This window comes from Drosophila suzukii, chromosome 3 (assembly GCF_043229965.1).
Source record: "Drosophila suzukii chromosome 3, CBGP_Dsuzu_IsoJpt1.0, whole genome shotgun sequence".
NCBI classification, from domain to species: domain Eukaryota; kingdom Metazoa; phylum Arthropoda; class Insecta; order Diptera; family Drosophilidae; genus Drosophila; species Drosophila suzukii.
Window position 1 is genome coordinate 24,644,673 of NC_092082.1, and position 52,498 is coordinate 24,697,170.

The window sequence follows — 52,498 nt, forward strand, 5'->3', positions numbered from 1 at the left end:
TAAATATGAATTTCGATAATTCTCTTAAAAATACCTTAGGAGTATTTTTGCATCAATATCCACCCATTTCCAACTTGCATGGTACAAAGTCAAAAGGAATGGAGGGAATTTTCTCCGCCACCAGATTTTTGGGTGGATGAAGAAAACAGAAAACTTTTCCACGCATCCAACGCATTTTTCACTGGCTGCAATATCGGTAATCATCAGCAGCGAAGAAAAACGTGCCGCTGCCTTGGCTGTGCCTTGATCCCAGTACACATAGATCAATAAATGTAATTCCTAAATAAAGTAAAAATACTGAGGTTGATTACAAAAATTTTGTCTTTTATTATAATAACAGCTTTACATACTAAAGTGTAAGGAATTCTTCATAATTATATCTTTTTATCAACAATTTTGATGATCCAATCATACAATTCTAATAAATTAAAAAGTTTAGCCAAAGCACTAAAACTGAATACTTCAGTGGTGGTTTTGTTTCTTCAGTATTTTAAAATGGTAAACATTTCTAATATGGATTCAAAATTGCATTTACATTTTTGTATTATTTTGATAAATTAAGTTAATATGAGAACGTTAAAATTGTTTTCTGTGTACCCCGTCTTCGCTGGTCTTGGCCTGGCCAATTATGCACCGCGCGCCAAATGGTGAAATCGATGAAGATGCACAAAATGCAAAACGCACTCTCGGCCCGCCTAATGGTCAATATGGTGATGGCGGGCCAGCCGGCTATCCCATGTACGACGCGATATGCTGGTTCCCGACAATTATGGCCAAGCAGGCAGTGTGGAGGAGCTACAGGTGGGTTGTGGCTCAAATTCGGGTTTTTCGGTAATTTTATTTGTATTCGCATTCGGCTAACGAGCTGTGAACGTGATTATAACTGCCAGAGCGACATATGAAAATTATGTTCGAAATGCAGTTTGGCCAAAGAGCAGGCGAGTCGGCAGAGGCAACGGCAGAAACAATGGCCAAGACGACCAGGAGCTGTTGCTCTCGGATTAGGCAACCGCGGAGTGAAAATATTTGCTTTTCCATTGATCTTCTTGTTTGCCGTTGTTGCCGGGGCATTGTTTGTTAATGCTTTTGGCCCCGGCCTCGGTCCGCGGCAATAAAATATGAATTTGTCTGGCGATTTCTGTGCTTTAAGAAGTGAGGCGACTCCATTTGGCCCGTCCCATCTAACGGCAATTGATAAGGCCCCCGAGCAGGTGGGTTCACCTGGCGGGTCAACAGGAGTCCCTCTGTTATTGTTCCGTCGTGTTGCGGGCTGCTGTACTGTTATGACGGTTTTCGGGGGCTCGGATGATCGGGGCGGTCCAGGCCCCACATATAAGGCGAGGAATGAGTTAGATTCGGGAGGAATCCATAAGGAATCCGGCATGGAAATGCGACCTGAAGAGCAGCTGCTGATGGAATCTCGCAGTGTCGAACTAGGGGCCATTAGTTTGCATTGGAAAAATATTGATCAATGTTTTGAAGTCTATAAAATGTATGGTAATAATGTTTAATAATTATTTTTTATAATATTTGGGAAAAGGCCTACAAGACAGTGAAGCGGACGGTTGTGTTACACATTACTTTGTTTTCGTAAGAATATGATACCACAATAGAGTGGTAGCAAATTTTAGTAAATTTGTAATTGTAATGCTTAATTTCACAGATCAACAAAATTCGAAGTTGAAAGCATTGTAGCAATTTTGGAGTTTAAGGAACTTTTTACGGCTTAAAACCACATAAACCATTCGTAGTCCAGAACTAGAGTTTAGTTGCAATAGTACTTTGAACCTTTAACTTTAGCAACAAACAACCCCCGTTATGTGGGACCTCAACTTCTTAGTAAAAGGACATTTTACTAAGATCAGTTTTGCCACTGTTTTTCATTGCGGATTGAAGGTCTTTTTACATTATTAACTTACTAATACATCATGTTTAAAATAATTTTGAGATTGATATGATTTTTTTTCAAGTAAAAAGGTATTGGTCAGTAAAATCAATTTCAATTTACACTAAAACAAAATCCTAACAATTTGTTTGCTATAACTATTTTAAAAAATATAGCGCTCATACGGACAGGTAGACAGACAATCATGGTTAGTTCCACTCGGCTAGTGATCCTGATAAAGAATATATTCACTTTATAGGGTCTGCCTGTCACATACTTTTCAACGATACTACCATATTACTATTATTATTATTAAAAATTGTAATCTATCATTTACTAGGTTAATATGATGCTTAGCCCTCAATGCATGCCCATTAAAATCAATCCTCGGCAATTGTATCAAATGCAATCACGCTTTTTCTTTGCATAGACCCCACCATTTGTCAGCTAATTTACGCCAGACAGCGGGCCACCACCCCCCGCAGGTGCAACCACGACGGACACCCCCAGGGTTAACTTAACCGCAGTGTTGGCCAATATGTTAAATCTTCGCCGGATCACAATGCTCATGTGACTTGTCAACGCTTTTAGCCCGGGGCAGGCACGAATCTCCTTCACAGCTACCAGGCGAAAAAAGGGAAAGAGATCAAAGCGGGTGTGCCGCCAGTTGTGGGAATCTGTTGCAGAGGCAGGCGCTAAACGGCGGCTACCAAATGGCGGGAATTTCATTGCCCATACGCCCCGTTGTCTTGGCCGAGACTTCGGCTCCTTCTCCCATGCCCTGTTCATAATACACATGGAAATAAAAATGTATCTTCTACATCTTTAATATATTAATCGATGAACAGAGCTCTCTTGGATACCTTAGGATTTTAATATCCTTCACAACTATAGTATATTGAATTGGTTGTATTATTTCATAAAGGTGTTTCATAAATAAATAAATACTTAAGAGATACACGATAAGATAGATTCTACATGATATAAAATTGTTATAATTCGTTTAAATATACTAAAAAAAATCGAATTGTCGAAGTTAAAGTGCTATGATTAAATATATAGATTTCATTTGCTTTTAGTATATGAATAGATATATCTCTCTTTAACATGATACGGTTTTCTAAAAGCCTTATTGAAAAGATGTTTAGACATCCCGAATTATTGGGGTATTTTTCCGAGTGTACCTCCCTCCGCCCAACGCAGACGATCAATCTGTGGCCTGGTCGCCGGTCGGCTGCCTCACTTGTTAAGCGCCTCGGAGCGTTTTGTAAGAACATAAATCCTTCAGCTTCAGTTGCCGCCGCTCGTCGCCCGCTGCGGACGGCATTTGAATGCAGCCAGCTAGCTTTCCAGCCTTTCCAGGCTGGTTCGGGCCTTCAGCTCCGAGATGGGGCCGCGTTTCTTCCCCGTCCCGCTCCGTCTGCGTCGGTTTTTTATTGCCATAAGTGGCAGGTAATTATGTCGCTTGCCTGATAAATTACATTGTTGACAACGCCAGGCGAGATGAGATGGGCCGAGCTCCGATGAGTGGGGAGAGTTTGGCCCGGGGGAATCATTTTTGGCAAAGCGGCGGTGGAGCGGGAAATCGAATGAAAAGCTTTGGTGTCACTCCAATCCTACTTTGACGGGGTGAGTGTGCGACGATCGTTGGCAACGATGGGAAATTTCGGCTGACTTAATAGCTGGCTAAGCTATTTGCCGTTCTTTGATTGAAGAGAAAACTGCTTTTCTGGTTTTAGTCAATCCTTTTAAGGTCCGATTTAGGTTTTTGAAAAAAATATGGTTATTTATTGGGGTTAAAAGCTAAATATTTCAAAATTGTCAAACCTTAGAGTACAATACAATTGAGAAGATGGTTGGCCCCGTTAAGTTTTTAGACTGAAAACTGAAAACAGAACTTAGTTTTCAAAACGCTTGAGAAACCATCGTTTGTGGTCTACCAAATTTGTGGTTTTAAGTACTAAATGGGGACTTCTTAGGTGTAATATATCCTTCGTTTTAACCACAAGAGGTACAGAATAGCTTTCCACTCCAAGACGAACCAGTGAAATCGCAATCTTATCGAGAACACCTTAAGCGCTGCTCAGCTTAGGCAAATGAAGTTGCTCCCGATGTGCAATCTCCGGCTGACCCAACACCTTCCTGTGGTGCAAGGAAGCCAAAATGGGCAGGCTGTGGCGGGTGGCATGCCACACAAACCACAACGATTGCGTGCCGGCGATAAGGCGTGTGCCGCAGCCAGGGCATCGATGGATGCCGCCCCCAGCGGCCAGTTGAAAGATGCTGGATATGCTGGATCGCTCGGATGGGGATCCGTGGCCAGAAGCGCCTTATATCTTTGAACACGGTAGCTAACATGCTTGGGCTTAATTAATGATAAGAAATCTGTATCTAAAGCCATTGCCGCCAGCTCCTGCTCCTGGCCATAATGAGGCCGGCATTCAGGTGTGCAAACCGGCCGGTGGAGGCCTCTGGGGCTCATCTTCGGGCACCTTGTGGCATCTCAATATCATGTAGATTTTTGCTAATGTGCGGTTCGCACTGCTTTGCACCGCAGCAGACCACTCCGTGCTGCCTGTGGCTCAATCTCATGCTCTCATACTCGCCATTAATTAGCTGAATTTATTAGATGGCCATCTCGCGATGTGCGGCGGTGCAGCAGCAAACGCCTGGGAATTTTTCGAATCCCTTGCATTGCTCTTCGCACTATGGAGGGGCTATGCAAAGGAGCTGAGCTCCCAGCCCGACTCGATCCCCACTTTTTGTATTCTTTCCCGAGATTTTTTAGGAAAACGAAAGAGATGTCTGCGTGAGAGAATGGTATATGTTCTTACGCAGTTGGATTTCCTTAATATTTTTGACCGAACGATTTTCTTATGATAAGTAAAACTCTCATTGAATCGTTCTATCCAGAAAGCTTAAAGTAAGTATGTTTGTATAGTCCCTGGTCACCATCCCCTGGTTAGATCTATGATTTTCTGCTTGTTTCTATGCAACACATTATTATCCTTTATATCCCTTTTCAATATATTACAAGTTTTACAAAATCATGGATGAGAAGACTCTGTAGAACTTAACATGATTTTAGAGATACAACATACAAATTGTATTGTTTAAAAAAGTTGACAAGATTTTCAGAACCTTTCCCCGTCACGGTGTCACCTCTAATCCACGCACCCGTCGTGTGTAGTTGAGGATTGCGAAGTCAAGTCAGTTTACGATGTGGCTTTGTTCATGTCGACGGACATCGGCCAACGAATGGCACCAAATATTTTATCCGACCAATCGTCGTTTGTCCCTGGGAGAGATTGGGTGAGAAGTCAGGGGAAATCCGTCGGATTAGTTGGACTATTTGGAGTAATAAATGGTTGTATATTGTTCCATCTCCAGATCAGCGAACTTTATGTTCAATGTATTGACATTTGATTGCTTTACAGATTGGCTTATTAGCAAATAATCAGTCGATGGGGCAGTTGTGGGAAACTAAGTGGCCATTCACGAAATGGAAACAGATACTGTTACAGTGATACTAAATGGTATCCATATTTTTGGATAATATTTGAAGCCGTAAAGTATCCTTAGATGTTTAATCAGTGAATGGTAATCACATATATTAAAACAACAGTCCGATCTGGGTGGACCACTTTGGTTCTAGAGTATAGTATATTCAGTCAATCAATCAAAAATGTTTTAATTATTCCACAAAAATTCATAAAATTCTCTTTATAAATTCTCCCATGACTGTCATAGCAACATACACTACTGGGTATAAGTATTTTGACCAAACAAAAGAATTTTTCAAAAATCTCTTTGCTTATATTTTTAATAATTCTTTGAAAATGTTTAGATATTTGCACTTGAGCCATATTTTTCTGGTTTTCATGCTACATTTTTTCTGAGATGGTATCATTTAAAACATCATTAAAAATATAAGAAAAAGGATTTTTTCAAAATTTATTTATTTATTTATATTCTGGCTATGGGACAATTGCAAACTGCCACCAACCACTTTTTCTAGCTATAGCTTCTGGGCCTTAAGCTATTTTCAAAATTAGTTTTGCAGTTACAATTTGATTGAAAGTACACTTTCACAAAAATTTTGCAGTTTCAATAAGTTCTAACCCATTTAGTCTTGTATAATTTAAAAGGAATTTAAATGACCTTTTCATTGATGCCAACATACATACATAAAGTAAGTACAAATTATGAGTGGATTAAACTTTTGTTTTGTCAAAATACTTATGCCCACTAGTGTGTAATTGCTGGACTGTCTCATTGGATAATTCCGTTTTAATAAAACGAAAATATTTGTGGCTGTATTCTGCCATCCTCAGCGTTTTAATTCATTAAAATGTTTCTGCACATTTGTCTCGCTAGCAGTTCGCATCCCGATCGAATCCCCATTCCCATACCATACCAGCATAGTTCGACTGTCCAGAGGCCGAGCAATCTTTGCCGCCATTCAATGCGGAACTCTGGGCCACTAAACACGATTTTGTCAACCTCTAAAGCCGCCGACGCCGCCAAGGCCCATTGAGGTTCACTTCGCGGCTTTGTGATTTCAAATATTTGTGCCAAAAGTTGACTCACAGATTTACTCGGGGCGATCAGATGGTATCGGAGAGTACTATGAACATTGAAAAATTACATAGCTATATACTCTAGCACCTTAACAAGAGCAGCAAATTAAATTTAAAGATACCTGTCCGGTACCAGTTTCTATAATAACTTTCTGGAGCTAGTTCTTTTAAAACGAAATGCACACTATCCCAATATTTGGTTACCATAGATTCACAGATATGGAGTGGCAATCTCACGTACCAAGCTCTAATCTTTTTCCCATATCCATCAATGGCTCATTAACGATTTTAAATAAATCGAGTTAAGCTCCATCATAGTGCAGCCTCAGATGAAACGTTTGGCCATTACTTTGGGAGCCAAGCATAAATCATAGTTTGCTAATAAGCCAAGCTGACGACGTCGATGGATACTTGGATACGGATACTGCCATTTGGAGGGTTGGACGGCAAACCTGTTGCCAGACATTGGCATATGGAATCCGAGAAAATTTCAACTCCTCCTACCGGGTTCAGCCGCAGAAGCACCGGCAGCGGTTCACCTACAGAGCAGATATAGAGTTCCGTCAACAATGTATGCTAAAATGGCACTTCATCAGCTGGCCAACAGCGATGATTAGCAATTGGTGGGAGAGCCGAGCCGAGACGAGCCGAAATCCGTGGAAGTAAGAAGGCGAGGGAGCTGGATAGTTAGCTGAAGGAGGCAGGCAGAGCGAGCGGTAATGATTCCAAAGTGGTTTCACTTTTGGGTTCCAATACCCTGGAAATACCCTTTTGACACTGGTTGTGGGTAGGTTGGGCTGTATTTGAAAATCAGGGCTCTTAAGTACGTATTCTGAATGCCAGAACTTTAATACATTTTAAATATTTAATAATTAACCTTCAAATGAGGTTGTGGTTCTGTGATCGCATTATTTTAAAATATTTTTTAGGCTTGAAAATAAATACGATCAAAATGGATAAACTTAGATAATTCTATCAAATGTGGAAATGCTTATAAACTTCTTCCTTTAAGTTTAACATGCCGACGAGAAAATTGTCATTCGAATGACCCATCTTTAAAAGTTAATGTTTTAAAAATTTTAATAAACACTTATACACAATTAAAAAAATTATTCAAATAACTATAAAAAGCTTTAACTTTTGATTTTATTTTAATGATCTTCTTAATAATTTTTACTTCGTATATGTCTGTGCAGGTGTATATTGCAGTCGTTTTTGGCTCTCTGCAGCATTCCAATTAGGTTTTTGTATATGTCTACTCTTTTTGAAGTCGGCCCATCCTCTGCCGCCGCAGACTATTTAACAATTTTTACTACTACTAAAAATTCCGACAACAAATGTGACTGTCTCTGTCTGCGAGTCGGTCTCGCTCTGCTTGCATCTCTTTCCGCTGGTTAGTTGTAATGCGGGCGTTGCGAAAAGAATCGCAAGTTGTAAAATCTGGCTAATGGCAAGTTTGTTGCGAAAGCGTTAATTAAAAACCAACAGCCAGCCGACAAACCAACCGAACAAAGCAACAACACATTTGAAAAGTGCATTAACTTTGTTGCCGAGAGATCTCCGGGTCCGCTTCCACCGGCTTCCACTTTGACATTCAGCCAGGCTAATACCCGCACTGAACCCGATGTTACACTAATTTGGATCTCGGCTCCCTTCCACGGGCCATCCATCGATTGACAGTTTAGCCTATCGGCGGGCCGTAATCAGGGCCAATTGTCTGCCGCTTTTGGCCTCGGGAAAATGAATAATAATAATCCTTAATACGGAGCACAAATGCGACTGCTACAATTCTCATAAATGGGCTAGAATATTGACATTTAATGCCAGCCTTAAGGAAGAATAATACACTTATATGCAAGTGATCTTCCGCGGAACTGGTTATGATCTGCATAGTAAACTGTTATGACCAAATTAAAGTTTAATAGGCAGAGGCATTGGCAGAATGCCTCGCTTGGTCGGAGAAAATAAAGAAATAGAACATTAAAAAGGAAAAAGACTAGAAAACGACTAGATGTCTCCTACATAAAAATTATCTTGTTTGTATATGCAATTAATGACTACAAGTATGAGTCAGCAGTCAATGGTAAAGATCAGTCTTGTGTCCTTAAGCATAATCATTACTTTTTAAATACATTTGAAAATGTAATGCTTATTAATTAATTACTTTTGACAAAGTAATTCTAATGAAAAATACATTCACTGCTTTTTGAAAATCAGTTCATGACTTTGAAAAAAGTAATGCTAATGGAGTATCATTGCAATACTTTTTGAAAATATAATGCTAATAGCATAGCATTGCTTTCCTTTAGAAAAAAATTATGTCAATGGAAAAACAATGCATTACTTTCAGATTAACCTCCGCCTTTTAAGGATTCGCGGTTTTTCGTTATCCACCCCTAAAGTGCCCCATAAAACATTGGATCTTAAGAAATTGTAGTTTTTCTCTAATGCTTAAACTTTTGTAGTTCAAGTAGTATTACTCATAAGACACGATACTTATGGCCATCCTAAGAATTCGCGGTTTTTCGATATCCAGGTCTAAAATATCCCATTATGTGAATAACACAAATAACTTTTATCTATTATTTACTATATTATATTTTAAATTATATTTATTGCAATCATGTTTCGGCTGTGTGTCAAAGCTTCCTCAAAAAAGTAACTATTATTCAAAAAACTTATGTATTTAAACTTCGGCTTAAATTCGTTTTAATCTTCAAAATAATTATATAATATTCCTTAAGAACCTAATAAAGTTTTATATGCTTTTGCTTGGGATACTGGTTTTTTATTTTTGAAAATTAATTGTTACTAATGCAATTAGTAATTATTTCTTAAGCTATTTTTTATTAGCATTAGCACCTCGTATCGCTGAAATTACCCGCCTATTACAACTGTTTTCGGCTAATATCAAAAAAAGTGGCACTTGGTTATTGGCACTTACCGGATCCGAAGCATTTGGAGCAGAGATTTCGATGGCGACCGAAACGCGGGCTCCCACATGCCAATGCCAAATCCTACTGCACTCAGCTCCCGCGGGGCACCCCATGGAGTGTAAAATGTCTCACGTTCTGGTTTTTAATCTTGACCAGGCAATTGTTACCTTTCTAATGCGCGTTTTTATTGGCCGCCACGTTCGCATCGGAGCTGGCAGCCGGAGCTGGGGCCTCTGCTCTTGGCCCGGCTTTTGGTCTCCGTGGCGTGTCACTTCGAAGCCGGCATAATTTGCTTGCCACTGCACACGATGAGATGTGGGGATTCCCCACTCCAGCGCAGCTCCGTTCCTTCCTGCAGTTTTTTGTGTGCGCTAATTTCGTTTGTGCAACGTTTTGCCGACCCGCATTTAATTTGCGCTCATTTAAACGGCGGTTCGTCGATCGGGGGGGAAATGGGGTGCCGGGCTAGTTCACTGCCAAATGCAAAACCCATGTTTCGCATTGTGCAACTGCACGCACTTTAGCCTGCAACTCGGACAGAGGCATTAGCGGCTTGTTTACATCGGCCGCACCGGTAGCCGCGTAAATCAGCCTATCCACTCCGGTCCACAATCTTTACTCGGTTTGGGTGTAAGTAAACGCCTTTCCTATAGGGTATAACATGAGCTTACTAAGCTGAAACCTTAATAGAACTAAGACATGTTAATAGTTTTATCACCGCTTATAGCTAACAAAACTTTGTAAATCAGCTTTTGTAATCAGGTATATCATTCCTAAGTCGTAGAGCTTGCCAAGCACTCGAATACTATGCTCGATTTTAAAGACAACCATTTTATTTTAATATTTACCTATATTACAAAATATTTTAACTATCATATCAGTCTTTCCTATAAGAGACAAAATTTTTGGAAAGAGGAAATAAGAAAAAGTAGTAAGAAACTCCTAGTCGACTTTCTTGTTTTTCAGTATTTTATAAAAGCCAATATCATATTACAAACATTACAGTTTAAAGCAGAAGCACAAGGATTTCGTATTGGTGAAAGTATTTTCTAATATTGGTTGTCTATACTATTGTTTGTGTCTTCGACCCAAATCTTACCGAAATCTTGGTGTAGATTTGGGTCGGAGGGTTAAATACATACAAGTAAAATCCGTTGGACTCGAAATTTCAGAATTAACTTGGGCATTTTTAGATGGAATTGAAAAAATAGATATATACCGTGCGTTTTTATTTTAACCAAGCCCAATAGCTTATGAGTTTCGCCACAAGTGACTCCTAATAAGCAATCAGGGTGTACATTCCGCAATAACTTGATGTCCAACGGTATCTGAAGCTTTCTCACACATTATAACCCCAGAAGATACTCGTAATTTTATGGCACTGATTTCATTTCCCACCGAACCACGACCGGGAGACCCAACCCAATCCCAATCCCAAATAGAATCTTGTGAGCGATGCCGACGCAGAGAACTGGGGAATCAATAACAGAGCGAAGGAAGAGCGAATGAGCGGAGGACTTGGCTAAAAGGCAGCCACAATTGTCATTGAACGGCCATTCAAATGTCACAAATTGTTTGCCAAATCGCGCATTGGACATGAAATAGTTTCGACAGTTTAATTTGCCTCCCGAGCGGCGGCGACGCCAGCAGCAACTTGCAACTTGCGACTGGAAACCAGCAATGTGCAACTGCAACCAACGGCAATTGTTGGTCGGTGGCTTGGTTTGGTTTGGTTTGGCTTGGTTTGGGAATAGGTAGTCGGGTGACTGGTTGGCTAACCATGAAACACCTACCAAACGGCTGGCCATTGATCGTCAGCTCCGGCCATGCAAAAGGCCATCTCTGGTCGGCTGGGACAGGCGCTGCCTCCAGTGATGCCCCCCAATAGATATGAGCCCGGCGATAACGTTGACATTCCACCTAAATTTATAATTTTTCGCCGAGTTTTTCCCTTGTTCGCCTCGGAAAGGCTTTTAATTTTTGCCGCCATGTGTGAGGAATTGAACACTGCAAAAAAAAGTATCCATTCGTAAAGGATTATAATGATATACCAATCGAAATCTATCAATTATTGCTCAAAACAATCCAATTAACTTTCTAAAATATAACTACCATATATCGAACCTTACTAATATTCCTAAGCAAATAATCGATCGGTCGATACTTTAAAATATACATATTCATCTGATTCTAAGTGACATTTAAGTTGGCTCTTCATGGTGTTGCTGTTTTGAATATAATCTCAATTTAAGATCGATTGACCAAATTGTATCTAAATGTTGTCGGAGATTTATCAAGAGGACTGTATTACAAAACATTTTGCATTTATATTTGTTATGCCCAACACTTCCTTTTCTAATCTTGCAGTGTAAATGTTCCGCTTTCAGGAAGCCTTTAGCTTTTGAATTGGTTTCGTTTGGGATCGGTTGGATTTGGCTCCTTAGAGGATTTGTCATCCGATGTCGGCAATTCGGGCATATGACAAGTGGCCCCCGGCTTGTCCACGGCGATGAGAACGAACCTACCATAACTGATCTTGTTTTAGCCGTGGCCATGGCGCCTGCACTCCCCTTCTCACGCTCTTCCCAGCGCTTTGAAGCTTCTGTATTTTCGCTCAGTTTTTGTTTGCCAAATGATTTTCTGCGGTTCATTTAAGTCACGAACTGCCCCGAAATGCGCTTCCACCAGCGCAGCGGCTTTGACTCTCGGACTCGGGTCCGACTGGCATGTTCTTTTGTCCGTGATTTCATTTTGATTTGCACGACAAATCCAAAACGTAGGTGCTCTGCCGCGAACCTCTGCCCCATCCTGCACCCACCACCCCCAGCCCCATCCCCACCCACAGCCCCTTCCCACCCACTCCTCCTGCGGCCCCTGTCATTGAATTTTAATTTAATTCGATGCAAGCCAAATGCAAACAAAAAATTGCATCTGACTCTATTACAATGCAAAGACAAGATCGCCCGGCGATAATAAAAAGCTGGGAAAATTTTTTTATAGCCTGCCTCTGGTGCTCTGATTCCCATTATTGGTCATGCCGATGATCATGATGCCTGTCGATACTGTTCTTGTTTTGTTGTTTCACTGTGTTTGCATCGCTGCTGACCGAAAAATGTCTTCATTTATGCTACGTTTATGCTAATGGATCAGAGATGGGAATACCGAATGGGTAATGATCGGGGAGCCCGTTTCGAGATCTTCAGCGGCTACCGTCGGTCGGTTGAGGAGTGCCTTTATGGTGGGAGAATAGGGCAAAGACTATTGGGGGAGAACTGGATTAATATATGAAATTTAGTATTTGAGATCATGAGTTGAGTATTAATATCTGTCCGAAAAACCTATAGACCAGCTAAAGTGGTCGTAAAAGCAAATCGGTTTTCTCGGCGCCTTTAATTTATCTGAACGAGAAACAATTACAGAGTGTTGTTAATCACAAATTTAGGCTGTTAAGCGAAATCACACTGCTTGCTTTGATTATTGCATCAACTTTGTAGGTTTTGTCTATATTCCCGATTATATAATTTTATCTTAGTAGGCTTTGTGAAAATAGCTACCATTTTATCGAGTCGAGCAGACTTAACAGGAAGACTGAGTCCCTGTCAAAGTTAGCTCTCACATTGAGGCTCGAGAAATCCAAAATCGCTTAGCAGGGACTTTTTCTGTTCGAGAAATGTTAGCCGGCACTCGAGAAACCGGCCCTAATTGCTTACTTCTTTGTTTTAAGTAATGTTTTAAAGTAATGTTCTGTTATCGAAATGTTTCCGTTATTTCCATTTCCCATTTCGATTTAATTATCACTTTCAATTCGATTTTAGAAATACTAGTTAAACAGAATAGTGCAATTGAGACCCCTTACCTAGGAGAAATATATTTCCCACTTAGGCCCCACTTAAAAGCAAGTTTAGGAACCCCAAGCTCTAACCAAAGAAAGCCGCGCATGAAAAATTGGCTATTTTTAGCCTTTTAGCCACACGCAAGACTTTTTAATAATAAAAATTTAATTTGTGGCGAACAAATTAATTTCTGAAGCGCATTTACACCTCCTAATCGCAATCACTAAATTGTCGAACGGCGCAAGGCGAGCCCAGACCCAGACCCATACCCGAACTCAAGCCCAAATCGAAGCAGCCGGAACCCACCGAGAAGTGGGCGTCTCCCGAAGGCCCGAAGGCACCTCTGGCCAAGACCCACGGAGAGCCATTAGGCGCACCTAAGCGGCGGGATGAGTGGGCCAGAGGGGCCAGGGAGCCGAGCCAATGCCAATGCCAATGCCAATTTTCCCAGAGTCTGGATGCGGTCTGAATCTGGTGGAGTCGCTCGTCTGGAGCCGTGCAATTACTGCTCCGAGCACAACGCCGGCTATCACTTGCACCAACAATATCAATATTTATGCAGACGATAACACCTTCTGATTTACACCAGCATCGCATGCAGATCCCCGCCGCCTACGGACAGATGGAGTCCCACTGGAGCTAGATCGCGTTTCCCTGCCAGCTTTTCTATTAAGAGCTCAACACTTGCGCTACTGCCAGCCGGCGAGCGGCAACCGGCAATTTCCGAGTTAACGCCCCGAAAAAGAGCAGGGAGTCGTACACATATATCGGCGCATATATATGAAACTAGAGAAGAAACTATAACATGTTCGACATAATGGATATTAGCATAAATTTTGCGCCGGCAACACACGGCCACAGATGTTGCTGCCGTACTATTGATTGCCCATTGCCAGAAAATGTTTCGGACAACAAATCGCAAGTCGAAGCTACAGTGGGATACAATCACTAACTAAATCGGGTGTGTTTGTAATAAGTATGGGTCCGATTTCTCAATGACCTGTTAGGGCTCTAGGGTTCAGTCAGAGCAAGTTAACATGAGATTAAATTGTATTTCGTCTTCTCAACATGATGTAGTTTTAGGAACAACGAACCTTTTTGAATTCACACGATTTAGTGCCGTTTTCTCGAGTTTCTGTCAAAGTTCCTAGTAGCTATCTGTCCAAAAAGTTAAAGAACAGATAAACTTGTCGTAAAAGTAAGTCCAACTTCTTGACGCTTTTAAATTGTTTGAACGAGATACAATTACAGAATGCTGTTAAACGATAACACTGGCCTGGCATAATTTAATCTCTAAGATTAGAAAATGTCATATAAGTAGGTTTTGTGAAATCAGCTGTCATTTTATTTAGCCGAAAAATGCCTAACATAGAGTCTCAGTCCCTTTCAGCGTAAGCTCTCACATCTAGAAAACCGAATTTCTTTAGCGAGAAATGTTATCTGGTACTCGAGAAACCAGCCCTTAAAATAAAATTCGTTATTTTTTGAATATGAACAGATATTTAACTAAGCTGTTCAGAACCTTTCACCTACCGTCCATTTTAAAAATACAATTTGGTTATGAAAAGATCATTAAAAATACCTTACTACGGATTGTTTAAGAGATCGAAAGTTATCTATAATAAATTAAGAAGAAAATTAAAATGGCTAATTCATAATATTGATAGATTCTCACTCAAAAATTGATCAACTAAAACAATCTATTAATGTTGAGTATGAATATTTTTTCACTGTTATTCCTTTAATAAATGTAATTTAAAAATTAACTAACTAAAGATGTTGTTAGAAACACTCAAACATCTCATTTAAAAATCAAAATTCAATACTTTAGGCGACCAAAATCAATGAAAATATTTGCTTTTTTTGATGAAATCATCATTACGATTTGAATAAAATATGATTGTGACGTATTCTATCCCACTGTGGAGCAGGGCGGAATGGTGGGAAAGGAAACGGGATCGTTGGCTCAACTTCTGAGCCCGGCTGCTGTGGGAAGCTGAAAAACTAGGAAAGGATGGAAATAATGAAAATTTGCTCAGGCAAATAAGGCGTAAAAAGTAAATAAAATAAAGATGCGCATGTTTATTGTTGCTGGCCTCAGTCTTTTTGCGGCCGTTGCCGATTGGGAATGTTGCTTTTATTATTTATTGAGTTGTTATTAGTGCAAACTACGCTTGTTGCAATTGCGCAGCTTGTTTATCTGATTTGGTTGCAAGTTGCAGATCCCAGTTGCAAGTTGCATGTTCAGGTAGCCGCTACATCGCGTACGGATACGGATGCAGATATATATTGGCCGCAAGTTGCCAAAGGTGAATGTGGCTGCTGTGCATGTCCGTGTCTTGTGTTGCTGCCGAACACGCTGAGTTATTGCCCAAAAGCCAAGCGGCAACTTAATTAATACATGCAACCGCATTATCGCCTATTACTTGGCCACAAGGTCGGCGGCAATTACAGCAAGCGCTTATCAAAAAGAAAACATTTAAGCCGATTAGCACACAATGGAAATATGACGCCCATTCGGTAGAATATTATGAGATATGTTGTTTTTAATTTTTTTAGAAATACAATTTAATTTTTTTTAAAAGTGTGATTATTATATTTTTAGGAATACACAATAAATCAAAATGGCCGTTAATGCATGTTAATTTTTCTTTAATATCCATGCTGTTGCTGATTTCATATATACCTTTATAAGTTTTAGATAACCCAACCTAACGTAACCTAAATGATTGTCTTATTTTAATAAGCTACATTAACAAATTTGTACAAAACACAGTTTTTTTATTAAGTACATTTTAAATTCAAACCACAATAATTCGGTGGCGTTGTCAGTGGTATTTTTCTCTGTGCAGTACTCTCTGTCAAAGACAACTCAAGCAGTATTTGATGTGGAAAAACTAGCCTATCGACCTGGCATTGGCAGCTCCATATGTTGTGTCCTCCCCCGCGTCCCGCTCCCCACTCCATGACTTCTTTCAGCTGAAAATTACTTTATAGTGTTGGCGCGCATAAATTGACGTAATCGTTTGTTACCATTTCTGAAACTGAACTGGACTGCCACTCAATTGCTTTGTCTTTGGTCAAGAGCAACAACAAAGGCCCCACTCTCTTATCGCGCATTTGCGCATGCGCTTCACACTTACTCGCCTGGTTCCCCTCCCCCCTCCCCTTACCCTTCCCCAAGAGGCGATATATATCGCCCCCTATTTCCACGGACTGCTGGCATCCCAGCTATCTTTGGCATGCGCTTGCGTACGATCCGGCATGGCCACGGGAATTTATTTTTTATTTTCTCCCGGCTCTGCTTCAGCTGCTAACTGCTTACTCCACTTCAGTCGGCAGTCGATGATTGCCGGCAGGAGTGGGAGAAGCGTTTAGGAGTGTGTTGCAGTTCTTTCAGGAGAAAAGTATATATCAAATAGAGGAAAGTGTGGTTTCTGTCTTTCAGATTTGAACTTAATAATGTTTAAAATAATTCAGTTCTGTATGGCCATAACAAGTTGTTTTTAAAATAAGATTAAATTGAATACTATTTACTTAACATAGTTCCATGACTTAAAATGTTTAATAGGATTTAAAAGTAAATGGATGATATCACACACACTATTGTAGTAATCCTATTCTATAGGATTTTGAAATCACTTTTAAAGTTAATTTAAGGTGCTTAAAAGTATGCAGTGAATAAATGATGGTCATCTCTCTGTACTAACAAGATTTAAATGTATTGTGGCATACTTTTAGACACCTAGAATGACATTCAAAAGAAATTTCAAGATCCTAGGGATTTATGTGCACAGAACATCTTATTATTCCTCAAATACTATGATTATTTGAACATTATAACGTGAAAACAAATAACAAAAACTATATTTGATATTTCGATATTCGATATTTCTAAAAATATACCTATTTTCTCATGTGTAATAACTACATAGATTTTATAGGAACAACAATAAACTTAGAATGATCAAAGGAAATTGCGTTTAATAACCTGGAATATTAAAGAAGGTGTAGCCGAACATTTATGAAATGATGCTTCATTTGGGACCATTATCGCGGCGGTTAGTAGCGAAACCATTGCACAATTTTGAATGCTGTTCAATGGGGCATAAATTGGGGAGTAACTGCCGAGATGTGATTAAAGGGAACGGCAACACCTATTAACATCGCTAACGGCACAAAGGACACTTGAACAGCTGCCCTATCAAGAGAGTCAGTTGGACCCATAAAAGATATAGAAGAACACCCGCTCCATTGAATCGCCTGTGAAGTTGTCACAACAATGAGGGCGCTAAAATGAGCACGATCTGCCGTTGGGCAACAATATTTATCGAGAAACATTGTCCCTTTGTTGAGCGGGACTGCTGACAATGCTCGAGCGACCCCGACATCGAGGGTTGACTGTGCGGTATGTCATCGCTTGGCAGGCAAACAAATTTATTGATTAATGCCTCTTCGGGCTCGCAACTGAATGACTTCGATCTCGATCATAAAAGACCTTCTGTGTTTGTTGGCGAAAAAATAAACTCATAAATTACCAACAAGAGCGACAATTTTTCCCTCTGATATCGTTTTGACTTTTGCTGAATGCCGTTTTCAACAATTGCCAATCACCAAACGATTGGCTCTGCTCTCTCCCTCTCCACAGATAGATTATCGTTCCGTTTGCAAACATTTGAAACTCGGAACTCATTGCCAACAATATAAAGTTCATTATTTAGCAATAAATTTGTTATGACATGTTTTCCTAGGCGTTGGGCTGTCGATTGGCCATGCTTCTTTATAAAGTGCGCAGTGATCAGTTTAACTTTTGGCATTTGCAAAATGATCTTTTAAATGGGATCCGTTGCTGAAAAATGGAATCTAAAAATGCTACAGTTGAAGGCCAAAGTCAGTAGCATTTGCATACATCGAGCTTAATATTTCAAACCGCATGGCAGGGCATATTTCCGAGTTCTAATCACTAGATAAATGTCATAGTACCAGCAATTGCCTGGTTATTGTGCAAATAGTCTACGAAATTATCTATGAACACTCTTAAAATTTAGAACAGATTCATGACAGAAATAAAAAACTTACAACATTTTGGCTTATAACTACGGAAATCTTTAATACTTAAAAATGGCTTTTTATAGTTCAAAAAACTATTGGATGTAAATAATATCAAAGCAAATAACTATTCATAGTACAAATTATACTGTCAAATATGTGTGCCATATAACACCATTCCATTCCATTCTTGGTAAATATATTTTATATTCCAATTCCTTAAAATGCATATTAAGCCTCAATGATTATAAATATAACCTGAATAACTGAAGCAGACCACTGATCGACATTGATTTGAACGTTTGTCAAATCTTAGTAAGCTTACATAGATTAAGTTAACCCCCTTGTAAACAGTTCAATTTGAATTATACCAGATTAACCAATCACTAAAGCAATGTCCATTAAGTGCCCCAAGCAGGTGTTAAGCTTTCTTCGCCTCCACCATGTGCCACCAATGAAGACAAATGACCAGTTCGGTGGCCATTACTTATCCACACTTTACACAGTCCCCATCCGCCGCCCACTGCTCGATCTCGCATCCCGCTCTGGCCAGTATGTGTGTGTGTGAGTGTGAGTGTGATGCAAGCAGCGAGTTTGTCGCCTAAGTCATTTGTTATGTGCTCGATACCGAATGGTGTTCAAGTGAGTAATTGGCGAGTTGATTTGTTGTGATTTGATTTGATTAGCATGTAGATCATCGTGATCAGCGCAGCCGAACCGAGCGAAATGGATAAATTGTTTTCCAGCAGCCGGAGCGGTGGCAGCATCAAATTAAAGACACATGACTACAATTTTGCGCTCCACGGCAGTTTGTCGCCATTAGCGTCGAGGTGAAATCTCAGTCAGGAGCTGGCCAAGTCCGAGTCGGCCGGGAGATCCGGAGATCGGGCAATCGGGAGATCGGCCGGCCAATGGATCTGATTGCCTGTGACGGCATTAGAAATACAAGCCAAGCGAGATGCCGGCCAGCGAAACAAAAAGAAACGTCGGCCGAGGCATTTGTGTCATTTGTATGCAAGAGTAACAAGCCAGCGGACGATCGAATGCATTGAGTCCCAACAGATTAGCTGGACGCGGGCCGATGGACCGCCCCAGAGCTTGGACAGCTGGAGATTCATGTGCACAATGAATGGACGGAGCGGCAATCGCAATCGCAGTCGCAGTCGCCAAAGTCGCAGTCGAAGTTAAAGCTAAAGCCAGAGCCAACTGCCGATCAAATCGATGCCGTGTATCGTGTACCTCTCCATCCTGAGACGGCACTGCCATCGATTTAATTACAACAAACGCGTCAGCAAATTGCCTGACGCGAACATTTGCACACTTTGAAAGCAAGGCAAACAGTTGAACCAGCAGAAGCTGATCGAAAAACAGGAAAGGAGGCTAGAGTTGAGATCTTCGACTGGGAATTACCTGGTGTCCACAGCAAAGCTCAATATCTGTTGCCTACTTAGGGGGCGATCTCAAAACCCTCTTTGCAATAGTTGAGTTTCGTAAATTAATCTGAATAAAATACACCTTGCTTGGCCTTTTTTTACATTTATAGTTTAGGGCAAACGAACTATTCATATTACAATTTCCGAAAACCCATTCTTTCATCATTCAAACAAACACATCAACCCCACAAAGTACCGGGTATAACAACAGAAAAATCAGCAAAAATAAATGGAATCAAATAAGAATTGCCCGAGCCTCTGGGATGGCCTAGACAGAGGTCCAAAATGTATCCATCCCCAAGCTCGTGTACCTTGGAGCGCCATCGAGTTAACAGCAAGTGGCGGTGCATTTGGCTTTGATCTAAGGCTCAAATCTGGCTGCCCTCTCTCTCAGCCTCCTCCCCAACCATCCCCGATCCCCACAGCCCCTCCTCCGGTATTGTTAGCTCTGGCTCGGAGTCACTGTGCCGCAGTGTGCGACGGCAACTGTGCGGCAGGGGCAGCAGTGCCTCTGGTCTTGGTCGCAGCCCGATTCTCGTTTGGCCATTAAATGCCACCGAAGTTCACTTGTGCTCTCCGATCGTGATTGCGCCTGAGTGATATTGAATGTCTGACGTTGAGGATGCGAATGAGACGCAGTTGTGCGAGTGTGCATCTGTGTGCGCCGAGGTGTGAAAGGTGTTTAGTTGTTGACTAATTGTTGACTTTAAGTTGGGCATACCAAATCGAATCGCTTCGAACGGCAGCAAATCAAATTGCGACTGCACAGTTTTGGCAATGATATGACTTTTGAATTTTAGCAGATACCGTTTTTGTTCGGTTTTAGTGCCTCTTCTGAAAATAGACAATTGTGCTTCTATATTATGTTTTAAAGAAAATTAACTTAATCGCGCTTTATCTTTGTTTAAAAATTTATTTTATAAATTTAATATTAGACTGAGGTACATAACTTATAAGTGATATGCATTTACAATATTTTGTAAGCTTAGAATGTGTTCTTTAATATTAAAAACTTGATTAAAAACAATTCATAGTTATTGTAATAATAAATTAAAGTAGAGTGGTAGGAATATTTTAACGCAAATACAAAGGGGTGGAAATTCAGATGGTCAGGTATTATAGGCTTTTTAAGAATATATTAATCTTTAGAGAAAACTTTTCTTTGTTTTTGATTTGTCGATTTACAGGACATACGAAAATATGATTTAATTTTTTTTTTTAAGAAGTCACTTAAAATAATCGTTTAAATTGCATGTATACCTTACACCTACATTAATGTTCATCTTCTTGTGGTAATTAGAACATCTTTGAACAAAATCTTCGGTGTTTTGTTTTGGCATGCACAGCTGATGATCGGCCAGGGAATGTGACCGGGAAATCTTGGGAGGAGGAAGACTGCTTAGCCTGGGACAAAGTCTGGGCATGAAACCGAGTCTGCTGAGCGTGCTGCCCCCGTGACACATTGCACATGCTGGGAGCGAGGCACCGGCTCCAAAGGCACCCCCTCCAGGCCGCCTCGATGTCAGGTGAGTGAGAATTGTGTCACATAGTCAGGCGCTGACACTCCGCGACTCCAGTCGGAGTAGGAGCTATAGCTGTAGTCCGACTAGCGGTATATTTGCCTGTGCCAAAAGTTTTTCCTGGAAACAATCGGCGGGCAACAGCGTTTTCCTCCACCGCTGCTACTACTGCGGCTGAGCCGCTGCCTCCGACTCCACTCCACTCCATAAATCTCGCCACACAATGACAAAATATTTGCAAATCGCAAGGCGCGCTTCAGAGGAGCCGCCACTCGATACAAATCTATTTTCGTTCAGTTTCGGTCGGCATTATTATATTGTTTACCTGGGACCGTGGTATTCAGAATATCAAAAGGCGGACCATTTTTGGCGACGCGATAATATCCAGCTCTTGGAGATAAAACAAGAAATTCACTTTTACAAATATCATGAAGTCTGTAGTTACAAAGTAAAGCAAGTTAAATTACCTAAATCATAAAATATTGATTGTTTTTAAGTTACGACTCCATAACTAAGTGTAAGTCATTTAAAAGGGCTTAAAGTCTTAAAATATATTTATAGAATAACTCCATAATGTCTTAAACATTTAGTTTGTGGTTGTTACTAGTACATTTTTAATGGCCCACTAATGAACAGAACCATTAACAACTTTTACATTTACAAAAAACGTTTTTTATACATTTTTATACCCTTGCAGAGGGTATAATAATTTCAGTCAGAAGCTTGCAACGCAGTGAAGGAGACGTTTCCGACCCCATAAAGAATATATATTGTTGATCAACATCACTAGACGTGTTTTCGTCCGTCTGTCCATCCGCCTGGCCGCTTTTCCGTTTCTACGAAATTTAGTCTCTCAGTTTTAAGGATGTCGGGATAAATCCTTCCCAAAAGCCATATTTCTATTGCAGTTGCAGTAGGTCGGAACGAGCCAGATCGGACAACTATATCCTACATTTTTATTTTATTTAAATATTTCAGAATTTCAAAAATAAAAATTAAAATAAAAAATGGGACGACTTTATCTTATAGCTCTTATCGGAACTATCGAATAATTATTGTAAAAATAATACAAAGACCACTATATTTCGTTTTCGGTAAACATATACGGTACTAAATTGAAATGGAACATTATCTTAACATTTCTGTAATTAGTTTCGGAAAGCTCTGCACATACAATGCGCCCACGGGAACGACCTAGAAAAGTATAGAGACATGCTTCCCGAAGCTAGCTTTCTTTTCGTTATAACTAAATGTGCATTTGCTGTAATGAAAAAAAATTACATTTCATTTAGAAAAATAATTTTGGACCGAGTTTTTGTTATAAAAGCTAAAAATCAATATTTTTTAGTAATTTTTTTTCTACATTTATATTATTATTTGATTTATTTATTATTTTAATGATGTAACAAAAAGTGTCTATTTTACAGCTCCTTTACCACTGTTCTTGGTATCCCCATCTCAGCCCAGTTTGGGAGCCCGACCAGCCCGCGAGAGTGTCTTCTCCGGGCTGTTTGCCTTCGCCTTCAACTTGTTATGCGGCCCAAACAATTGTCTATTCTTTTTCAAATGCAACTGCCGCCTGGTAGCAGCCACGAAGCTGGGACACCGGCGACTTCGACGACGCCTCCCCTGGGGGCAGTCGAGGAGTCTCCGGCTGAGATCTGCTTTCCTGCAGCCTTGTGGGACCCCATCCGATCCTCGAGCCTCGTCCACCCCCGGGGCTTTGGCTTATATTTTTTTGTTTTTTGCTCCTCGCTGGGCGCGTTTAACATACAAATTGTTACACTTACAAGGTGAAATTTATTATTGCCCACGGCGGGGCAGCTGAGCTCTCTCCATGCGGCTCATCTGGGGGCATTATTCACGGCGGGATTAGAACTCCCCCCGCTCTGAACGTATCCCTCGTTTTCTGCTAGTTTTTACTTAACTTTCAATTAATGTCTAGTCATTTATCCGCTTTGCTTACTTTTGGCTCTTTTTCCACTCCTTGGTTGACTGGCTACTGTTGCCGTTGACTTGTCAAGGAGTTTATGGTCCATTCCACCTACTCGGCAATAAATCATGCCTTAATTTATGTCGCCACTCAATAACGAAACCCTGACAACCGAATATGGCTGCACGGTGCCATAATTTCATAGCCAAGTTAACCGTATAAAGAAGGCACGATGAAGATCGCCGAGTGTGCAGTTCACTTCCAAAGCGAATTGTTTTGGTGTTCCAGTTCCTAAAGTTCAGTTTACACGCTCAATTGCTATTACGATGGTTCATAATTACTTATATCCTAACAAAAATATCAAACGAATTCAGTTGAAAAGTGATTGAGTAGTTTTACTGATATGAATTATGTGGTCATATCTAACAAGTTAAAAGTTTATCTATACAAGTTCGGTTGCTCAAAAATCATGCTGGGGAACGTAATCTTTTAAGGATTCTGTACAATTTAAAAATACTGTTTTTTATGTGAAAACCATCCAGCACATTTATATTAAAAAATTTAAACCTCTATAGCTCTGGTTGCAACCACACACAACCACAACCATAAACATCTTAAATTGATTCCCATGTTATCTAGGGCCATAATAGAGTCCTAAAATAGAAATTGGCAAATAAATTAGTTTGAGGATTTGGCCATGCGTTGGCACGTCTGCAAATCTGCAACATTGCGTTGCCGCATGCATTTGTCAATGTCGCCGCTTTCAATGAGAGGGTCCTCCGCCCCACCTGCCCCCTTTTGGCATCCCCTCCTGCTGCTGCAATATGTAACGAAAAAACTTTCGCCTGCAATCCGCATGGGTCCATTTCCATTGTAACTAACTCGTGGAGACGCTGCGGGCAACCCGTCATAGGTTGATACTCCGTTTCCTGTTGCATTCAACGGCAACGCGTGACTTGGTTTTGGTTGCTGGAAAAAGTATATGAAAATACCTATATGTAACTGCAAATTTGCAGCGTTTTTGTGGTTCAGTTCGCACGTTCAGGGCAGCCAACAATAAATGCCTTTTTAGGCAGCCGTTTAAAGCCAAATGAGTTATGACTGTTGGCACTTTGGCTCGACACATTAGCACCACAAGTACGAACGAGAAAACTTTGACGGATGACGGTCAACCTCGTGGAAAATGAGACCCTTTTCAGGTGATCACGATGGGGAAAGAAAAGTGCCTAGTTAAGGTCACTGGGAGAGTTGTAAATTTACTTTATTTTGTTAAATATGTTTTATATTTAGGTACAATTTTGTTCTATTGTATTGTTCACGCATTGGAGAAGTAATCCCTTTACCATTGCCCATATTTTAAACATTAAATGGCGCGTATTAAAAAGTAACACTTCTAGCCTTTAAATGGATTGATGGGCGAGAAAAGTGGGAAATATGTATAATTTGAATAAAGTATTTCCGCCTTGGAGTTTACTCGATTTCGATCGCCCAGCCACGCACTCTCTTCATCTACACCTATTTGGGTTGACAAGTTGAGCTCACAGCCCCATAGTTCCAGAGCCCCGGAGATCCACTGCAATTACACACATGTGCCTGGACACATGTTAGAAGAGCGTCTCGGGCTGGGATTTGTAATTGCATGTGCATTACGCACTTGTCGCTCTAAGCTGATCCAGCTTTGCCATGCCTGATTGCCATCACTCCGGGCCAGGAGTCGGGTGTGGGGCAGGGGAGACGCTCCGTAATTAAAATGAAATCAGCATACGGCTTAATTTCGGACTCGGATTCGGATTCGGGCTCAAACTGACTAGCTGGGGACTTGTCCGACTGCTTGTTGTTTGTCTAATGCGTAACATCGTTTGGATTCCCCACTTCGCTGCTCCAAATCTGTCCGTTCTCATAAATCCGTCTGGCATTTTGCATGCCACTCATCATCTGCTAACTTGGTAGAGATTAATTTAATTCTTCTCTGTCTCTGTCTTTCTGATTCCTATTTTCAGCATTTTTCCGTCTACTTTGGGATTCGTCTTTGCAACGAGCTTATCCCCGGGCAGACCGTTAGCCCCCTCTGGAAGATTCACATTAATTTTCTTAATATTCTCAAGAAATATCCTAAATTTGAGGCTGATCAACTGACCACTCCTTACATAACCAACATGGCGGATGAGTATTATTTTATGAATTTGTAATATTCTTAGCAATTGATGTTCATAGCAATTTTAAATGTAAATAACAGACTTCACTGCACCCATTATAATATACGTTATCATTACTGTTCGTTCAAAGGTAAATCTATTTTTTTCTATTTTCTATTTTCGTTTCTATCTGCGGAAATTTCAAAGCTGAAATAGATTGATCTCGCATCGCATCCTGATTAATAATAATCCCTAATGAGAAGCCCTCGCTGCCCAGCAATATCGTTATTCTCATGTTTGGCCAACAAATGCCTTTTGCAGCTGACAGTTCTTGTAATTGATAACGCTAACGGCGGCCTAAACGTGTCATAAAACTGTCGCAAGCTGCTGTGCTGATCTAGATTGTCGAATACAGACATCACCTCGAGACGCGAGAGCCAGAGTAATTTACCAAAAAAGAAATGAACTTGTTGCCCCTGTCCCCGGCGCGATATCTTCCCAGATCCCAGATACGAGCTGGTGGCTGCTCCTGGCTGATCTGATGGCCAGTGCTACTGGCCAGTGCTCTGCGGCCACTGCTACTGGTAAGGCGATAACCAAAACTAAAAACGATGCCCCCAAGGCGCTGGCGGGCCTGGCTGAATCCATTTCAAAAGGCAGGCCGCTCTCGGCCAAGCGGAGGCGACCTGGGTATCATCGATCATCGATCATCTGGCGGGCTCTCGCTAAAAATGGCTTCCAGCTGCGTAGGAAAACACCATCGCATGACCAAATCGCACTCGCGAACTCCTACTTTCTTCTGCACTCTGCTCGAGTTGTGATTGCGGGAATTGCTTCTTTTCAGGCATCTGCTCCTCGGCCGAGGATAGTGGCCAATGGCCAGTTTTTCTAGCCTCCTTCAGCGGCAGCTGCCTGTCTTGTTTTGGCACATTTATTATTATTATTATTAAATATCAACGTTGTTTGTCGTTGGCAATTTTTGTTATTTATGAGCTCAAGTTATGCCTTTTGGGTGTTTCGAGAATTTGGGCATGACACACACACTTCGGAGCTGTGCTGCCCCAGGCGATTGCAGTTAAATGGTGATTGTGTCGCAGAGATAAGTCTATATTTTTTTCAAAGAACTCCAACGATATAGATGACATTTGAATCTATAATAGATGATATTAGCCTTTGAAGGTTAAGGTCAAATTTGTCTTTAATAAACTCTTTAAAAGCTATAAAAATCGTTTTCTTCTACACACACATTTTAAGTATACATACCCTCAATTTAAATTTTATAACTTATATTGTCAATATTTTTTAAGCAGTAACTGCCAAATAATATTGACCATCACTGGCGGCCCAATACACAAATATACATACGTATATACCCACTACATTTTGCCTCTGAATGTGGAGCCCATCCATATAGCAAATGCCAATTAATGACCAAATTAGTGAGGCACTCATAGACAAACACTTTGCCTATTATGGCACGGGATTTTCTACTGATTTGGTTCGAATTGTGATTTATTTCTGCAGACTGTCTTTGATTTCTTTGTTAGTCCCCGTCGAAACTGGACTCGAACTTGACTCGGCGAAGATGCGGTGCACTGCGCTGGGGAAAGTCGGTGGGAGAACAAAGTGAAATGCATACTCCGCATATAAGTAGGCAATCAAATCGACGCTGAAACATCAAAGTGCCCAGGCCTTTCATTTCGGATCCAACTCGAACCGAAGGACTCCAAAACGAGCTATCAACCTCGAAGCGCATCTGTGGCACGTAGTAAAAGCCAACTGGCCATAAAAAGGTTCCAGCTATTGCTATTGCTGTGAAATATGATGCGCAGTCCTCAAATACTAATTAGCTCTGCTGCTCCCCCCTCCAAATCAAACCTGAAGTGGCGGAGATGGCTTTCCACCTGTCCCCCAGATACAAAAATATCTGTTCCAACCTATATCCGCGTGCGCACTGGAGTGGCTAACAAATTGCGAAAACAAATTACTGTCATAAATGTCAGCATTACAAACTGACAACAATCAATACATCAATCTCTGCCCCTTGTCAACTCAAACAAAACTCAGGAACAACCACAACATCAATGAATTATGACAGTTTCCAGTGCTGTAAAAAGGGGAATACATATAGAAAAAATGTCGCTCCTGCGTTCACCATCGCTGCAATTATAAGATAGTGCCTATGTCTCGATTGATCCCCGGCCAACTCGACATCTAACAGCAATGCGAAAATGACAAAAACTGAAACATTTAATGATATCAAAGCCCAGGGAGCCATTCCTCTCAGTCCGTACAACTAAATGATCGCAAAAATCTAAATTGAATTTCTCCATAAATCGAATCAATGGCCAACTCTCTGGTCCCGCTGTCTGCTGCTAATCCAAACATGAAATATGCCGGAATAACCCAGTCCCGAGGCTCAGCAGATCTACTGTATAAATTCTAAGGTAAACGCATAATCTGTAAGAGGAAAAAATGGGAACTCACTGGTCGGATATAAACGACTGGATGGATGATCTACTATATTTTTAAGGTCTCAAAAGAATAGATATAAACAGAACTACCTAATTCGTTTTTAAAATCATTTAACTTTCAATTTTTCTTAGTTTTTTTATAATTATTTGTTATTAAATGAATTTGGTTCACTAATTTACAAGTATATTTAAAAACAATTTGAAATCCGAAGCAAGTTTAATGAATTGTTTACTTTTAACATACATGCAGATATAACTAAATAATTAAAATGTCCACGATGTCGTTCGAATGATAATACCAATCAGATATAGCTGGCATATGTTAACTCAAAATATAATGAGCTATTCACAAACTCCCTTACCATTAAGCAAAAAATAATCTCTACTATATGGAATGATTTTACCTCAATTACTGTGTCCTCCTATCTAATATGCCCTTTCGACTCATTTACCTTTTTATAGGGCAGAAAAACAAAGTAACATTGGGTGCTGCCTGTAACGGTGCCGCTGTGAGATTATCTAAGAGATCTAAGGCCCGAGGAGGGGACCAGGCCTAGACTGGAGAGGAGCCTGGCAATCAATAACTTAAATTACAAAGTAATTGCACAGGCATTCACAGCACGCTGAAGCAGCTTCGCTGCGCTTTCGGCTGCCACCAAGATCAGTAGCAGTTGGATCCCAGGCCGAGGAGCCAGGAAGCAGGGGGACCAGCCATCGTCATCGCCATCGTCATCAGACTCAGATTCAGCATCATCCGCAGCACCTGAGTTCTCGGTTCGCCGCTGGCTGTCGTCACAAATGTTACACTTGATGGTAATGATGATGGACAGATTGGTACCAAAGTCACTCAAAAAGCGTTGCCGTTGCCAGCTCCGATTCTGATACCCAGACAGCGGATAAAGCCAAGCCTCAGCCCCGGGCTCTGGATCTGCAGTTGGATCCGAGGCTGGGTTGAGGTAGGGGCCGAGCCAATCCGGTAGCCGGTCTGTCAGTAAGTTGAAAATTGTTTTAAAATTGCTGTTACATGTCTGAATGCAAGCAGATTGAATTACAAGCTGGCCGAGCAAATGCTTTCTGATCAACATCACAGTCACTGACTGTGGACTACTGACTACCGTCTTCGGACCGCCGATCGCAGATCGCCGACTGCGACCCAGTCGCTGCTGGAGTCTAAAATTAAATGTTGCAGCACCCGATGGTAAAATCAGTCAGCGCATACATATATGGTATAATCTAAATTTAAGTGTTGACACATTCGACTCCTGGTCCACTAAAATCGATGAAAGAACTGTTAACAACATTTTTGCTTTGGTTTTTATTTTTTAGGGGGAAGGGTCACTGGTTCAATTGGACTTCGGCAGTTCGAAATTATAATTTAATGCACAGGAAAAAATTATATGTGTTAGAAGCTGATTTTGGTATTTTAAGAAATCTAGAAGTTACTTATTATTGCCCTTTTATATTTATCAGTATAAAAACTTTTAATTTAAACTCTCTTTCTGCCTGGCAATCACTATATAGTTTCTGAGACCTTTTTTTCTTAAAAAAACTAGAAATAAAATCGTATAAAAGAAAATATTTCTAGATCTTTTTTAGATCGATTACATGGGGACCACCTTTAATTAAAATGATACGTTTACTTTTCACCTAAAATATTGATATATATCACTGGTTCAAATGGTCTTTGAGGGTTCAAAATTATAATTTAATGCACAGAAAAAAAATATATCAGTAATATACTGAACTCGTTTTTTTTTTGAGAAATCTAGAATACCTAATGTTTACCCTTTTTTCTTTATAAGTATTGAAACTTTTTATTCATACAATCTTTCTGCTTGGAAAACCTTTTATCTTAAAAAAAAATACTACAAATAAAGTCGTATTAAATAAAATATTTCTAAATCTTTTTTACAATCGTTCAGGATTATGTGGTGAAAGGATTCTATTAATATGGTACGTAAACGTATCACCTAAAATATTGAATTTTCCTGGCGGCGTTGCAGCATTAGCATAACTTCGTCGGCCATAGAACTACACATGGCTTTTCCCTTCCTGAGACCCAAAGATCCAAAGAAGCCGTCGCAACATTTCCCTAATGACGGCAGTTTTAGTTTATGTGATTAGACTTGCAAAATGATGCGACACCCGGAGAAAGAGCCAAACTACATATTGAAATTGCGCCGCGCAGGAAAAGGCCCAAAGTGGAGGAGGGTAAGTGGGGTCCAGGAGGTGGTGGGGCGGAATGGAGGAGCGCGTGACACTCGCCGCCTGGGCCGCTTATCTTTTATTTAACATGCCCGCTCTGTATAAATATGGAGGAGCCGCAGTTCGCGGCATCCACAAGACTGGCCCACTCCGTGGAATAGCTTCATTTGTGGCATCTCGGCTGCCACTCGCTGCCATTCCTGCACTTCATTAATTATGCGAACTGCTCTCGAAGCAGATCGGACCAGAATTGATGGCCATGGTATGGGAACGGGTCCGCAGAATGGAGACTGCGGCCTGCAGACGTCGCTTGCGGCATGATAAAGTTGTAATTTGTTGGCAGTTAAAGGTGTTGCTTATAGTGCAACTAATCGACATCATAAACTAAACTATGCGTGGCTAAACGAGATCGGTTAATGTGTGTCCGCCAAATGATGATGACAATGCGGAATGGACGAATGCCTGCCTTCAATACGAGTTCAATTACTCGATCTGGGATGGTTGCCTTAGCCTGGGCAATAAAATGTGGGATGGCTTTTAGTTGTTCGAGTATAATACCTAATTGAAATTTCTTTTGAGGTGGGGAAGCCTCCTGTTGATTACGTTTAAAGCGCCGTAACTCTCTTCTTAAGTATCCTAATAAAGGTCCTCCTAATCATTGTTTTTTCACAATTACTTTATTTAGTGATGTGTTTATTGAGATTTAAAAAAAATATGTTCAATCTAAAAACAAGACAGGAAAGTAACTTCGGCACGCCTACTTTTGGGAAGGTTTCATCTCGATAGCTTTGAAACAGAGAGACTAGTTTGCGTAGAAATGGACAGATGGACATGGCTATTTTGATTCGTCTAGTTATGCTGATCAAGAAGATATATACACATATATAAAAATCGCATACTTTCCTTATTTATTTGACCCAGTTCTCAAAAGGCCACTCCAATAAACTACCAAAACAAATAAATAGAATACTGAAAGGCTGCTTTTCTTAAATCGCACAATGAAAAATAGTTAAAATCTTATTTTTCATCATTGTCTTTTAATAGAAACTGAGACATGGTGGCATTGCTTACTCATATCCGAAAGAATCTGAATCCTAACTCTAACCATTTATAATTTTTCCAGTTTCCATCAATCTTGCTGGCGAGTAATTAAGCTTCTTTTCAGCAACGACAAAAACTTTCTCTGCTGTTGCCAGGCTGAGAATTCGGCACACACAAAAGCCAACAGTTGAGGATTCGCTAAGCCCAATTCTGGTTAGCGTCTGGTCAAGGGGTCGGGTCGTTGGCGTCTATATACAATATTTCTTAAATTAAATTATCAAAAAGAATTTCACTAGTTGGCATGCCGAGCCCAGGCTCCCGCTATGCCACGCCCCCCGTCCGCCCCCTCCGCATTGCAGCCTGCTCTGGGAAGAGAGGAAAAGCGCAGAAATGGGGGTTTCGCAGAAGAGGAAAAACCAAAACGAGTAAAAGAAATTCCGAAAATTTTCCCACACTTCTTGAAGGAGGCGCACGCACACACACAAGTCTGGAAAAGCGAGGAGAGAGGCGCATGCGCAGCCACTCATATTTGTTTATGGCTGTAGAAGAAGCCCGGCAGAAGAAGCAGAAGAAGCAGGGCACTTGCAGCACGGAGCACATGTTGCATTTGCCTCCGCTGCCGTTTTGTTGTTGATGAGCTGCATTATATGGCTAGCATGCATACGAGCCGGCAACTGGAATGGCTGGTGGAGATGGCGATGGAGATCCGGGGGCGGCGGAGGAGGGCCCAGCCTAAGTCGGACACCGACTCACAGCAGAGATGACGACGTTGCCATCGACGTGGCCGGGGAAAGAGACGCGGGCGCAGACAGAGACACTGGCTTAGACAGCGAGGCCGCGGCGAATGCAGACACTCGAAAAAAGTCCATTACTAACTTAGCTATTTCGTTTAAGACGCCTACTGATCATTTTGTTATCATGTGCACTACGACGTTGATCGAGTTCCTGGGATCAAAATAAATCAATTCATCTTTTCAGGTAAGTTATAAAAGTCTTCCAGCTAGGAGCCTTTTATTTGGATATATAATGCAAGCATTATAAAAAGTCCTGTTTTAAAAAGAGCTATATGAAATATGTTTATCTCTGTTGCCAAAAGTTTAAAACTTAAGGTACAGGGAGGAATCGGCCATAGTTGCTGAGACTTTCGGCCGGACTAAATTGGTATATGAAATATGTTTTTACGCAACTCGTAGACTACATTTATTTAAATACGACTTTATTATGATTACCAATATCCATCTACATGCCAAAAATTGTTGAAATCAGACCAATTATTGAAAAGTTATAGGCAACTAAAGTTTGCAATCTTGCGTACAGTCGCTTTGTTACTTGCATAGTAAGTAAAGTCGACGGATATCGCTATCTACTATACCTTTCTGTCTTGTTCTCTTTCATTTTAATAGATTACAAAATAATTTTAGTAAATCAATTCTTTAAAAATGTAAATTGTTTGTTTTATTTTTTTTTTAATTAACTAAAAAACTTTAATTAATTAAAGCAATACCTACGTATTTAAGTTTTCGTTAGTGTAAGACTTGACTTTTTCTGAGTGTGGAGGGGACGTTTAGACCAATGCGGTCTCAACCGGGGCCAAATGGGCAGTGCATGGGGCATCGGGCATCGGGCATCGGACATCGGGTATCCACTTGTTGCCTGGTTGCCGCTATTTACCTTTTGGTTCTGCTTGTTGTCTTTTGTCTCGTCGGGTTTTCACTTTAGCGGTTCTTCCTCTCGGCTTTTCCTCTCATATTTGAGTTGCTGTTTTGTCTTTAAGCATTGACACCAAATTCTATTTTTCACGTGAACGCCCTTTGCTTTTGATGTTGCTCATGGGCGAAAAAGAAGAGCTCATGGGAATGGGGATAGCTAAAAAAGTGAGCCATATAGGTAATGCTTTTACAATCTTAAAACATAGACTTGACAGATATGTTTGTGTGTTTGTCTCTAGTCTTAGTTATTATTCTACAAGGTTTGAAAAATGTGTGAGAAACGTTGTTAAGTAAACAACACCACGACATCCGAAAATTTTAAGTTTATTTCAGGGCCTTGATCCAATAACCATAGATAGATTTCCTTCCCAGTATACTTACACCACATTGATCCCTGTTGTACTTATCTTTCACCTTTCCTAGCAGATCAATAGATCAATCAGGTTGAAAGTTGTTCGGGCGGAAAAGTGATGGTTTATCCGAAGAAAGTCACTAATTCTATCGATCAGCTCCGATTATCGCCGCGCCATGTTTGGCCGACGAAATCCTAAGGCGATGGACGACTGCGTGACGGGAATACGATATTGCGAAATGGTTCGAAACTGTTTAACTCTTGCTTTCTACGCCTATGCCGTTCCTCGAGAGCCCCTTAACCCCCAATAACCAATCCAGCTGGCGACAAACAGCTGCCCGAATGTTGTTGTTGGCTTTTGGTTTACCGCACGACAAATTGCTTTGCTTTTGGCATCTCTAAAGCGGTCCCAGCCTCAGGACTCGCCATATATGGCCAGAAGCCGTAGACACTTTGCGTGTCCGTGTGGTGGTGCTGTATCTGTATCCATGTGCATGTCTGCACTAAACAAATTGTTAAATTTATTGCCTCTCGTAAAGAATGGTCCCAGTTACAGTCAGAGAAGCAGAGCAACCAGCCGACCTGCAGAGCACAAAAATGTCTGCTGTAATGCACTCAACTCGAGAGTTACTGGAGTGCAGGGAAACCCAGCCAACACTTATTTACGAATTACTATTTACTACTATTTACCATTTACCATCTGCCATCGGCAACCAAATGGAAAGCTCTGGCCGCAGCCCTCTGACCAACTTACAACCCACCAACCTGGCCATATTCGCCTTGATCTGGCTATGACAGCTTTGGCATTTCGGCCTTTAATTAATTAGCGAACGTGAACTACCCAAGTTAGCAAATGATCGGCCTCTCATTGGCGCCGTTGTCAATCACTCAATCAATCGATCAATCAGCGCAAATCAGCGGCATTCCTGCGACTTGCTTTCGTAGCATGTGGAGTGAAAAATTACTTCAAGATGGAAAAGCAGAAAGAGGAGAAAAGCGTTTCGAATATGCGGGATAGAATGCCTAATGACCGTGAAGTGGTATGGGTCTCTGCTTAAAAACTAAGAAACATTCAGGATATAACGACTAGCAAGCTGAATTTCTTAGATCAATTACAAAAATCCTATGTACTGTACAAGTATATTTTTCCGTCCCAATATTAATCGTCTTTATTTAAACAATTTTATGATTTTCTAAACGGGTCATTTATTTTTCTACGACCTTTAAAACTTAAAGAAGATAAAACCACTTACATTTAAAGTTGCTTCAGATGCTTTAGATGCTTCATGTTACAATAAACATCCCCTAATCTAACGGCAAAGGATACTAAAGAATACCATTTTTAAGGGTTCCATAAATTGTCTTTCCGCTAAAATCATAAACAAAGTAAGCCATAAACAGAGAACAGAGTAACTTCTCTCTACCTTACCGCCCACAAATAGAAACATTTATGTCCCGGTGGAAATGACAGAAATCCCCTTCCTGAGATAGCCACAGAAAATGTAACAAATTTCGCTGTGCTCCTCATAAAATACCATTTTATCCAGATCTCGGAGGTACAAACAATTGCCGAGGATCGAGCGTCTGCAGGGATCGCAAGCAAATTAGGAGGCTAATGAAGAATTTACATTGTTTGCCAAAACGAATTATTATTAAGCATGCGCAGGCCGGAGGATTGGGATTGGGATGTGGATGTGGATCTCTGCGGTCAACGAGCGGCAGCGGCCAATTATATCGCCGAGCTTTGATCTTGCGACTGGTTCTAGGAGCGATCCATGGGCTCTAGCCTCCGGTCCGTGGCCCAGACTATTAAGCATACCGAAAGAAAGTTGGAAAATGTGAAGCAATTGTTTGTGGCATTTCGGCTGCACTTTGTTCTCCAGCCGACAAATCTACCCACCGACACCGAAAAGGGGAGAGGCCGCGTCCTCGGCCTCTAATTCCCACTGCGAAGTTCATGCCAAGTTCACCGAGTATTTGGATGGCCGCGAAGATTACGCATTGCGAATAAATCAAATGAAGCGTGTGCTATGCCCAAAGGAAAGTACCCCCAATTTCAGACGCATTCAATTAATGTCAGTCGTAAAACGTGCAGAAAAAAGGCAAACCGAAAAGAAAACCAAGTCAACACCCAGAAGATTTATAGGGTAGACCGCTTTTTTGTTGCGCCTCTCGCAGAATGCTCCGAAATCCACTTAACTGTGGCTCGCTGTGGCCAAGCCCCGAATTTCGTCGTTCCACATGTGTGGAGAGGTGTCTGGGCCCCAGACCCCTGCACCCAGATCCAGGCTACAGCTTTAAGCACTGAGGGACCGAAAAAACGCTCCAATTTGTCACTTTAGCTTAGGCCTGAGCGGGCAAGATGCAAAAGCCTGGGTGATACTCTTCCAAAGGGCTGTGAGTTCACTTAGTTGCTTAAATTTCTTAAAACATATTTTGTATAGCAGATCTTAACATTAAATAAAGCTATAAACTAATGAGAATTGGCTTGACAAGTTCACAAAAATGTTACTAGAATAAAATTATATTTGTTTTCCAAAGTTTGAGATTTTTTATATGTATTAAGATTTGTAAGGTTTTGAAAATATTTATGAGCATCTAAAAATTATTATTAAACATTAAAATTTTTACAATTGCTTATAACCTATATTTTAACAGTTTAATTCTAATTTATTATTTTATTCTAGTGTAACAAGGGTGCGTTAAACTCAAAGTAGGTGATGGTTAAGACCTACTTTATGTAGTAGTATGAAGGTCTAATCATCGATTGTATCTAAACCAATTTTCTACTAAATTTCAACAATAAAGATATAATTTTTAATAATTGGGAATACATAAATGTACAATGTACATACATTTATCATCAAGATTTAAAGATTTCTAATAACAAAGTAATAATTAAATAAGTTAAAACAATTATAGTTTACACAATATTTAAGTATACGATTTCTAGTTTTTTACGTTTTATTTTACTGTTTTACGTTAAGAAAGAAAGTATATTAGTCACACTTTCCAATTCAATTTTATTTCGACTAGCATAAAGTGGGATAATAAATATTTGAAATTAACCCTTTTAATCTTTAGAGTATCTCCAGCTCGTATAGCCCAAAAGGTTCCCTTGTTAGCCCCAAAGATGAGCGAGAGAGAGCCAGGCAGATCGCACAATTGTTATTAGTATCTTTTTGAGGGAAGCCGCCGACCCGAAAACTGAAGCACGCGCTCTTAACAAATTAGGCTGCGAATTTATGCGAGTCTCTGAAGAGAGAGAAGTGTGCGCCCGATGACATCACAGGCCAAATATGTGCCCCAAAAAGGCGCGGCTCCAAATGGAGTGCAAAGCAGATGAGCGATGGAATGCAGCCGGCAGATGGATGAAAGGAAATCTAGATCGAAATCCGCATCCCAACGATACACTTGGGAGCCCCTCGCCTTCTTCGGCGAATCGGAGGCCGAAAAAAGGATGCTAAGTGTATCCCATGACAGGACGCAAACTAGTTTCCTCTTAAGCAGAACAAATTACTCGAGAGATCTGCGCCGGGAGTTATGCAAATTCGGCGGCGTGTGATTTATGCGAGCTGGGAATGTCTTGGGAGACGAGTCCTGTCCTTGCATAAAGTGAAGCAAATGAAATTAGCGGGCCGGTTATTGTCCTTGGCAGGATGTCGACTCCTTGCGTCGACACCTTTATGAAGTGTCAAAGTCAAGAGCCGAGCGAGTTCATTAATTTGACATGATCCGTGATCTTGAAACGCTCAAAAGCCAAATTCATACGGGACACTCACTCCGATTTGTATTCGCATTCAATGCTCACTGTTTATATACATAATTGTTGCATAATAAACTCATTAATCAACGCTGCTTGGCTGGAGTTCTATGGCAGATGAAGAGTCCTGTTTTGCAGGGGTACCTAATGTGTCTGACATTGCTAATGGTTCAAGATGATGTTTTGATGCATTTCGTTTTACGTCGCTTACCCCACTGAACCCTAAAAAATAGCTTTCAATCGAAGCATCTGCCTTTATTTATAATCCCTTTGAAGTGCTTTAAAATTTGGAAGATTCACAACTTGAGTGAATAATACGGTCCTCCAATAGTTTCTGTTTAAAAATATTTATTCATTATAACAGAACGTTTATCTCTTTTCTGAAACTTAGTGTTATTAAAACTATGGGCATATACATAATTAATTGCGAACTATTAAAAACAAAATAGATACTAAGCTTTCAGCCCTTCATTACTAATTTCCTTCGATTTTAATAATTGGTTAAACGCTTCCAAAATGTATATTTGGAATATTTGTACTTATTATTTGGAATTATTAATTAATACAACGCGTAGATCTAATAACGATCCATACAGCCCAATTCTTAAGACAGTAAAACTATGATCAATTCTACAGTTTCTTTCTATGGGTATCGATAATATACTACCTTCCTATTCGTAACCGGTATTTTCAATGAATTTCTAAGAGCTTTTCTGAGTTTTGCAATGTACTTATATATTTTCCAATAATATCAGCGAATATCATCAGAAATCATAGAAACTTATTATCAATAATAAAAAGTACATCAAAAACATGCAAATGTGGACCAATTTTGGATAATATCATTTATAGAAATATATGGATGAGCGATCTCCTTTACGACCTTATATCGCCAATAGCAGAGACAGCGACTTGGGGGTCGGGAAGGCACGAGGAGAAGGGGAAAATGACTACAGCTTACAGCTACAACAACAGACAGTGGCAAAAATATGTCCATGTTCCGTATTCCTCACTCCTTCTCTTTCTCCCTCGTCGATCGCCTGTCCAGCAGCTATCTCTATCTGACTTCATGCAATGCAATTCTAAAAATTGAATTATTCATGGCGATTGTACGACAATCAATTGAAATTGAAATAAAATGCTGCCTGCCAGTTGTTGCCGATGTTGTTGCCGCTACTGCCGATGTTGTTGCGTCTACGCGCGTTGTTGCTGGAGAGTTTGCTACCGCCTTTGACATGTGCGCAGATCGATTTTTCTGATTTTTTGGCTCGGCCGGCCTGCGCTCGTTCAATTGAAATTGTGATTTAAAGTATCTGTATCTGGATCGATTTGGCATCGATCGCATGTCGCCAAATGTCTTCAATTCTCCGGCATTCCGGCTTCAAGTCAGCTTCACGAGATTTGTCGCCTATTTTGTTTGTAGCTTGCTGTGATTTCTTTGGGTTTTCGTCTTTTTTTTGGCCATGGACAATTTGTATTTGGCCATGTTAGTGCACAAAAAAGACCTGTTTAAGTGTTTGGCAATCTTGGTTTGGCTTGATTGAAATTTTCTCTGAAAATTTGAAGCGGGCATTGTAGGAAAAGAGGGAAGGTGTAGATTTTACTTATTGCCTAGTAGGAAAGAATATTTTTGTATAAGGTAAGAAAACTAAAGAATATACATTCTTGATCAGTATCACCATCCTAATCAATCTAAGCGTTGACCCTCCGTTCTTAAGCAACGAAATCTTACAAGTCTTATTTTTATTGTGGGCAACTTTATATAACATATGCTCTGGGTTTGCTTTCTGGGTTTGTCTTGAATCTTAAAATATTTTTTATATTTTTAAAACAAGAATTCGCTTTATTTTAGCCTGCAGACCCGTGCTCAAAGACTCGCTTGACTTGCCGCAAGTTTTTTTTTTTTGCTTAAGACTCCTATCAAGCGCGGATCCACGAGGGGATATTGGGGATAAATCCCCCCACTCGGGCTTAAAAGTATACGTATTGTGAAATTAAATCCAAGTTTTTGATTTCTACTTAATACATTTTTTTATATCCCCCCACAACCAAATTCTGGATCCGCTACTGACTCCTATGTAACTTCAAGTGCCCACTTTAACCGATTTATAAACTAAAAGGCAAGCTGACCGGTTGGTTTTATACTTGGGGACAAATTTGTTTGTTCTAAGATGAAATAGATTCGATAACGATATCTAGATAGCTTGGAGGGCTTAACAGCATTCTACGACCAGAGCTATTAAATTTCAAACAAAATGTTGTGATATTAAAAAAGATTTACAGTAATCAAGAACAGGAGCAGTGCACCATGTATGTAATTTGTATTACTCTTTAAATAAAATTTATGTAGATGAAAATTCCGTTTCGAGTGCGTATCAAGCGACCCGTTTTTAATTAGATTAAAGTTCCTTGCTCTCTAAATCGCTTCTAGTGGCCACAATTTGAGCCAGATTGCGCTCTAATAAATATGAGCAGCCATCAAAGCTAATGCCCCAACTCATCACCGGGAGATGAGCACGCGAGCAGGCGAGATACGTACGGGTCCGTTGCCAAGGCCCGAACTTAATTAAAAATTTGGACAGAGCAGAGGGAAGATGGGAGATCTGCCCACGAGCAGGAGAAATGTTAATATGCAGACTAAAATTGCAGCGCAGCAGCTCCAGGAGCTGCATCGCCAGTTGGCAGATTATGACGACAACTATGCTGACAGGCAGAGCCAGAGGAAACTACTGCAAGAAACTAGCCAGATTCAGTTGCAGTCCCAGTCGGAGCTGGAGTCTGGAGTCTCCGTTCCAGTTCATGGCTAAATGCTTTTGGCTGTGATAAATTACACGTCGTTTTAGAGTGTTGCGCTTCCTTGTTACTCCGTCAAGTGGTGTTGACACGGCCGCAGCGAATGCAGAGTATTAAACGATCTCCACAGTGCTGGACTTTTCTCCGGCCAGTAGTGTTATTAAAATGAAATCATCATCATCACCAAGTGACAGAAGCCGAGAGCTTGAGCTGGAGATGGAGATAGACAGAGACAAAGACTGGCCAAATGCCCGAGGATCACTCGAGTGGGCACCTGAGTGCACAGAGGCAGCCATCTGATCATGCTTATGACAAGAGAATTCAATTAGACGTATGGAAACGCGTTGATTGTTCCACTGGCAATTGCCTCGGTGGAAGTTCACTTTAAACAAGGAAATATTAACAGTTATTATTTTTTGCAATTGCATTTTTATTGTACACTGTCAAATTAAGTTTAATTGGATTAAATATATTTGTTTTTTACGGGAGTTATGACTTTTTTAACCCTGCGTATTACGATTTAAGAACTTTAAATTAAAAATGATGGGTAGTTTTAAAAAACTTTTGTACTGACTAGTATACGATATGGTTTAAATTCTCTCAACTGTAAAATTTCTTAATTTTCAGTTGAATGCAACCTTTTAATCATTAAGATAAACCCAATTTCATGTATTTTATTTTTGAATAATGCTTTTAAATTCGATTCGGGTATAAGCTTAAAGTTTCCGATAGAGATAAACACTAAAATCATTTTAATATACGAGTGATACAAAAGACTTAGGCAACAAACTCGTTTTCCCCATTTTGCGAGACAAGCAACAAACTCCCTCCGATGTTTTCTTGATTTCCCCCAATGTTTGTTTACACTGATCGCCAGGCATTAAGTGCCCACCTCCTTGCCACATTAGTCGTCCAATACGAGTCCAAATGGATGCACATGCACAATGGACAAAGCTGTGCCAACACTCTCGCAGCCAATACACTCAAATGATAACAGTATCGTGTGTAAGTCAAATGGGGGTAAAAAACCCAACATCCAACAGCCAACCGCATCGAGACAATATTCAATGAAAACGAACGAAACGTTTTGAGATCGTGCCGGTGCCAACAGCCAACCACAGTTCAGCACTCGGGGGAAGCACCACTCGCCCAGCGGTAAATTTCCAGAGAGCGGAGAGTTCCAAGCCGAGCCTGAAGTCACAGCAACCTCAACCACAACCACCGAACTGAAAACATACAGCGAACAAGTTCGAAGCAAAGTCGGTAACAGAGTACACTTAAAGAAAAATTTACACTTGTTTGGAATATCTTACATAAATAGTATCGTACTCAATTGTAATCTTGATAAAAGTACCTTTCAATTACTTAGCGTATTAGTACTTTCTTTGATCCGTTAGAAATAAAAGCAGTTTAAAGCTGTCTACAATCAGGGAAAAACACCGTGCTGAAATCAAGTATAAACAGCTTTGACTTAAGAACGATTTCATGCTTACCATTTAAGCACGTTCGTGCTGAAAAAGTTCTCACATTGAGCACAGTTTGGATTTTAATATTTGTCAACTCTAATAATTCCCAACTGTTTATTCTGAAAGTTCTCTGAATATAAGGCGCATAAATAACACAGTGCTAATGCCCCTCAGCGTCAAGTCGTAAGTAAACTTAAAATGTTAATTTTATGTAGATATCCTTATTATATTACTATTATTATACTTACTATTATTATTATATTTATTTATCTTACTACCATATAATTCATACCCAACCTAAATTAATATTAATATTTATGTATATCAATTTAGGAATTATTTGGCCTTAAATCATGCCTGCAATTTTCATACTTTATTATTGAATCGTTCGTTTTAGTGCAAATATGACTAGCTTTAAGAATTATTCATACTTGATAAACCGAAAGGTTCTGAAACCTAGTATTTTCGGTCTTGAAAATTCGTGCTTGAAAGCTGCATTTTGTTCTCGGGTTCTGTCTTTTACGTGCTTGGAGACGTTTTTACACTGAAAATACTTTATTTTTTCTGAGTACACTATTCAGATGTTAACACTATTAAGATATTCAGCTCATTATATGTATGTATTGCAAAACAACTAGTTTGGATTGATTGATAAACCTTATCAGTTCTTACCGCAATCTTAAAAACAGAAGACATATTTGTAAAAATATTTAATATGTAGCTTTACCATCAATTTATTACTTAATAAATGGATTTCATTCAATTTTTTAGCAATTTTGCCAAATTTTTAAATAATGGAATTATGTGAAACAATTTTTAATTACATTCCTCAATGCCTTGATCTGTTTGGATCATTTTAGTTGGCCTAGTGTACAGATCACTTTACAGATCATACCGACTTAACAGGGCTGTAAAGCCGGCAGAGCTGAGCGGAGCAGCATTTGCCGCAGCAGCTGTTCGCCAAACAGGATTTCCTGCAGCAGCGGTGGCCGATTAACAGTTAAGTTTCGCCTTGCCCTGCCACTGTTGAAGACGCACACACACACGGCCGAAGACGCGTGCGCTTTGTTGATGTTGCTGCTGCCGTTGGTGTTGCTGCTGCTGATGTTGCTGCTGCGCTGCAGATGTTGCTGCTGGGATGAGACGATCTTTGAGGCCAGGGCCAACCTGGCAGTCCGAGTCTGTTTGGCGCTCAGAACGACGGCATCGATTTAGTCTCGGATGGACGCTCCGCTGCCAAGCACCGTCAGTCAGGCTTCCGCTGCTCTCTCGCTCTCGCAATCGCCATCGTCATCGCACTATATCCAACCGATCGCGAAGTTCTTCGGCATTATGTGCGCCACGTGATTGCTACAATCCCTCTCGAAAGCCGTCGCTATATCACCAGCGTTAATTCGGATTTAGCAAGTGACATGTGAAGAATATATCTGATATGATCAATTGATATTTATCCCGAAATACCCAAAGTGTGTGAAGTTATAAAAAACTTAATAGTTAACATCTAAACAAAAATAAAATAGAAAAGTGGATTTATTAGGACCTTTAATTTATGCAGCTTTGGAAATTTAAATTCATTCTAAGGTAAGATTATAGCAAATATGATTAGATGAGATTTTAACAAACACTCAGTGTATTGTATATTTTTCAAGTCACATAATGACATATGATATATTTAGGAAATAAACAAAACATTCATTCATTAAACTTATCAGGCAAACCCAATTAAAAATTCATCACACATAAATCAAGACTTAGTAAATAAATAAACATAAACACTTTCCAGGCAAAAAAGGCCTATAAATAAAAAATGTAATTGAATTAGAACCGCTTTGCATAATTTGTCTAAATTAAGTTGAAAAAAGACTGTGATATAACGTGAGGTCGGGTTGTTCGATAAAATGGATTAATTTAGTAAATTAAAGCACTAAACATTTTAAATAATGTTAAAACAATAATTTATGGTCAAAACAACATTTAAAATAAATCCTACATTAATCAAATCAATAAATCAAATAAATCTCACTGATCAAAGACAAGTCTGAAGTAATAAAAACAACTATGTAAATACTTTAAAATTAATTTGTGAACAATAAAACTATGCATTTCGAATAAAAAGGCAAGACACAAATCAAAAATGATAACAAGTTTTTTGTGTGTGCACAAAGAATTAGCGAATTTACTTTGTAATCAAGACCCAACCTTAAGTCCCATGAGTTCATACTTACCACTAAGGACGGCCAAGGAGAACCAGAAAAAGTGTAATAGTGAAGACAAAAGAAGCTCATTGACATGCTCATTAATAATGTTATTGCCTTTTGTGCGATAAGTGTCAAGAAATTACTACAATAGGGGCAGAGAATGGACAAAGTTGGGAGATATTCAAACATTTAATTGTCCAACTGCTGTCGGCAATCAAGCAGAAAAGGGCCAGAGGCAGAGTTTCGACTGGATGATCGTGGATCCTCGATCGCGGAGGATGAAGGATGGAGGTCCTAGGATCGAGGATCGAGGTTGGCGGAAGCAGACAATTCAAACTAGAGCGTGTGACTGCTGAGTGGATTTGCATATTGCGAATGTCCGTCTCCAGTGGCTGGCAGGGCTAATAATAAAGCATATTACCGGCAATTGTCTGCCGAGATCGGAGGAGATTCGGGTCGCGGAAGGGTTTGGATTGCAGATTGTGTCAATGCTCCGGGGTTCAGCGGGCTGTGTTCTTGATTCTTGTTCTATTTTGTAGCGGCTTCAAAATATTTGAGACAATCGTGGTTTGCTTGTTTGAACACCTTTTCTCCCTCTGTTGCCTTTATCTGATTTGGCATTGTCCATCATTTTGTTTGCTTTTAAGGACACATTTTTTTGGGCCCTTGTTTATTATGCTTATTGAGAAAAATCCAAGATTTCTTCCAATTTTTTAGGTCTGTCAACAGCGACTTGATGAGCTTGTTGAGAACGTAGCAGCGACCAACTGATCTGGTTCTTATTGTCTAAGCCGCTCTGAACTTGTCCCCCATCGAGTTCATCTCCAGCTAAACTCGGACTGGCACACTACATTTTGTAGATTTCCAGAGATTAGATCTGAACAATCATCCACTTGGCTTACGATCAATAAGTATTTTCTGTAGCAGTTTAGGTTTCTAATTAATTGTCTGTTTCTGCTCAATGTGTAACATTAATCTTGGCTTAATCGATAAGCCTGTCAGCCAAGATCGTTCCTATGTTGTGATCTGTTGGGTTCGATATACACTCAGAAATGAACAATGGGCATTCTGGTTTTAAATTTGAAAGGAAACGGCATAGGAGAGTCAAATGTTTCGAATTTGCACTACTCTTTTCTGTTCATCTGTTCATTGTTTTCCCACAATCCAAGCTGCACATCGAACCAAATAAATAGAAAGATAACATTCACCTTTTGTAGGGGCTCGGCTCGAGGACTTTTAATTAGCTCGTGGCATGGGAATTATGTCTTCCTTCATGACTTCTATTCGGTGAAATGAAGGGGTAACTAAAGATGCCCCCAGAACAAGCCTCTCAAATATGCGTCCGGTTACGTGGAATAGTGGCCTTGGTCGCTGTCGTGATAATGTTAAGATGCTAAAAGGATTGAGATGCCGCCTCTGGATAAAAATCTGCAACTTTATCGCTCAAGCGTGCCGTTCAATTGCATTTTCCTCGGGTTTCTCAATAAGGATCGAAATGATTTGGGACTCTGTGTCTATCTTGGGAGATCAGGTACGACGATATATGTTGTAATTTAAAGTCGAATTGGCATAGAGAGTACATATAATAAATATTGACCTCTATTACGATTTGGAGAAGCCATTCATATTTATTTTATGCATATTTTCGGTAAATAGATTTTAATATTTATCAATATTCTCTTTTATTAAAACATTATAAAACTTTTTAAACTAGGTTCTTTTTCACAATATTAAATTAATAAAAACTACCAACTACACATTATTTTAAATTTTTTAATATGTCTACAGAGGAACATCGTAAATATAGTTTATATATGTCTGATCAGAATTTAATATGAAAAAAATTCAGTTATAAGTCTAAGAATAACTTTTCCATAACTGCCTTAATTTTGACGTCAATATGATCCATTTTATTTCCTGATCCCATTGAACTGCTGTCATTATAGCCAAACATTCCCATATTGAACTTCACTGCTTACGCGTTGTTTATAAATCCATTTTCTCAAAACTCCCCCATTCAGCTGATTCTTTTAGTCTAGATTACCGCTGAAGCTTCACCATGAACTGCGGTTCTGGGTTTTGGAGACTCCGAGGCTTTTGTCAGCAATGGAAGATCTCCTCGGGCTCCAGCTCTGCTTGATGATTTTCCTGCTTTCTGGAAAAGCGCACCGCTGTGCCGAAAATTGTCACGGTTTCGCGGTCGCTGGCTCGCTCGCTGTGAAGGTGCAAATTTAATGTTTGCCAATTTAGCAACGCTCTGCTGTCACCTTTGGTGTCCATTAGCGAGCGTTTATATGCAAAGTGCCGGGCATTGGCAGGCCAGCGTCGGATTTGGCAGCCGGCGGGGATCGGATGGGGCTAACCATTATCACAGAAGCAGCATCACGTTGTGGCACCACCACCTGCTGGGCGCATTTCGCGGAGCAGCTCCCTGCCACTGGCGGCCCTGGTCCAGAAAATGTCCAGATGCGGACACCTCTGCGGAGCACTTAACCTGGCTGGCATGGGGCAGCTCTGGTTCTGAAAAGGGTCATGAAGAATTACGAAACCACATGCGAAAAACGGAAGAAATTGCTAACATCTTTTGACTAGATTTTGGCACATTTTTTTGACCTTATAAAATTAAGGAAATATAAAAAAAAACGAAGAAAGAACGCTATAGTCGTCGGCCTCAACTATTAGATACCCGTTACTCAGGTAAAGGTAGTGCGAGGGAGATGCAGATATGCATGCAGCAAATTGCATGTTTCCGAGATGGCACACTTTATTTGCTTATAACTTTTTAGTGAATGGGCCGTTCTACGAAATTCAGAACAAAATCTTGTTTACACTTTTTCAAAATATTAAAAAAATGTAAGCTCTAGACTGCTTTTAGCGTTATGTGGGCGTTATAGTGGGCGTGGAGCCCTGCTAAAATAAGTTTTCTATGCACAAGAATCCAAGAAAATGTATGCCAAGTTCCAACACAAAATTAAATGTAGCCTAAATACAAAAATATTTTTTCTTAGTCAAGGAAATTTTCCCTAAATCAACCAAGCGTTACTAAATGAAGGAAGCATCTTACCCTACAATTAATGTCTTAAAAGACAACATAGGGCGATTTCCTTGACTTTAGGGTTAATTTCATTTTCAGTGTAGCTTTTATAGTTCTGAGATTTCAACGTTCACAGGGACGGTCGAACTGACAGACAGACGAAGATGGCTATTGCTCCTGATTAAGAATATACATACATTATGGGGTCGAATACGCTTCCTTCTACTATCTTTTAGTTCTCTTTTAGTATACGAGTTACTGGTATAATTAACTTGACACAATCAATAGAAAATATTGTAAACATATCCAGTTATAAACACTAGTCATATTTTCACTAAAAGATTTTAGCGGAAATTTCTCAATCTTTTTACCAATATTCATTTTAAGTTTAAGTTTACTTAATATAAAATAAAAATAAAAAACTTAGTTCTGTTTTTTAAATTAACTTTTAAAACATAACTTATATATAGCAACATTAAATAAGACTGACCTATGGCTTAGAAAATAAAATATTCTTTTTTTTATTCCATTTATTACTTACTTGTTTGGCGATATTTCATTTTTAATTGCTACGAATTTACTGTTTATTTAAATTTGAAGTATTTGTATTTGTTATATACATATTTTTAGTAGGAATGTTGGTTCAAACGTAACAAGTTATGAAATTAAAAGTTCAAAACACGGAAATTGATGGCAACTCGTTATATCAACAAGATAAAACGTAGTAAACTGTGAACCAAAAAGATCTGTAATGCAAAACAAATGCCATCTTTTTATAAAATAAAATCCAATAACTTGGCGAGGGTTATAGATAGTCACATTAGTTAGGCAAATATTAATGCAGTTGATGATATATGCAAATGGTTATAATTCTGTGTCACTATATTCATATTATTTTGATGATGATTTTTCACTGTTTTATTACTGATTTCCATTTACTTAAAGTGCACATATTTTTTCTAAGAACAAGTTTATCAATTTTTGACCTTACATTAGGAGTACTGTAAAAAATTACTCATTTTTCCCAAATGCCCGCGCTCTAACAAATGAGGCAAGAAAATCCCAGCAGTATCTAAGAATTTATAATGTATATCCATGACAAAATTGATCCCTCCCTCGGATTCTTCATGCTCATTAAATAGTTGACGCAAGATTTTTGTAGATATTTTATTTGCTCCTCGCTGTATCTTTTTCGCTTGACCTTAGGCTTTATGGACAGGCAAAACAAGTCACTATAGTACGTTGCATTAGATGTGTGAACGTAGTCTTCCCGGGAAGTGAGAGAGAGGCATTCTCGGGGTGAAAGAGAGGGTGAGATGAGGTGCAGGGTCTCCTGACATTGCCGCGACCGAAACTTTGATGGTGCAAGCCCAAACCGGTCGCTACGTACCTCAATTTCTATCCACGACCTGTAGCGAAATAAAAAACAGAATTCCGAAAAAAAGAATAAAAATAAAGAGAAACGCAGTGGGTCATCGGTTATGCATGTTGTTGTTTTTGCCGCTGCAGTTCTTCTTCTTGCGCTCTTTGGCGTGGCTTTCGTGGTTGTTGTTTTGGCCATGGCCTCGTCTTGATCACAGCTGAGCCGAGAGTCAATGTGTTGGCCCGCCAGCAAAAACACAACCCAGGGAAAAATAATCTGTGAAAAAAGGCATCATCAATAACAAGGACAATCGTGAAGAGGTCGCCGGAGTTGGATTTTTTCAATTAGGCATTCGGCAACACGTTGTGGGATGGGGTAACTGGGAAAATAGCAAGGAATAAGAAATACGGCTTTTATACAAATTATAATACAGCCCTGACAATCTGTTCTTAAGGTATTAAGTACTATAATATAAATATTAGTTTCGTATTACCTTTGTTCGGTTAAAAACGAGAAAGAACAAGGAAGAAATAGCAAAGCGAGATTAAAATGCGCCACCTACCGGCGGTATACAGATTTAAGCGTTATGGGCGTTAGAGTGGGCGTGGCAAATTTTTTTTGGGTTATTCGATAGGTATTGATGAGAACATTACATTTCAGTTAAAATTTTTATTCTAGCATCAAAACTGTAGGAGCCACAGTTTTGGGCGGTTTGTGGGCGTTAGAGTGGGCGTGGCACTCTACTGAAACAAACTTGCGCTGCGTAAGAAGCTCAGGAATCACGCCAAATCTCAATAGCCTAGCTCCCATAGTTTCCGAGATCTCAGCGTTCATCCGGACGGACAGACAGACGGACAGACGGACATGGCTAGATCGACTCGGCTAGTGATCCTGATCAAGAATATAAATACTTTATGGGGTCGGAAACGCTTCCTTCTGCCTGATACATACTTTCCGACAAATCTAGTATACCCTTTTACTCTACGATTAAAATACCTAATACCTAATATTTTATAAATAAAAAAAATAACCATTTTAAATTAAAATTTCATTTTGTTTTACAGATGAACCAGCTGTGCAAAGTGTGCGGCGAGCCGGCGGCTGGTTTTCATTTTGGGGCATTTACATGTGAAGGCTGCAAGGTGAGTTTGTTGCTATGCCAGTACAGCAGTCCAAATCGATATTTTATAGAATTTAATCCCGACGATTGTGAGAAACTTGGGGGACTCCATTTCGCACATACCGTGGTCAAAATGTGCAAAAAATGATCTCGATTTTGGCTTTTACTTTTTCACAAAGCGAAATCGAAAACATTATTACTGTAATTAAATTTCAATTCGGTAGATTAATCGATTTTTAATTGACTATAAGTAGATACGTGTGCGCAGCGGACACAATACAAGGCTCACCTTCAAATGGCATGGGAAAAAGTCTGCGAAATTCAGAGCAGTCTACAGGGCGAGCGGGGCGGGTCCATATATAGAGCTAGGTAAGCCCCAAGGCGAGCACAATTGTAACTGCAGTCAATCAAATAAAAATTACATGCATATTAGATGAGTCAGCGCAATCGGAAACAAAAGTCCCAGACACCCATCAAACACCACTCAAAGTTGAACTTCAAAATCAACTGGGGGCAAGCTCTCCACCATGAGTTGGCATGGTCACAAAACAAAAGGGAATCAGCTGTTGTATAGAAAATGGATCACGAAGAGTAGTATATTTTTGCCCAACAATTGTTAATGCTGTCTTACAAGTAGTTGAACGCACATTTTGTAATTGAAGCAAGTTCAACAGGGGGAGCACAACAGTGGCAGGTGCAAATAGGTGAAAACAATTGATTAATAAAAAACCTGGAGAAGTGTTAAGTAGTTAATCTGTGATCGATTTGCTTCAATTATCTTATTGGATCTTAAAACTTTAAATAGGTATGATTAAGGATGTTAAAGAAAAAGTGTATATCCAAAAATTTGTATATAGAAATAAATACAACTATTTCTATGACTGTTGGCAATACAAGGTTTATTATAAAAAAGGGGTTTCTAACTATTTAAAATGCCGATCAACCACGAATTTTCAAAAATTTACAATAAGACAGTTTATGGTTGTCGGCAATAGTGTTATAGTATTCCAATTGAAAGTGCCAGTTTTTAATATATAATTAAATTCTTGTTAGGATCGTTCGGTTTTGATTTATTTCATTTTTTTCCGTCGTTCATTTTTCATCATAAAATTCATTGCGTCCTGCAATTTCTTGAAAATCTTCACATATAATCACAAAATATCAGTGTCCACTGCGGATTTTTCCAACTAATTGCAAGTGTTTCACACAAAAAACCTGATTAAGAAAGCTAACTTTGGCAAGCGAATGATAAGGAGAACTTATACATACTATATATTTAGCATTAAACAGCAAAATACAGACACATACCTAGAAAAACTTTAAGTAGTCTTTTTTTTTTAATAAAACATAGAAGAAATATGAAATTAAATAGAAGGGAATCTAATCAAAAAACGGAAGCGTTAATTTCGGATTTGTTACTTTGAGGGGAGCTATAAGATATTGTCGTTAGATAGCTTTAAATCATAGAGAATTGTTTTAGCAGAAACGGACGAATCAAAAATATATATCTTTTTTAGGGGCGGCTTTTACTGCGTTGACAACTTTTAACCAAAACTTTTAGTCCTACTGCAAGGTGTAAAACTGATCGTACAGCTTACTTCCTATAAACTAGCCTGTAATAATCTTAGCCAGTTGCATCCCCCTATTCATTTAGTCATGTAAACTAAATGCAATTTCCTTTTCTCCGCAGTCCTTTTTCGGTCGTACCTACAACAACATCGCGGCGATAGCAGGATGCAAGCACAACGGAGACTGTGTGATCAACAAGAAGAACCGAACGGCCTGCAAGGCGTGCCGGCTGCGCAAGTGCCTCCTCGTGGGGATGTCCAAGAGTGGTTCCCGCTACGGTCGCAGGTCCAACTGGTTCAAGATCCACTGCCTGTTGCAGGAGCAGCAGACCACGACGGGCGTCGGAGGAGGGGGATCAGGCGGCAGTGGGTCAGGTGGCGGAGTGAGTAGCGCGAGTCTGGAGCAACTGGCTCGACTGCAGCAGGCGAGCAACCAGGCGCGGCAGACCTATCAGGATAAGACCAATCCCTGCATCAAGTCGGCCACCGCCACATCGCCCAGGATCGAGGGAGCGGCTGTGGGCACCGGAGTGGGTGGCGCCGCCTCGCCCTCGTTTCTGCAGGCGGCCAAATTCCACCACCATCATCATCACCAGCGGCAACTGAAGCTCGAATCTCGCCTCAGCAACACGCCTAGTGATTCCGGGGCATCATCTGCGGAGGATCCCAATGAAGATGGAGCCACCAGCGTACTAAGCGGGCAGATCACCACACCCTCGTCCATGAACGCCTCCAGCCTACCCAAGATGGATCTGCGGCATCCGAACTTTCCGGCCACTTCTGAGCCGGATGCGGATATGCAGCGGCAGCGCCACCAGGAGCTGCTCGAGATCTTTCGGAGTCACTCGGAGCCGCTGTACAGCTCCTTTGCCCCATTCAGCCACCTGCCGCCAGTACTGCTCGCCGCCGGAGTTCCGCAACTGCCCATCTTCAAGGATCAGTTCAAGACTGAGCTGCTGTTTCCAACGGCCAGCAGTCCCGAGCTGGAGGAGCCCATCGATTTGTCCTTCAGATCGCGAGCTGATCCCGCCAGTCCGCTGGCCCACACCTCCAATAGTCCCACTTTAAGTGAGCCCGCCGCGGCGAGTCACTGTTTGGGGGAATCCCCGACCTTCGTCCGAAAGTCCACGCCCCTTGATCTCACCCTGGTGAGATCACAAACACTGACAGGCTGAGATCATCTCGTGACTGCAGAATTCGTTCGAGTGCCAAAACAATTTCGAGTACTTTAGTTCTAAGTGTGTACAGAGTATTTAATAAACCTTTAATATAGTAAGTCGATGGGGTTAGAAAAAAATTCGAATGTCGATTTGAGAACATATTGCAGCAGTTTTCTTGGAATTACTTAATTCATTTTAATTTAAAATTGTCTATGTCGCTTTATATGTATGAGATGTAGAACACATCAGACATAAAGATTGAGTTTATTTAGGTGTTAATAAACTTACAAATTAAATTACCAAACAACAAAAATAAATGAAGAATCTAACAAATACCCATCGACTTACAGAAAAAATATATTCTATGAAGTAATATGAAATTGAACAGTTTGGTGCCAGTGAAATTATGTACAAATATCCATATTATATTTAGTATTTTAGCTCAATGACATTAAATAATTTAAAAATAATTAAGTTTATTTACTTAACATCTATTTAAGTCTGTAGCCCAATTTACAAATGATTTTCATTTGATTTCCGATGTAAATGTAATTACATCTTTATTGTTTTCTTAATTTATATTCAAAAATTCTATAAGGATAATTTAAGAATTTTTAATTTGAAGTGTTGTTCTCCCATTGACTTTTGTTTGTTTTATTATTTTTAAATAATTTATTTTCCTAGACAGTTAAAGAATGATCAAAATGTAAAAGAAAAGTAAATAAAAAAGTGTAGAATTGAAGTGAATCTTGTAAAATTTTAATCAATACATTTTTAAAAAAAAAATTGTATACAACTGTGTGCAAGTAAGGTGGTTTTGTTAGTAAAATTCAAACATCTTGTTTGTTGTTCTTCCAAATCAATTTCTGCCCCTTTAAAGAAATCCCCTCCCAATATAATATACTTATGTCAACGTTTTTTCCAATACTGGAAACATGCCAAATAGTC

At 40.0% G+C, this 52,498-nt stretch overlaps 2 protein-coding genes across 2 annotated transcripts; one reads left to right on the plus strand and one right to left on the minus strand.

The window, feature by feature from the left end:
• The first annotated feature begins 42,269 nt into the window (after positions 1-42,269).
• Positions 42,270-52,020, plus strand: eg (eagle). The gene is made up of 3 exons (XM_036821955.3): positions 42,270-42,688; positions 48,767-48,844; positions 50,513-52,020. Exons 2-3 carry the CDS (start codon positions 48,767-48,769, stop codon positions 51,563-51,565), a joined length of 1,131 nt encoding a protein of 376 aa, XP_036677850.2. The 5' UTR covers positions 42,270-42,688; the 3' UTR covers positions 51,566-52,020.
• LOC108020083 (uncharacterized) lies at positions 47,244-47,815 on the minus strand. Its single transcript, XM_065864367.2, is given in 3 exon segments — positions 47,244-47,600; positions 47,602-47,721; positions 47,804-47,815. Coding segments are annotated over 3 exon segments (321 nt in total). The 3' UTR covers positions 47,244-47,411.
• Positions 52,021-52,498: the final 478 nt, after the last annotated feature.

Bases quoted from the DNA above. Each gene is read 5' to 3' on its own strand.
- eg (XM_036821955.3), top strand. From the start codon at position 48,767: ATGAACCAGCTGTGCAAAGTGTGCGGCGAGCCGGCGGCTGGTTTTCAT. The intron at 48,845-50,512 runs GTGAGTTTGTTG...TTTTCTCCGCAG, and splicing joins TTACATGTGAAGGCTGCAAG to TCCTTTTTCGGTCGTACCTA.